Genomic DNA, 72,089 nt, shown 5'->3' with positions numbered 1-72,089 from the left:
ACTGTCTCTATTATAATATGACAGACCAGCTAGGTCTACTGTCTCTATTATATTATGACAGACCAGCTAGATCTACTGTCGCTATTATAATATGACAGACCAGCTAGGTCTACTGTCTCTATTATAATATGACAGACCAGCTAGATCTATTGTCTCTATTATAATATGACAGACCAGCTAGGTCTACTGTCTCTATTATAATATGACAGACCAGCTAGATCTACTGTCTCTATTATAATATGACAGACCAGCTAGGTCTACTGTCTCTATTATATTATGACAGACCAGCTAGATCTACTGTCGCTATTATAATATGACAGACCAGCTAGGTCTACTGTCTCTATTATAATATGACAGATGAGCTAGATCTACTGTCTCTATTATAATATGACAGACCAGCTAGGTCTACTGTCTCTATTATAATATGACAGACCAGCTAGGTTTTCTGTCTCTATTATAATATGACAGACCAGCTAGATCTACTGTCTCTCTTATAATATGACAGACCAGCTAGATCTACTGTCTCTATTATATTATGACAAACCAGCTAGATCTACTGTCTCTATTATAATATGACAGACCAGCTAGGTCTACTGTCTCTATTATATTATGACAGACCAGCTAGATCTACTGTCGCTATTATATTATGACAGACCAGCTAGATCTACTGTCTCTCTTATAATATGACAGACGAGCTAGATCTACTGTCTCTATTATATTATGACAGACCAGCTAGATCTACTGTCTCTATTATATTATGACAGACCAGCTAGATCTACTGTCTCTATTATAATATGACAGACCAGCTAGGTCTACTGTCTCTATTATATTATGACAGACCAGCTAGATCTACTGTCGCTATTATAATATGACAGACCAGCTAGGTCTACTGTCTCTATTATAATATGACAGACCAGCTAGATCTACTGTCTCTATTATAATATGACAGACCAGCTAGGTCTACTGTCTCTATTATAATATGACAGACCAGCTAGATCTACTGTCTCTATTATAATATGACAGACCAGCTAGGTCTACTGTCTCTATTATATTATGACAGACCAGCTAGATCTACTGTCGCTATTATAATATGACAGACCAGCTAGGTCTACTGTCTCTATTATAATATGACAGACCAGCTAGATCTATTGTCTCTATTATAATATGACAGACCAGCTAGGTCTACTGTCTCTATTATAATATGACAGACCAGCTAGATCTACTGTCTCTATTATAATATGACAGACCAGCTAGATCTACTGTCTCTATTATAATATGACAGACCAGCTAGGTCTACTGTCTCTATTATATTATGACAGACCAGCTAGGTCTACTGTCTCTATTATATTATGACAGACCAGCTAGATCTACTGTCGCTATTATAATATGACAGACCAGCTAGGTCTACTGTCTCTATTATAATATGACAGACCAGCTAGATCTATTGTCTCTATTATAATATGACAGACCAGCTAGGTCTACTGTCTCTATTATAATATGACAGACCAGCTAGATCTACTGTCTCTATTATAATATGACAGACCAGCTAGATCTACTGTCTCTATTATAATATGACAGACCAGCTAGGTCTACTGTCTCTATTATATTATGACAGACCAGCTAGATCTACTGTCTCTATTATATTATGACAGACCAGCTAGGTTTTCTGTCTCTATTATAATATGACAGACCAGCTAGATCTACTGTCTCTATTATATTATGACAGACCAGCTAGGTCTACTGTCTCTTTTATATTATGACAGACCAGCTAGATCTACTGTCGCTATTATATTATGACAGACCAGCTAGATCTACTGTCTCTCTTATAATATGACAGACCAGCTAGATCTACTGTCTCTATTATATTATGACAAACCAGCTAGATCTACTGTCTCTATTATATTGTGACAGACCAGCTAGATCTACTGTCTCTATTATATTATGACAGACCAGCTACATCTACTGTCTCTATTATATTTTGACAGACCAGCTACATCTACTGTCTCTATTATATTATGACAGACCAGCTAGATCTACTGTCGCTATTATAATATGACAGACCAGCTAGGTCTACTGTCTCTATTATAATATGACAGACCAGCTAGATCTACTGTCTCTATTATAATATGACAGACCAGCTAGGTCTACTGTCTCTATTATATTATGACAGACCAGCTAGATCTACTGTCTCTATTATATTATGACAGACCAGCTAGGTTTTCTGTCTCTATTATAATATGACAGACCAGCTAGATCTACTGTCTCTATTATATTATGACAGACCAGCTAGGTCTACTGTCTCTTTTATATTATGACAGACCAGCTAGATCTACTGTCGCTATTATATTATGACAGACCAGCTAGATCTACTGTCTCTCTTATAATATGACAGACCAGCTAGATCTACTGTCTCTATTATAATATGACAGACCAGCTAGGTCTACTGTCTCTATTATAATATGACAGACCAGCTAGGTCTACTGTCTCTATTATAATATGACAGACCAGCTAGATCTACTGTCTCTATTATAATATGACAGACCAGCTAGGTCTACTGTCTCTATTATAATATGACAGACCAGCTAGGTCTACTGTCTCTATTATATTATGACAGACCAGCTAGATCTACTGTCGCTATTATAATATGACAGACCAGCTAGGTCTACTGTCTCTATTATAATATGACAGACCAGCTAGATCTACTGTCTCTATTATAATATGACAGACCAGCTAGGTCTACTGTCTCTATTATAATATGACAGACCAGCTAGGTTTTCTGTCTCTATTATAATATGACAGACCAGCTAGATCTACTGTCTCTCTTATAATATGACAGACCAGCTAGATCTACTGTCTCTATTATATTATGACAAACCAGCTAGATCTACTGTCTCTATTATAATATGACAGACCAGCTAGGTCTACTGTCTCTATTATATTATGACAGACCAGCTAGATCTACTGTCGCTATTATATTATGACAGACCAGCTAGATCTACTGTCTCTATTATATTATGACAGACCAGCTAGATCTACTGTCTCTATTATAATATGACAGACCAGCTAGGTCTACTGTCTCTATTATATTATGACAGACCAGCTAGATCTACTGTCGCTATTATAATATGACAGACCAGCTAGGTCTACTGTCTCTATTATATTATGACAGACCAGCTAGATCTACTGTCTCTATTATATTATGACAGACCAGCTAGATCTACTGTCTCTATTATAATATGACAGACCAGCTAGATCTACTGTCTCTATTATATTATGACAGACCAGCTAGATCTACTGTCTCTATTATAATATGACAGACCAGCTAGGTCTACTGTCTCTATTATATTATGACAGACCAGCTAGATCTACTGTCGCTATTATAATATGACAGACCAGCTAGGTCTACTGTCTCTATTATAATATGACAGACCAGCTAGATCTACTGTCTCTATTATGATATGACAGACCAGCTAGGTCTACTGTCTCTATTATAATATGACAGACCAGCTAGATCTACTGTCTCTATTATAATATGACAGACCAGCTAGGTCTACTGTCTCTATTATATTATGACAGACCAGCTAGATCTACTGTCGCTATTATAATATGACAGACCAGCTAGGTCTACTGTCTCTATTATAATATGACAGACCAGCTAGATCTATTGTCTCTATTATAATATGACAGACCAGCTAGGTCTACTGTCTCTATTATAATATGACAGACCAGCTAGATCTACTGTCTCTATTATAATATGACAGACCAGCTAGGTCTACTGTCTCTATTATATTATGACAGACCAGCTAGATCTACTGTCGCTATTATAATATGACAGACCAGCTAGGTCTACTGTCTCTATTATAATATGACAGACCAGCTAGATCTACTGTCTCTATTATAATATGACAGACCAGCTAGGTCTACTGTCTCTATTATAATATGACAGACCAGCTAGGTTTTCTGTCTCTATTATAATATGACAGACCAGCTAGATCTACTGTCTCTCTTATAATATGACAGACCAGCTAGATCTACTGTCTCTATTATATTATGACAAACCAGCTAGATCTACTGTCTCTATTATAATATGACAGACCAGCTAGGTCTACTGTCTCTATTATATTATGACAGACCAGCTAGATCTACTGTCGCTATTATATTATGACAGACCAGCTAGATCTACTGTCTCTCTTATAATATGACAGACGAGCTAGATCTACTGTCTCTATTATATTATGACAGACCAGCTAGATCTACTGTCTCTATTATATTATGACAGACCAGCTAGATCTACTGTCTCTATTATAATATGACAGACCAGCTAGGTCTACTGTCTCTATTATATTATGACAGACCAGCTAGATCTACTGTCGCTATTATAATATGACAGACCAGCTAGGTCTACTGTCTCTATTATAATATGACAGACCAGCTAGATCTACTGTCTCTATTATAATATGACAGACCAGCTAGGTCTACTGTCTCTATTATAATATGACAGACCAGCTAGATCTACTGTCTCTATTATAATATGACAGACCAGCTAGGTCTACTGTCTCTATTATATTATGACAGACCAGCTAGATCTACTGTCGCTATTATAATATGACAGACCAGCTAGGTCTACTGTCTCTATTATAATATGACAGACCAGCTAGATCTATTGTCTCTATTATAATATGACAGACCAGCTAGGTCTACTGTCTCTATTATAATATGACAGACCAGCTAGATCTACTGTCTCTATTATAATATGACAGACCAGCTAGATCTACTGTCTCTATTATAATATGACAGACCAGCTAGGTCTACTGTCTCTATTATATTATGACAGACCAGCTAGGTCTACTGTCTCTATTATATTATGACAGACCAGCTAGATCTACTGTCGCTATTATAATATGACAGACCAGCTAGGTCTACTGTCTCTATTATAATATGACAGACCAGCTAGATCTATTGTCTCTATTATAATATGACAGACCAGCTAGGTCTACTGTCTCTATTATAATATGACAGACCAGCTAGATCTACTGTCTCTATTATAATATGACAGACCAGCTAGATCTACTGTCTCTATTATAATATGACAGACCAGCTAGGTCTACTGTCTCTATTATATTATGACAGACCAGCTAGATCTACTGTCTCTATTATATTATGACAGACCAGCTAGGTTTTCTGTCTCTATTATAATATGACAGACCAGCTAGATCTACTGTCTCTATTATATTATGACAGACCAGCTAGGTCTACTGTCTCTTTTATATTATGACAGACCAGCTAGATCTACTGTCGCTATTATATTATGACAGACCAGCTAGATCTACTGTCTCTCTTATAATATGACAGACCAGCTAGATCTACTGTCTCTATTATATTATGACAAACCAGCTAGATCTACTGTCTCTATTATATTGTGACAGACCAGCTAGATCTACTGTCTCTATTATATTATGACAGACCAGCTACATCTACTGTCTCTATTATATTTTGACAGACCAGCTACATCTACTGTCTCTATTATATTATGACAGACCAGCTAGATCTACTGTCGCTATTATAATATGACAGACCAGCTAGGTCTACTGTCTCTATTATAATATGACAGACCAGCTAGATCTACTGTCTCTATTATAATATGACAGACCAGCTAGGTCTACTGTCTCTATTATATTATGACAGACCAGCTAGATCTACTGTCTCTATTATATTATGACAGACCAGCTAGGTTTTCTGTCTCTATTATAATATGACAGACCAGCTAGATCTACTGTCTCTATTATATTATGACAGACCAGCTAGGTCTACTGTCTCTTTTATATTATGACAGACCAGCTAGATCTACTGTCGCTATTATATTATGACAGACCAGCTAGATCTACTGTCTCTCTTATAATATGACAGACCAGCTAGATCTACTGTCTCTATTATATTATGACAAACCAGCTAGATCTACTGTCTCTATTATATTGTGACAGACCAGCTAGATCTACTGTCTCTATTATATTATGACAGACCAGCTACATCTACTGTCTCTATTATATTTTGACAGACCAGCTACATCTACTGTCTCTATTATATTATGACAGACCAGCTAGATCTACTGTCGCTATTATAATATGACAGACCAGCTAGGTCTACTGTCTCTATTATAATATGACAGACCAGCTAGATCTACTGTCTCTATTATAATATGACAGACCAGCTAGGTCTACTGTCTCTATTATAATATGACAGACCAGCTAGGTCTACTGTCTCTATTATAATATGACAGACCAGCTAGATCTACTGTCTCTATTATATTATGACAGACCAGCTAGATCTACTGTCTCTATTATAATATGACAGACCAGCTAGGTCTACTGTCTCTATTATAATATGACAGACCAGCTAGATCTACTGTCTCTATTATAATATGACAGACCAGCTAGATCTACTGTCTCTATTATAATATGACAGACCAGCTAGGTCTACTGTCTCTATTATATTATGACAGACCAGCTAGATCTACTGTCGCTATTATAATATGACAGACCAGCTAGATCTACTGTCTCTATTATAATATGACAGACCAGCTAGGTCTACTGTCTCTATTATAATATGACAGACCAGCTAGATCTACTGTCTCTATTATAATATGACAGACCAGCTAGATCTACTGTCTCTATTATAATATGACAGACCAGCTAGGTCTACTGTCTCTATTATATTATGACAGACCAGCTAGATCTACTGTCGCTATTATAATATGACAGACCAGCTAGGTCTACTGTCTCTATTATAAAATGACAGACCAGCTAGATCTACTGTCTCTATTATAATATGACAGACCAGCTAGGTCTACTGTCTCTATTATAATATGACAGACCAGCTAGATCTACTGTCTCTATTATATTATGACAGACCAGCTAGATCTACTGTCTCTATTATAATATGACAGACCAGCTAGGTCTACTGTCTCTATTATATTATGACAGACAAGCTAGATCTACTGTCTCTATTATATTATGACAGACCAGCTAGATCTACTGTCGCTATTATAATATGACAGACCAGCTAGGTCTACTGTCTCTATTATAATATGACAGACCAGCTAGATCTACTGTCACTATTATATTATGACAGACCAGCTAGATCTACTGTCTCTCTTATAATATGACAGACCAGCTAGATCTACTGTCTCTATTATATTATGACAAACCAGCTAGATCTACTGTCTCTATTATATTGTGACAGACCAGCTAGATCTACTGTCTCTATTATATTATGACAGACCAGCTACATCTGCTGTCTCTATTATATTTTGACAGACCAGCTACATCTACTGTCTCTATTATATTATGACAGACCAGCTAGATCTACTGTCGCTATTATAATATGACAGACCAGCTAGGTCTACTGTCTCTTTATAATATGACAGACCAGCTAGATCTACTGTCTCTATTATAATATGACAGACCAGCTAGGTCTACTGTCTCTATTATAATATGACAGACCAGCTAGGTCTACTGTCTCTATTATAATATGACAGACCAGCTAGGTCTACTGTCTCTATTATAATATGACAGACCAGCTAGATCTACTGTCTCTATTATATTATGACAGACCAGCTAGGTCTACTGTCGCTATTATAATATGACAGACCAGCTAGGTCTACTGTCGCTATTATAATATGACAGACCAGCTAGGTCTACTGTCTCTTTATAATATGACAGACCAGCTAGATCTAATGGCTCTATTATATTATGACAGACCAGCTAGATCTACTGTCGCTATTATAATATGACAGACCAGCTACGTCTACTGTCTCTATTATAATATGACAGACAAGCTAGATCTACTGTCTCTATTATAATATGACAGACCAGCTAGGTCTACTGTCTCTATTATAATATGACAGACCAGCTAGATCTACTGTCTATATTATATTATGACAGACCAGCTAGATCTATTGTCTCTATTATAATATGACAGACCAGCTAGATCTACTGTCTCTATTATATTATGACAGACCAGCTAGATCTACTGTCACTATGATAATATGACAGACCAGCTAGGTCTACTGTCGCTATTATAATATGACAGACCAGCTAGGTCTACTGTCTCTATTATAATATGACAGACCAGCTAGATCTACTGTCTCTATTATATTACGACAGACCAGCTAGATCTACTGTCTCTATTATAATATGACAGACCAGCTAGGTCTACTGTCTCTATTATATTATGACAGACCAGCTAGATCTACTGTCTCTATTATATTATGACAGACCAGCTAGATCTACTGTCGCTATTATAATATGACAGACCAGCTAGGTCTACTGTCTCTATTATAATATGACAGACCAGCTAGATCTACTGTCTCTATTATAATATGACAGACCAGCTAGGTCTACTCTCTCTATTATAATATGACAGACCAGCTAGGTTTTCTGTCTCTATAATAATATGACAGACCAGCTAGATCTACTGTCTCTATTATATTATGACAGACCAGCTAGGTCTACTGTCTCTTTTATATTATGACAGACCAGCTAGATCTACTGTCGCTATTATATTGTGACAGACCAGCTAGATCTACTGTCTCTATTATATTATGACAGACCAGCTACATCTACTGTCTCTATTATATTTTGACAGACCAGCTACATCTACTGTCTCTGTTATATTATGACAGACCAGCTAGATCTACTGTCTCTATTATATTATGACAGACCAGCTAGATCTACTGTCTCTATTATATTATGACTGACCAGCTAGATCTACTGTCGCTATTATAATATGACAGACCAGCTAGATCTACTGTCTCTATTATATTATGACAGACCAGCTCGATCTACTGTCTCTATTATATTATGACAGACCAGCTAGATCTACTGTCTCTATTATAATATGACAGACCAGCTAGGTCTACTGTCTATTTTATATTATGACAGACCAGCTAGATCTACTGTCTCTATTATATTATGACAGACCAGCTAGGTCTACTGTCTCTATTATATTATGACAGACCAGCTAGATCTACTGTCTCTATTATATTATGACAGACCAGCTAGATCTACTGTCTCTATTATATTATGACAGACCAGCTAGATCTAGTGTCTCTATTATATTATGACAGACCAGCTAGATCTACTGTCGCTATTATAATATGACATACCTTCTAGGTCTACTGTCTCTTTTATATTATGACAGACCAGCTAGATCTACTGTCTCTATTATATTATGCCAGACCAGCTAGATCTACTGTCTCTATTATAATATGACAGACTAGCTAAATCTACTGTCACTATTATATAGTGACAGACCAGCTAGATCTACTGTCTCTATTATATTTTGACAGACCAGCTACATCTACTGTCTCTATTATATTTTGACAGACCAGCTACATCTACTGTCTCTATTATATTATGACAGACCAGCTAGATCTACTGTCTCTATTATATTATGACAGAACAGCTAGATCTACTGTCTCTATTATATTATGACAGACCAGCTAGATCTACTGTCGCTATTATAATATGACAGACCAGCTAGATCTACTGTCTCTATTATATTATGACAGACCAGGTCGATCTACTGTCTCTATTATATTATGACAGACCAGCTAGATCTACTGTCTCTATTATATTATGACAGACCAGCTAGATCTACTGTCTCTATTATAATATGACAGACCAGCTAGGTCTACTGTCTCTTTTATATTATGACAGACCAGCTAGATCTACTGTCTCTATTATATTATGACAGACCAGCTAGATCTACTGTCTCTATTATAATATGACAGACAAGCTAGGTCTACTGTCTCTATTATATTATGACAGACCAGCTAGATCTACTGTCGCTATTATAATATGACAGACCAGCTAGGTCTACTGTCTCTATTATAATATGACAGACCAGCTAGATCTACTGTCTCTATTATAATATGACAGACCAGCTAGGTCTACTGTCTCTATTATAATATGACAGACCAGCTAGATCTACTGTCTCTATTATAATATGACAGACCAGCTAGGTCTACTCTCTCTATTATAATATGACAGACCAGCTAGGTTTTCTGTCTCTATAATAATATGACAGACCAGCTAGATCTACTGTCTCTATTATATTATGACAGACCAGCTAGGTCTACTGTCTCTATTATATTTTGACAGACCAGCTACATCTACTGTCTCTGTTATATTATGACAGACCAGCTAGATCTACTGTCTCTATTATATTATGACAGACCAGCTAGATCTACTGTCTCTATTATATTATGACAGACCAGCTAGATCTACTGTCGCTATTATAATATGACAGACCAGCTAGATCTACTGTCTCTATTATATTATGACAGACCAGCTCGATCTACTGTCTCTATTATATTATGACAGACCAGCTAGATCTACTGTCTCTATTATATTATGACAGACCAGCTAGATCTACTGTCTCTATTATAATATGACAGACCAGCTAGGTCTACTGTCTCTTTTATATTATGACAGACCAGCTAGATCTACTGTCTCTATTATATTATGACAGACCAGCTAGGTCTACTGTCTCTATTATATTATGACAGACCAGCTAGATCTACTGTCTCTATTATATTATGACAGACCAGCTAGATCTACTGTCTCTATTATATTATGACAGACCAGCTAGATCTAATGTCTCTATTATATTATGACAGACCAGCTAGATCTACTGTCGCTATTATAATATGACATACCTGCTAGGTCTACTGTCTCTTTTATATTATGACAGACCAGCTAGATCTACTGTCTCTATTATATTATGCCAGACAAGCTAGATCTACTGTCTCTATTATAATATGACAGACTAGCTAAATCTACTGTCACTATTATATAGTGACAGACCAGCTAGATCTACTGTCTCTATTATATTTTGACAGACCAGCTACATCTACTGTCTCTATTATATTTTGACAGACCAGCTACATCTACTGTCTCTATTATATTATGACAGACCAGCTAGATCTACTGTCTCTATTATATTATGACAGAACAGCTAGATCTACTGTCTCTATTATATTATGACAGACCAGCTAGATCTACTGTCGCTATTATAATATGACAGACCAGCTAGATCTACTGTCTCTATTATATTATGACAGACCAGGTCGATCTACTGTCTCTATTATATTATGACAGACCAGCTAGATCTACTGTCTCTATTATATTATGACAGACCAGCTAGATCTACTGTCTCTATTATATTATGACAGACCAGCTAGATCTACTGTCTCTATTATATTATGACAGACCAGCTAGATCTAATGTCTCTATTATATTATGACAGACCAGCTAGATCTACTGTCGCTATTATAATATGACATACCTGCTAGGTCTACTGTCTCTTTTATATTATGACAGACCAGCTAGATCTACTGTCTCTATTATATTATGCCAGACCAGCTAGATCTACTGTCTCTATTATAATATGACAGACTAGCTAAATCTACTGTCACTATTATATAGTGACAGACCAGCTAGATCTACTGTCTCTATTATATTTTGACAGACCAGCTACATCTACTGTCTATATTATATTTTGACAGACCAGCTACATCTACTGTCTCTATTATATTATGACAGACCAGCTAGATCTACTGTCTCTATTATATTATGACAGAACAGCTAGATCTACTGTCTCTATTATATTATGACAGACCAGCTAGATCTACTGTCTCTATTATATTATGACAGACCAGCTAGATCTACTGTCTCTATTATAATATGACAGACCAGCTAGGTCTACTGTCTCTTTTATATTATGACAGACCAGCTAGATCTACGGTCTCTATTATATTATGACAGACCAGCTAGATCTACTGTCTCTATTATATTATGCCAGACAAGCTAGATCTACTGTCTCTATTATAATATGACAGACTAGCTAAATCTACTGTCACTATTATATAGTGACAGACCAGCTAGATCTACTGTCTCTATTATATTTTGACAGACCAGCTACATCTACTGTCTCTATTATATTTTGACAGACCAGCTACATCTACTGTCTCTATTATATTATGACAGACCAGCTAGATCTAATGTCTCTATTATATTATGACAGACCAGCTAGATCTACTGTCGCTATTATAATATGACATACCTGCTAGGTCTACTGTCTCTTTTATATTATGACAGACCAGCTAGATCTACTGTCTCTATTATATTATGCCAGACCAGCTAGATCTACTGTCTCTATTATAATATGACAGACTAGCTAAATCTACTGTCACTATTATATAGTGACAGACCAGCTAGATCTACTGTCTCTATTATATTTTGACAGACCAGCTACATCTACTGTCTATATTATATTTTGACAGACCAGCTACATCTACTGTCTCTATTATATTATGACAGACCAGCTAGATCTACTGTCTCTATTATATTATGACAGAACAGCTAGATCTACTGTCTCTATTATATTATGACAGACCAGCTAGATCTACTGTCTCTATTATATTATGACAGACCAGCTAGATCTACTGTCTCTATTATAATATGACAGACCAGCTAGGTCTACTGTCTCTTTTATATTATGACAGACCAGCTAGATCTACGGTCTCTATTATATTATGACAGACCAGCTAGATCTAATGTCTCTATTATATTATGACAGACCAGCTAGATCTACTGTCGCTATTATAATATGACATACCTGCTAGGTCTACTGTCTCTTTTATATTATGACAGACCAGCTAGATCTACTGTCTCTATTATATTATGCCAGACAAGCTAGATCTACTGTCTCTATTATAATATGACATACTAGCTAAATCTACTGTCACTATTATATAGTGACAGACCAGCTAGATCTACTGTCTCTATTATATTTTGACAGACCAGCTACATCTACTGTCTCTATTATATTTTGACAGACCAGCTACATCTACTGTCTCTATTATATTATGACAGACCAGCTAGATCTACTGTCTCTATTATATTATGACAGAACAGCTAGATCTACTGTCTCTATTATATTATGACAGACCAGCTAGATCTACTGTCGCTATTATAATATGACAGACCAGCTAGATCTACTGTCTCTATTATATTATGACAGACCAGGTCGATCTACTGTCTCTATTATATTATGACAGACCAGCTAGATCTACTGTCTCTATTATATTATGACAGACCAGCTAGATCTACTGTCTCTATTATATTATGACAGACCAGCTAGATCTACTGTCTCTATTATATTATGACAGACCAGCTAGATCTAATGTCTCTATTATATTATGACAGACCAGCTAGATCTACTGTCGCTATTATAATATGACATACCTGCTAGGTCTACTGTCTCTTTTATATTATGACAGACCAGCTAGATCTACTGTCTCTATTATATTATGCCAGACCAGCTAGATCTACTGTCTCTATTATAATATGACAGACTAGCTAAATCTACTGTCACTATTATATAGTGACAGACCAGCTAGATCTACTGTCTCTATTATATTTTGACAGACCAGCTACATCTACTGTCTATATTATATTTTGACAGACCAGCTACATCTACTGTCTCTATTATATTATGACAGACCAGCTAGATCTACTGTCTCTATTATATTATGACAGAACAGCTAGATCTACTGTCTCTATTATATTATGACAGACCAGCTAGATCTACTGTCTCTATTATATTATGACAGACCAGCTAGATCTACTGTCTCTATTATAATATGACAGACCAGCTAGGTCTACTGTCTCTTTTATATTATGACAGACCAGCTAGATCTACGGTCTCTATTATATTATGACAGACCAGCTAGATCTACTGTCTCTATTATAATATGACAGACAAGCTAGGTCTACTGTCTCTATTATATTATGACAGACCAGCTAGATCTACTGTCGCTATTATAATATGACAGACCAGCTAGGTCTACTGTCTCTATTATAATATGACAGACCAGCTAGATCTACTGTCTCTATTATATTATGACAGACCAGCTAGATCTACTGTCTCTACTGTCTCTATTATAATATGACAGACCAGCTAGGTCTACTGTCTCTATTATATTATGACAGACCAGCTAGATCTACTGTCGCTATTATAATATGACAGACCAGCTAGGTCTACTGTCTCTATTATAATATGACAGACCAGCTAGATCTATTGTCTCTATTATAATATGACAGACCAGCTAGGTCTACTGTCTCTATTATAATATGACAGACCAGCTAGATCTACTGTCTCTATTATAATATGACAGACCAGCTAGGTCTACTGTCTCTATTATAATATGACAGACCAGCTAGATCTACTGTCTCTATTATATTATGACAGACCAGCTAGATCTACTGTCTCTATTATAATATGACAGACCAGCTAGGTCTACTGTCTCTATTATATTATGACAGACCAGCTAGATCTACTGTCTCTATTATATTATGACAGACCAGCTAGGTTTTCTGTCTCTATTATAATATGACAGACCAGCTAGATCTACTGTCTCTATTATATTATGACAGACCAGCTAGGTCTACTGTCTCTTTTATATTATGACAGACCAGCTAGATCTACTGTCGCTATTATATTATGACAGACCAGCTAGATCTACTGTCTCTCTTATAATATGACAGACCAGCTACATCTACTGTCTCTATTATATTATGACAAACCAGCTAGATCTACTGTCTCTATTATATTGTGACAGACCAGCTAGATCTACTGTCTCTATTATATTATGACAGACCAGCTACATCTACTGTCTCTATTATATTTTGACAGACCAGCTACATCTACTGTCTCTATTATATTATGACAGACCAGCTAGATCTACTGTCGCTATTATAATATGACAGACCAGCTAGGTCTACTGTCTCTATTATAATATAACAGACCAGCTAGATCTACTGTCTCTATTATAATATGACAGACCAGCTAGGTCTACTGTCTCTATTATAATATGACAGACCAGCTAGGTCTACTGTCTCTATTATAATATGACAGACCAGCTAGATCTACTGTCTCTATTATATTATGACAGACCAGCTAGATCTACTGTCTCTATTATAATATGACAGACCAGCTAGGTCTACTGTCTCTATTATATTATGACAGACCAGCTAGATCTACTGTCGCTATTATAATATGACAGACCAGCTAGGTCTACTGTCTCTATTATAATATGACAGACCAGCTAGATCTACTGTCTCTATTATAATATGACAGACCAGCTAGATCTACTGTCTCTATTATAATATGACAGACCAGCTAGGTCTACTGTCTCTATTATATTATGACAGACCAGCTAGATCTACTGTCGCTATTATAATATGACAGACCAGCTAGGTCTACTGTCTCTATTATAATATGACAGACCAGCTAGATCTACTGTCTCTATCATAATATGACAGACCAGCTAGGTCTACTGTCTCTATTATAATATGACAGACCAGCTAGATCTACTGTCTCTATTATATTATGACAGACCAGCTAGATCTACTGTCTCTATTATAATATGACAGACCAGCTAGGTCTACTGTCTCTATTATATTATGACAGACCAGCTAGATCTACTGTCTCTATTATATTATGACAGACCAGCTAGATCTACTGTCGCTATTATAATATGACAGACCAGCTAGGTCTACTGTCTCTATTATAATATGACAGACCAGCTAGATCTACTGTCTCTATTATAATATGACAGACCAGCTAGGTCTACTGTCTTTATTATAATATGACAGACCAGCTAGGTTTTCTGTCTCTATTATAATATGACAGACCAGCTAGATCTACTGTCTCTATTATATTATGACAGACCAGCTAGGTCTACTGTCTCTTTTATATTATGACAGACCAGCTAGATCTACTGTCGCTATTATATTATGACAGACCAGCTAGATCTACTGTCTCTCTTATAATATGACAGACCAGCTAGATCTACTGTCTCTATTATATTATGACAGACCAGCTAGGTCTACTGTCTCTATTATATTATGACAGACCAGCTAGATCTACTGTCTCTATTATATTATGACAGACCAGCTAGATCTACTGTCTCTATTATATTATGACAGACCAGCTAGATCTAATGTCTCTATTATATTATGACAGACCAGCTAGATCTACTGTCGCTATTATAATATGACATACCTGCTAGGTCTACTGTCTCTTTTATATTATGACAGACCAGCTAGATCTACTGTCTCTATTATATTATGCCAGACAAGCTAGATCTACTGTCTCTATTATAATATGACAGACTAGCTAAATCTACTGTCACTATTATATAGTGACAGACCAGCTAGATCTACTGTCTCTATTATATTTTGACAGACCAGCTACATCTACTGTCTCTATTATATTTTGACAGACCAGCTACATCTACTGTCTCTATTATATTATGACAGACCAGCTAGATCTACTGTCTCTATTATATTATGACAGAACAGCTAGATCTACTGTCTCTATTATATTATGACAGACCAGCTAGATCTACTGTCGCTATTATAATATGACAGACCAGCTAGATCTACTGTCTCTATTATATTATGACAGACCAGGTCGATCTACTGTCTCTATTATATTATGACAGACCAGCTAGATCTACTGTCTCTATTATATTATGACAGACCAGCTAGATCTACTGTCTCTATTATATTATGACAGACCAGCTAGATCTACTGTCTCTATTATATTATGACAGACCAGCTAGATCTAATGTCTCTATTATATTACGACAGACCAGCTAGATCTACTGTCGCTATTATAATATGACATACCTGCTAGGTCTACTGTCTCTTTTATATTATGACAGACCAGCTAGATCTACTGTCTCTATTATATTATGCCAGACCAGCTAGATCTACTGTCTCTATTATAATATGACAGACTAGCTAAATCTACTGTCACTATTATATAGTGACAGACCAGCTAGATCTACTGTCTCTATTATATTTTGACAGACCAGCTACATCTACTGTCTATATTATATTTTGACAGACCAGCTACATCTACTGTCTCTATTATATTATGACAGACCAGCTAGATCTACTGTCTCTATTATATTATGACAGAACAGCTAGATCTACTGTCTCTATTATATTATGACAGACCAGCTAGATCTACTGTCTCTATTATATTATGACAGACCAGCTAGATCTACTGTCTCTATTATAATATGACAGACCAGCTAGGTCTACTGTCTCTTTTATATTATGACAGACCAGCTAGATCTACGGTCTCTATTATATTATGACAGACCAGCTAGATCTACTGTCTCTATTATAATATGACAGACAAGCTAGGTCTACTGTCTCTATTATATTATGACAGACCAGCTAGATCTACTGTCGCTATTATAATATGACAGACCAGCTAGGTCTACTGTCTCTATTATAATATGACAGACCAGCTAGATCTACTGTCTCTATTATATTATGACAGACCAGCTAGATCTACTGTCTCTACTGTCTCTATTATAATATGACAGACCAGCTAGGTCTACTGTCTCTATTATATTATGACAGACCAGCTAGATCTACTGTCGCTATTATAATATGACAGACCAGCTAGGTCTACTGTCTCTATTATAATATGACAGACCAGCTAGATCTATTGTCTCTATTATAATATGACAGACCAGCTAGGTCTACTGTCTCTATTATAATATGACAGACCAGCTAGATCTACTGTCTCTATTATAATATGACAGACCAGCTAGGTCTACTGTCTCTATTATAATATGACAGACCAGCTAGATCTACTGTCTCTATTATATTATGACAGACCAGCTAGATCTACTGTCTCTATTATAATATGACAGACCAGCTAGGTCTACTGTCTCTATTATATTATGACAGACCAGCTAGATCTACTGTCTCTATTATATTATGACAGACCAGCTAGGTTTTCTGTCTCTATTATAATATGACAGACCAGCTAGATCTACTGTCTCTATTATATTATGACAGACCAGCTAGGTCTACTGTCTCTTTTATATTATGACAGACCAGCTAGATCTACTGTCGCTATTATATTATGACAGACCAGCTAGATCTACTGTCTCTCTTATAATATGACAGACCAGCTACATCTACTGTCTCTATTATATTATGACAAACCAGCTAGATCTACTGTCTCTATTATATTGTGACAGACCAGCTAGATCTACTGTCTCTATTATATTATGACAGACCAGCTACATCTACTGTCTCTATTATATTTTGACAGACCAGCTACATCTACTGTCTCTATTATATTATGACAGACCAGCTAGATCTACTGTCGCTATTATAATATGACAGACCAGCTAGGTCTACTGTCTCTATTATAATATGACAGACCAGCTAGATCTACTGTCTCTATTATAATATGACAGACCAGCTAGGTCTACTGTCTCTATTATAATATGACAGACCAGCTAGGTCTACTGTCTCTATTATAATATGACAGACCAGCTAGATCTACTGTCTCTATTATATTATGACAGACCAGCTAGATCTACTGTCTCTATTATAATATGACAGACCAGCTAGGTCTACTGTCTCTATTATATTATGACAGACCAGCTAGATCTACTGTCGCTATTATAATATGACAGACCAGCTAGGTCTACTGTCTCTATTATAATATGACAGACCAGCTAGATCTACTGTCTCTATTATAATATGACAGACCAGCTAGATCTACTGTCTCTATTATAATATGACAGACCAGCTAGGTCTACTGTCTCTATTATATTATGACAGACCAGCTAGATCTACTGTCGCTATTATAATATGACAGACCAGCTAGGTCTACTGTCTCTATTATAATATGACAGACCAGCTAGATCTACTGTCTCTATCATAATATGACAGACCAGCTAGGTCTACTGTCTCTATTATAATATGACAGACCAGCTAGATCTACTGTCTCTATTATATTATGACAGACCAGCTAGATCTACTGTCTCTATTATAATATGACAGACCAGCTAGGTCTACTGTCTCTATTATATTATGACAGACCAGCTAGATCTACTGTCTCTATTATATTATGACAGACCAGCTAGATCTACTGTCGCTATTATAATATGACAGACCAGCTAGGTCTACTGTCTCTATTATAATATGACAGACCAGCTAGATCTACTGTCTCTATTATAATATGACAGACCAGCTAGGTCTACTGTCTTTATTATAATATGACAGACCAGCTAGGTTTTCTGTCTCTATTATAATATGACAGACCAGCTAGATCTACTGTCTCTATTATATTATGACAGACCAGCTAGGTCTACTGTCTCTTTTATATTATGACAGACCAGCTAGATCTACTGTCGCTATTATATTATGACAGACCAGCTAGATCTACTGTCTCTCTTATAATATGACAGACCAGCTAGATCTACTGTCTCTATTATATTATGACAAACCAGCTAGATCTACTGTCTCTATTATATTGTGACAGACCAGCTAGATCTACTGTCTCTATTATATTATGACAGACCAGCTACTTCTACTGTCTCTATTATATTTTGACAGACCAGCTACATCTACTGTCTCTATTATATTATGACAGACCAGCTAGATCTACTGTCGCTATTATAATATGACAGTCCAGCTAGGTCTACTGTCTCTTTATAATATGACAGACCAGCTAGATCTACTGTCTCTATTATAATATGACAGACCAGCTAGGTCTACTGTCTCTATTATAATATGACAGACCAGCTAGGTCTACTGTCTCTATTATAATATGACAGACAAGCTAGATCTTCTGTCTCTATTATATTATGACAGACCAGCTAGGTCTACTGTCTCTTTTATATTATGACAGACCAGCTAGATCTACTGTCGCTATTATAATATGACAGACCAGCTACGTCTACTGTCTCTATTATAATATGACAGACAAGCTAGATCTATTGTCTCTATTATAATATGACAGACCAGCTAGGTCTACTGTCTCTATTATAATATGACAGACCAGCTAGATCTACTGTCTCTATTATATTATGACAGACCAGCTAGATCTACTGTCTCTATTATAATATGACAGACCAGCTAGGTCTACTGTCTCTATTATATTATGACAGACCAGCTAGATCTACTGTCACTATTATAATATGACAGACCAGCTAGGTCTACTGTCGCTATTATAATATGACAGACCAGCTAGGTCTACTGTCTCTATTATAATATGACAGACCAGCTAGATCTACTGTCTCTATTATATTATGACAGACCAGCTAGATCTACTGTCTCTATTATAATATGACAGACCAGCTAGGTCTACTGTCTCTATTATATTATGACAGACCAGCTAGATCTACTGTCTCTATTATATTATGACAGACCAGCTAGATCTACTGTCGCTATTATAATATGACAGACCAGCTAGGTCTACTGTCTCTATTATAATATGACAGACCAGCTAGATCTACTGTCTCTATTATAATATGACAGACCAGCTAGGTCTACTGTCTTTATTATAATATGACAGACCAGCTAGGTTTTCTGTCTCTATTATAATATGACAGACCAGCTAGATCTACTGTCTCTATTATATTATGACAGACCAGCTAGGTCTACTGTCTCTTTTATATTATGACAGACCAGCTAGATCTACTGTCTCTATTATATTATGACAGACCACCTAGATCTACTGTCTCTCTTATAATATGACAGACCAGCTAGATCTACTGTCTCTATTATATTATGACAAACCAGCTAGATCTACTGTCTCTATTATATTGTGACAGACCAGCTAGATCTACTGTCTCTATTATATTATGACAGACCAGCTACATCTACTGTCTCTATTATATTTTGACAGACCAGCTACATCTACTGTCTCTATTATATTATGACAGACCAGCTAGATCTACTGTCGCTATTATAATATGACAGTCCAGCTAGGTCTACTGTCTCTTTATAATATGACAGACCAGCTAGATCTACTGTCTCTATTATAATATGACAGACCAGCTAGGTCTACTGTCTCTATTATAATATGACAGACCAGCTAGGTCTACTGTCTCTATTATAATATGACAGACAAGCTAGATCTACTGTCTCTATTATATTATGACAGACCAGCTAGGTCTACTGTCTCTTTTATATTATGACAGACCAGCTAGATCTACTGTCGCTATTATAATATGACAGACCAGCTACGTCTACTGTCTCTATTATAATATGACAGACAAGCTAGATCTATTGTCTCTATTATAATATGACAGACCAGCTAGGTCTACTGTCTCTATTATAATATGACAGACCAGCTAGATCTACTGTCTCTATTATATTATGACAGACCAGCTAGATCTACTGTCTCTATTATAATATGACAGACCAGCTAGGTCTACTGTCTCTATTATATTATGACAGACCAGCTAGATCTACTGTCACTATTATAATATGACAGACCAGCTAGGTCTACTGTCGCTATTATAATATGACAGACCAGCTAGGTCTACTGTCTCTATTATAATATGACAGACCAGCTAGATCTACTGTCTCTATTATATTATGACAGACCAGCTAGATCTACTGTCTCTATTATAATATGACAGACCAGCTAGGTCTACTGTCTCTATTATATTATGACAGACCAGCTAGATCTACTGTCTCTATTATATTATGACAGACCAGCTAGATCTACTGTCGCTATTATAATATGACAGACCAGCTAGGTCTACTGTCTCTATTATAATATGACAGACAAGCTAGGTCTACTGTCTCTATTATAATATGACAGACCAGCTAGATCTACTGTCTCTATTATAATATGACAGACCAGCTAGGTCTACTGTCTTTATTATAATATGACAGACCAGCTAGGTTTTCTGTCTCTATTATAATATGACAGACCAGCTAGATCTACTGTCTCTATTATATTATGACAGACCAGCTAGGTCTACTGTCTCTTTTATATTATGACAGACCAGCTAGATCTACTGTCTCTATTATATTATGACAGACCACCTAGATCTACTGTCACTCTTATAATATGACAGACCAGCTAGATCTACTGTCTCTATTATATTATGACAAACCAGCTAGATCTACTGTCTCTATTATATTGTGACAGACCAGCTAGATCTACTGTCTCTATTATATTATGACAGACCAGCTACATCTACTGTCTCTATTATATTTTGACAGACCAGCTACATCTACTGTCTCTATTATATTATGACAGACCAGCTAGATCTACTGTCGCTATTATAATATGACAGTCCAGCTAGGTCTACTGTCTCTTTATAATATGACAGACCAGCTAGATCTACTGTCTCTATTATAATATGACAGACCAGCTAGGTCTACTGTCTCTATTATAATATGACAGACCAGCTAGGTCTACTGTCTCTATTATAATATGACAGACAAGCTAGGTCTACTGTCTCTATTATAATATGACAGACCAGCTAGATCTACTGTCTCTATTATATTATGACAGACCAGCTAGATCTACTGTCTCTATTATAATATGACAGACCAGCTAGGTCTACTGTCTCTATTATATTATGACAGACCAGCTAGATCTACTGTCACTATTATAATATGACAGACCAGCTAGGTCTACTGTCGCTATTATAATATGACAGACCAGCTAGGTCTACTATCTCTATTATAATATGACAGACCAGCTAGATCTACTGTCTCTATTATATTATGACAGACTAGCTAGATCTACTGTCTCTATTATATTATGACAGACCAGCTAGGTCTACTGTCTCTATTATATTATGACAGACCAGCTAGATCTACTGTCTCTATTATATTATGACAGACCAGCTAGATCTACTGTCGCTATTATAATATGACAGACCAGCTAGGTCTACTGTCTCTATTATAATATGACAGACAAGCTAGATCTACTGTCTCTATTATAATATGACAGACCAGCTAGGTCTACTGTCTCTATTATAATATGACAGACCAGCTAGGTTTTCTGTCTCTATAATAATATGACAGACCAGCTAGATCTACTGTCTCTATTATATTATGACAGACCAGCTAGATCTACTGTCTCTATTATATTGTGACAGACCAGCTAGATCTACTGTCTCTATTATATTATGACAGACCAGCTACATCTACTGTCTCTATTATATTATGACAGACCAGCTAGATCTACTGTCGCTATTATAATATGACAGACCAGCTAGATCTACTGTCTCTATTATATTATGACACACCAGCTCGATCTACTGTCTCTATTATATTATGACAGACCAGCTAGATCTACTGTCTCTATTATATTATGACAGACCAGCTAGATCTACTGTCTCTATTATAATATGACAGACCAGCTAGGTCTACTGTCTCTTTTATATTATGACAGACCAGCTAGATCTACTGTCTCTATTATATTATGACAGACCAGCTAGGTCTACTGTCTCTATTATATTATGACAGACCAGCTAGATCTACTGTCTCTATTATATTATGACAGACCAGCTAGATCTACTGTCTCTATTATATTATGACAGACCAGCTAGATCTACTGTCTCTATTATATTATGACAGACCAGCTAGATCTACTGTCGCTATTATAATATGACAGACCAGCTAGGTCTACTGTCTCTTTTATATTATGACAGACCAGCTAGATCTACTGTCTCTATTATATTATGCCAGACCAGCTAGATCTACTGTCTCTATTATAATATGACAGACTAGCTAAATCTACTGTCACTATTATATAGTGACAGACCAGCTAGATCTACTGTCTCTATTATATTTTGACAGACCAGCTACATCTACTGTCTCTATTATATTTTGACAGACCAGCTACATCTACTGTCTCTATTATATTATGACATACCAGCTAGATCTACTGTCTCTATTATATTATGACAGACCAGCTAGATCTACTGTTTCTATTATATTATGACAGACCAGCTAGATCTACTGTCGCTATTATAACATGACAGACCAGCTAGATCTACTGTCTCTATTATATTATGACAGACCAGGTCGATCTACTGTCTCTATTATATTATGACAGACCAGCCAGATCTACTGTCTCTATTATATTATGACAGACCAGCTAGATCTACTGTCTCTATTATAATATGACAGACCAGCTAGGTCTACTGTCTCATTTATATTATGACAGACCAGCTAGATCTTCTGTCTCTATTATATTATGACAGACCAGCTAGATCTACTGTCTCTATTATATTATGACAGACCAGTTAGATCTACTGTCGCTATTATAATATGACAGACCAGCTAGATCTACTGTCTCTATTATATTATGACAGACCAGCTCGATCTACTGTCTCTATTATATTATGACAGACCAGCTAGATCTACTGTCACTATTATAATATGACAGACCAGCTAGGTCTACTGTCGCTATTATAATATGACAGACCAGCTAGGTCTACTGTCTCTATTATAATATGACAGACCAGCTAGATCTACTGTCTCTATTATATTATGACAGACCAGCTAGATCTACTGTCTCTATTATAATATGACAGACCAGCTAGGTCTACTGTCTCTATTATATTATGACAGACCAGCTAGATCTACTGTCTCTATTATATTATGACAGACCAGCTAGATCTACTGTCGCTATTATAATATGACAGACCAGCTAGGTCTACTGTCTCTATTATAATATGACAGACAAGCTAGGTCTACTGTCTCTATTATAATATGACAGACCAGCTAGATCTACTGTCTCTATTATAATATGACAGACCAGCTAGGTCTACTGTCTTTATTATAATATGACAGACCAGCTAGGTTTTCTGTCTCTATTATAATATGACAGACCAGCTAGATCTACTGTCTCTATTATATTATGACAGACCAGCTAGGTCTACTGTCTCTTTTATATTATGACAGACCAGCTAGATCTACTGTCTCTATTATATTATGACAGACCACCTAGATCTACTGTCTCTCTTATAATATGACAGACCAGCTAGATCTACTGTCTCTATTATATTATGACAAACCAGCTAGATCTACTGTCTCTATTATATTGTGACAGACCAGCTAGATCTACTGTCTCTATTATATTATGACAGACCAGCTACGTCTACTGTCTCTATTATATTTTGACAGACCAGCTACATCTACTGTCTCTATTATATTATGACAGACCAGCTAGATCTACTGTCGCTATTATAATATGACAGTCCAGCTAGGTCTACTGTCTCTTTATAATATGACAGACCAGCTAGATCTACTGTCTCTATTATAATATGACAGACTAGCTAGGTCTACTGTCTCTATTATAATATGACAGACCAGCTAGGTCTACTGTCTCTATTATAATATGACAGACAAGCTAGATCTACTGTCTCTATTATATTATGACAGACCAGCTAGGTCTACTGTCTCTTTTATATTATGACAGACCAGCTAGATCTACTGTCGCTATTATAATATGACAGACCAGCTACGTCTACTGACTCTATTATAATATGACAGACAAGCTAGATCTATTGTCTCTATTATAATATGACAGACCAGCTAGGTCTACTGTCTCTATTATAATATGACAGACCAGCTAGATCTACTGTCTCTATTATATTATGACAGACCAGCTAGATCTACTGTCTCTATTATAATATGACAGACCAGCTAGGTCTACTGTCTCTATTATATTATGACAGACCAGCTAGATCTACTGTCACTATTATAATATGACAGACCAGCTAGGTCTACTGTCGCTATTATAATATGACAGACCAGCTAGGTCTACTGTCTCTATTATAATATGACAGACCAGCTAGATCTACTGTCTCTATTATATTATGACAGACTAGCTAGATCTACTGTCTCTATTATATTATGACAGACCAGCTAGGTCTACTGTCTCTATTATATTATGACAGACCAGCTAGATCTACTGTCTCTATTATATTATGACAGACCAGCTAGATCTACTGTCGCTATTATAATATGACAGACCAGCTAGGTCTACTGTCTCTATTATAATATGACAGACCAGCTAGGTTTTCTGTCTCTATAATAATATGACAGACCAGCTAGATCTACTGTCTCTATTATATTATGACAGACCAGCTAGATCTACTGTCTCTATTATATTGTGACAGACCAGCTAGATCTACTGTCTCTATTATATTATGACAGACCAGCTACATCTACTGTCTCTATTATATTTTGACAGACCAGCTACATCTACTGTCTCTGTTATATTATGACAGACCAGCTAGATCTACTGTCTCTATTATATTATGACAGACCAGCTAGATCTACTGTCTCTATTATATTATGACAGACCAGCTAGATCTACTGTCGCTATTATAATATGACAGACCAGCTAGATCTACTGTCTCTATTATATTATGACAGACCAGCTCGATCTACTGTCTCTATTATATTATGACAGACCAGCTAGATCTACTGTCTCTATTATATTATGACAGACCAGCTAGATCTACTGTCTCTATTATAATATGACAGACCAGCTAGGTCTACTGTCTCTATTATAATATGACAGACCAGCTAGATCTACTGTCTCTATTATATTATGACAGACCAGCTAGATCTACTGTCTCTATTATAATATGACAGACCAGCTAGGTCTACTGTCTCTATTATATTATGACAGACCAGCTAGATCTACTGTCACTATTATAATATGACAGACCAGCTAGGTCTACTGTCGCTATTATAATATGACAGACCAGCTAGGTCTACTGTCTCTATTATAATATGACAGACCAGCTAGATCTACTGTCTCTATTATATTATGACAGACTAGCTAGGTCTACTGTCTCTATTATAATATGACAGACCAGCTAGGTCTACTGTCTCTATTATAATATGACAGACAAGCTAGATCTACTGTCTCTATTATATTATGACAGACCAGCTAGGTCTACTGTCTCTTTTATATTATGACAGACCAGCTAGATCTACTGTCGCTATTATAATATGACAGACCAGCTACGTCTACTGACTCTATTATAATATGACAGACAAGCTAGATCTATTGTCTCTATTATAATATGACAGACCAGCTAGGTCTACTGTCTCTATTATAATATGACAGACCAGCTAGATCTACTGTCTCTATTATATTATGACAGACCAGCTAGATCTACTGTCTCTATTATAATATGACAGACCAGCTAGGTCTACTGTCTCTATTATATTATGACAGACCAGCTAGATCTACTGTCACTATTATAATATGACAGACCAGCTAGGTCTACTGTCGCTATTATAATATGACAGACCAGCTAGGTCTACTGTCTCTATTATAATATGACAGACCAGCTAGATCTACTGTCTCTATTATATTATGACAGACTAGCTAGATCTACTGTCTCTATTATATTATGACAGACCAGCTAGGTCTACTGTCTCTATTATATTATGACAGACCAGCTAGATCTACTGTCTCTATTATATTATGACAGACCAGCTAGATCTACTGTCGCTATTATAATATGACAGACCAGCTAGGTCTACTGTCTCTATTATAATATGACAGACCAGCTAGGTTTTCTGTCTCTATAATAATATGACAGACCAGCTAGATCTACTGTCTCTATTATATTATGACAGACCAGCTAGATCTACTGTCTCTATTATATTGTGACAGACCAGCTAGATCTACTGTCTCTATTATATTATGACAGACCAGCTACATCTACTGTCTCTATTATATTTTGACAGACCAGCTACATCTACTGTCTCTGTTATATTATGACAGACCAGCTAGATCTACTGTCTCTATTATATTATGACAGACCAGCTAGATCTACTGTCTCTATTATATTATGACAGACCAGCTAGATCTACTGTCGCTATTATAATATGACAGACCAGCTAGATCTACTGTCTCTATTATATTATGACAGACCAGCTCGATCTACTGTCTCTATTATATTATGACAGACCAGCTAGATCTACTGTCTCTATTATATTATGACAGACCAGCTAGATCTACTGTCTCTATTATAATATGACAGACCAGCTAGGTCTACTGTCTCTATTATAATATGACAGACCAGCTAGATCTACTGTCTCTATTATATTATGACAGACCAGCTAGATCTACTGTCTCTATTATAATATGACAGACCAGCTAGGTCTACTGTCTCTATTATATTATGACAGACCAGCTAGATCTACTGTCACTATTATAATATGACAGACCAGCTAGGTCTACTGTCGCTATTATAATATGACAGACCAGCTAGGTCTACTGTCTCTATTATAATATGACAGACCAGCTAGATCTACTGTCTCTATTATATTATGACAGACTAGCTAGATCTACTGTCTCTATTATATTATGACAGACCAGCTAGGTCTACTGTCTCTATTATATTATGACAGACCAGCTAGATCTACTGTCTCTATTATATTATGACAGACCAGCTAGATCTACTGTCGCTATTATAATATGACAGACCAGCTAGGTCTACTGTCTCTATTATAATATGACAGACCAGCTAGGTTTTCTGTCTCTATAATAATATGACAGACCAGCTAGATCTACTGTCTCTATTATATTATGACAGACCAGCTAGATCTACTGTCTCTATTATATTGTGACAGACCAGCTAGATCTACTGTCTCTATTATATTATGACAGACCAGCTACATCTACTGTCTCTATTATATTTTGACAGACCAGCTACATCTACTGTCTCTGTTATATTATGACAGACCAGCTAGATCTACTGTCTCTATTATATTATGACAGACCAGCTAGATCTACTGTCTCTATTATATTATGACAGACCAGCTAGATCTACTGTCGCTATTATAATATGACAGACCAGCTAGATCTACTGTCTCTATTATATTATGACAGACCAGCTCGATCTACTGTCTCTATTATATTATGACAGACCAGCTAGATCTACTGTCTCTATTATATTATGACAGACCAGCTAGATCTACTGTCTCTATTATAATATGACAGACCAGCTAGGTCTACTGTCTCTTTTATATTATGACAGACCAGCTAGATCTACTGTCTCTATTATATTATGACAGACCAGCTAGGTCTACTGTCTCTATTATATTATGACAGACCAGCTAGATCTACTGTCTCTATTATATTATGACAGACCAGCTAGATCTACTGTCTCTATTATATTATGACAGACCAGCTAGATCTACTGTCTCTATTATATTATGACAGACCAGCTAGATCTACTGTCGCTATTATAATATGACAGACCAGCTAGGTCTACTGTCTCTTTTATATTATGACAGACCAGCTAGATCTACTGTCTCTATTATATTATGCCAGACCAGCTAGATCTACTGTCTCTATTATAATATGACAGACTAGCTAAATCTACTGTCACTATTATATAGTGACAGACCAGCTAGATCTACTGTCTCTATTATATTTTGACAGACCAGCTACATCTACTGTCTCTATTATATTTTGACAGACCAGCTACATCTACTGTCTCTATTATATTATGACAGACCAGCTAGATCTACTGTCTCTATTATATTATGACAGACCAGCTAGATCTACTGTTTCTATTATATTATGACAGACCAGCTAGATCTACTGTCGCTATTATAACATGACAGACCAGCTAGATCTACTGTCTCTATTATATTATGACAGACCAGGTCGATCTACTGTCTCTATTATATTATGACAGACCAGCCAGATCTACTGTCTCTATTATATTATGACAGACCAGCTAGATCTACTGTCTCTATTATAATATGACAGACCAGCTAGGTCTACTGTCTCTCTTATATTATGACAGACCAGCTAGATCTACTGTCTCTATTATATTATGACAGACCAGCTAGATCTACTGTCTCTATTATATTATGACAGACCAGTTAGATCTACTGTCGCTATTATAATATGACAGACCAGCTAGATCTACTGTCTCTATTATATTATGACAGACCAGCTCGATCTACTGTCTCTATTATATTATGACAGACCAGCTAGATCTACTGTCTCTATTATATTATGACAGACCATCTAGCTCTACTGTCTCTATTATAATATGACAGACCAGCTAGGTCTACTGTCTCTTTTATATTATGACAGACCAGCTAGATCTACTGTCTCTATTATATTATGCCAGACCAGCTAGATCTACTGTCTCTATTATAATATGACAAACTAGCTAAATCTACTGTCACTATTATATAGTGACAGACCAGCTAGATCTACTGTCTCTATTATATTTTGACAGACCAGCTACATCTACTGTCTCTATTATATTTTGACAGACCAGCTACATCTACTGTCTCTATTATATTATGACAGACCAGCTAGATCTACTGTCTCTATTATATTTAGACAGACCAGCTAGATCTACTGTCTCTATTATATTATGATAGACCAGCTAGATCTACTGTCGCTATTATAATATGACAGACCAGCTAGATCTACTGTCTCTATTATATTATGACAGACCAGCTAGATCTACTGTCTCTATTATATTATGACAGACCAGCTAGATCTACTGTCTCTATTATAATATGACAGACCAGCTAGGTCTACTGTCTCTTTTATATTATGACAGACCAGCTAGATCTACTGTCTCTATTATATTATGACAGACCAGCTAGATCTACTGTCTCTATTATATTATGACAGACCAGCTAGATCTACTGTCGCTATTATAATATGACAGACCAGCTAGATCTACTGTCGCTATTATAATATGACAGACCAGCTACATCTACTGTCTCTATTATATTTTGAAAAACCAGCTACATCTACTGTCTCTATTATATTATGACAGACCAGCTAGATCTACTGTCTCTATTATATTATGACAGACCAGCTACATCTACTGTCTCTATTATATTATGACAGACCAGCTAGATCTACTGTCTCTATTATATTATGACAGACCAGCTAGATCTACTGTCTCTATTATATTATGACAGACCAGCTAGATCTACTGTCGCTATTATAATATGACAGACCAGCTAGATCTACTGTCTCTATTATATTATGACAGACCAGCTAGGTCTACTGTCTCTTTTATATTATGACAGACCAGCTAGATCTACTGTCTCTATTATATTATGACAGACCAGCTAGATTTACTGTCGCTATTATAATATGACAGACCAGCTAGGTCTACTGTCTCTTTTATATTATGACAGACAAGCTAGATCTACTGTCTCTATTATATTATGACAGACCAGCTAGATCTACTGTCTCTATTATAATATGACAGACAGCTAGATCTACTGTCGCTATTATAATATGACAGACCAGCTAGGTCTACTGTCTCTATTATAATATGACAGACCAGCTAGATCTACTGTCTCTATTATATTATGACAGACCAGCTAGATCTACTGTCTCTATTATAATATGACAGACCAGCTAGGTCTACTGTCTCTATTATATTATGACAGACCAGCTAGATCTACTGTCGCTATTATAATATGACAGACCAGCTAGGTCTACTGTCTCTATTATAATATGACAGACCAGCTAGATCTACTGTCTCTATTATATTATGACAGACCAGCTAGATCTACTGTCTCTATTATAATATGACAGACCAGCTAGGTCTACTGTCTCTATTATATTATGACAGACCAGCTAGATCTACTGTCTCGATTATATTATGACAGACCAGCTAGATCTACTGTCGCTATTATAATATGACAGACCAGCTAGGTCTACTGTCTCTATTATAATATGACAGACGAGCTAGATCTACTGTCTCTATTATAATATGACAGACCAGCTAGGTCTACTGTCTCTGTTATAATATGACAGACCAGCTAGGTTTTCTGTCTCTATTATAATATGACAGACCAGGTAGATCTACTGTCTCTATTATATTATGACAGACCAGCTAGGTCTACTGTCTCTTTTATATTATGACAGACCAGCTAGATCTACTGTCGCTATTATATTATGACAGACAAGCTAGATCTACTGTCTCTCTTATAATATGACAAACAAGCTAGATCTACTGTCTCTATTATATTGTGACAGACCAGCTAGATCTACTGTCTCTATTATATTATGACAGACCAGCTAGATCTACTGTCTCTATTATATTATGACAGACCAGCTAGATCTACTGTCGCTATTATAATATGACAGACCAGCTAGGTCTACTGTCTCTATTATAATATGACAGACGAGCTAGATCTACTGTCTCTATTATAATATGACAGACCAGCAAGGTCTACTGTCTCTGTTATAATATGACAGACCAGCTAGGTTTTCTGTCTCTATTATATTATGACAGACCAGCTACATCTACTGTCTCTATTATATTTTGACAGACCAGCTACATCTACTGTCTCTATTATATTATGACAGACCAGCTAGATCTACTGTCGCTATTATAATATGACAGACCAGCTAGGTCTACTGTCTCTATTATAATATGACAGACGAGCTAGATCTACTGTCTCTATTATAATATGACAGACCAGCTAGGTCTACTGTCTCTGTTATAATATGACAGACCAGCTAGGTTTTCTGTCTCTATTATAATATGACAGACCAGCTAGATCTACTGTCTCTATTATATTATGACAGACCAGCTAGGTCTACTGTCTCTTTTATATTATGACAGACCAGCTAGATCTACTGTCGCTATTATATTATGACAGACAAGCTAGATCTACTGTCTCTCTTATAATATGACAAACAAGCTAGATCTACTGTCTCTATTATATTGTGACAGACCAGCTAGATCTACTGTCTCTATTATATTATGACAGACCAGCTACATCTACTGTCTCTATTATATTTTGACAGACCAGCTACATCTACTGTCTCTATTATATTATGACAGACCAGCTAGATCTACTGTCTCTATTATATTATGACAGACCAGCTAGATCTACTGGCTCCATTATATTATGACAGACCAGCTAGATCTACTATCGCTATTATAATATGACAGACCAGCTAGATCTACTGTCTCTATTATATTATGACAGACCAGCTCGATCTACTGTCTCTATTATATTATGACAGACCAGCTAGATCTACTGTCTCTATTATATTATGACAGACCAGCTAGATCTACTGTCTCTATTATAATATGACAGACCAGCTAGGTCTACTGTCTCTTTTATATTATGACAGACCAGCTAGATCTACTGTCTCTATTATATTATGACAGACCAGCTAGGTCTACTGTCTTTATTATATTATGACAGACCAGCTAGATCTACTGTCTCTATTATATTATGACAGACCAGCTAGATCTACTGTCGCTATTATAATATGACAGACCAGCTAGGTCTACTGTCTCTTTTATATTATGACAGACCAGCTAGATCTACTGTCTCTATTATATTATGACAGACCAGCTAAGTTTTCTGTCTCTATTATAATATGACAGACCAGCTAGATCTACTGTCTCTATTATAATATGACAGACCAGCTAGATCTACTGTCTCTATTATAATATGACAGACCAGCTAGGTCTACTGTCTCTGTTATAATATGACAGACCAGCTAGGTTTTCTGTCTCTATTATAATATGACAGACCAGCTAGATCTACTGTCTCTATTATATTATGACAGACCAGCTAGGTCTACTGTCTCTTTTATATTATGACAGACCAGCTAGATCTACTGTCGCTATTATATTATGACAGACAAGCTAGATCTACTGTCTCTCTTATAATATGACAAACCAGCTAGATCTACTGTCTCTATTATATTGTGACAGACCAGCTACATCTACTGTCTCTATTATATTTTGACAGACCAGCTACATCTACTGTCTCTATTATAATATGACAGACCAGCTAGATCTACTGTCTCTATTATATTATGACAGACCAGCTAGATCTACTGTCTCTATTATATTATGACAGACCAGCTAGGTCTACTGTCTCTATTATATTATGACAGACCAGCTAGATCTACTGTCTCTATTATATTATGACAGACCAGCTAGATCTACTGTCGCTATTATAATATGACAGACCAGCTAGATCTACTGTCTCTATTATATTATGACAGACCAGCTCGATCTACTGTCTCTATTATATTATGACAGACCAGCTAGATCTACTGTCTCTATTATATTATGACAGACCAGCTAGATCTACTGTCTCTATTATAATATGACAGACCAGCTAGGTCTACTGTCTCTTTTATATTATGACAGACCAGCTAGATCTACTGTCGCTATTATAATATGACAGACCAGCTAGGTCTACTGTCTCTATTATATTATGACAGACCAGCTAGATCTACTGTCTCTATTATATTATGACAGACCAGCTAGATCTACTGTCGCTATTATAATATGACAGACCAGCTAGGTCTACTGTCTCTTTTATATTATGACAGACCAGCTAGATCTACTGTCTCTATTATATTATGACAGACCAGCTAAGTTTTCTGTCTCTATTATAATATGACAGACCAGCTAGATCTACTGTCTCTATTATAATATGACAGACCAGCTAGATCTACTGTCTCTATTATAATATGACAGACCAGCTAAGTCTACTGTCTCTGTTATAATATGACAGACCAGCTAGGTTTTCTGTCTCTATTATAATATGACAGACCAGCTAGATCTACTGTCTCTATTATATTATGACAGACCAGCTAGGTCTACTGTCTCTTTTATATTATGACAGACCAGCTAGATCTACTGTCGCTATTATATTATGACAGACAAGCTAGATCTACTGTCTCTCTTATAATATGACAAACCAGCTAGATCTACTGTCTCTATTATATTGTGACAGATCAGCTAGATCTACTGTCTCTATTATATTATGACAGACCAGCTACATCTACTGTCTCTATTATATTTTGACAGACCAGCTACATCTACTGTCTCTATTATATTATGACAGACCAGCTAGATCTACTGTCTCTATTATATTATGACAGACCAGCTAGATCTACTGTCTCTATTATATTATGACAGACCAGCTAGGTCTATTGTCTCTATTATATTATGACAGACCAGCTAGATCTACTGTCTCTATTATATTATGACAGACCAGCTAGATCTACTGTCGCTATTATAATATGACAGACCAGCTAGATCTACTGTCTCTATTATATTATGACAGACCAGCTCGATCTACTGTCTCTATTATATTATGACAGACCAGCTAGATCTACTGTCTCTTTTATATTATGACAGACCAGCTAGATCTACTGTCGCTATTATAATATGACAGACCAGCTAGATCTACTGTCTCTATTATAATATGACAGACCAGCTAGATCTACTGTCTCTATTATAATATGACAGACCAGCTAGGTCTACTGTCTCTGTTATAATATGACAGACCAGCTAGGTTTTCTGTCTCTATTATAATATGACAGACCAGCTAGATCTACTGTCTCTATTATATTATGACAGACCAGCTAGGTCTACTGTCTCTTTTATATTATGACAGACCAGCTAGATCTACTGTCGCTATTATATTATGACAGACAAGCTAGATCTACTGTCTCTCTTATAATATGACAAACCAGCTAGATCTACTGTCTCTATTATATTGTGACAGACCAGCTACATCTACTGTCTCTATTATATTTTGACAGACCAGCTACATCTACTGTCTCTATTATATTATGACAGACCAGCTAGATCTACTGTCTCTATTATATTATGACAGACCAGCTAGATCTACTGTCTCTATTATATTATGACAGACCAGCTAGGTCTACTGTCTCTATTATATTATGACAGACCAGCTAGATCTACTGTCTCTATTATATTATGACAGACCAGCTAGATCTACTGTCGCTATTATAATATGACAGACCAGCTAGATCTACTGTCTCTATTATATTATGACAGACCAGCTCGATCTACTGTCTCTATTATATTATGACAGACCAGCTAGATCTACTGTCTCTATTATATTATGACAGACCAGCTAGATCTACTGTCTCTATTATAATATGACAGACCAGCTAGGTCTACTGTCTCTTTTATATTATGACAGACCAGCTAGATCTACTGTCGCTATTATAATATGACAGACCAGCTAGGTCTACTGTCTCTATTATATTATGACAGACCAGCTAGATCTACTGTCTCTATTATATTATGACAGACCAGCTAGATCTACTGTCGCTATTATAATATGACAGACCAGCTAGGTCTACTGTCTCTTTTATATTATGACAGACCAGCTAGATCTACTGTCTCTATTATATTATGACAGACCAGCTAAGTTTTCTGTCTCTATTATAATATGACAGACCAGCTAGATCTACTGTCTCTATTATAATATGACAGACCAGCTAGATCTACTGTCTCTATTATAATATGACAGACCAGCTAAGTCTACTGTCTCTGTTATAATATGACAGACCAGCTAGGTTTTCTGTCTCTATTATAATATGACAGACCAGCTAGATCTACTGTCTCTATTATATTATGACAGACCAGCTAGGTCTACTGTCTCTTTTATATTATGACAGACCAGCTAGATCTACTGTCGCTATTATATTATGACAGACAAGCTAGATCTACTGTCTCTCTTATAATATGACAAACCAGCTAGATCTACTGTCTCTATTATATTGTGACAGATCAGCTAGATCTACTGTCTCTATTATATTATGACAGACCAGCTACATCTACTGTCTCTATTATATTTTGACAGACCAGCTACATCTACTGTCTCTATTATATTATGACAGACCAGCTAGATCTACTGTCTCTATTATATTATGACAGACCAGCTAGATCTACTGTCTCTATTATATTATGACAGACCAGCTAGGTCTACTGTCTCTATTATATTATGACAGACCAGCTAGATCTACTGTCTCTATTATATTATGACAGACCAGCTAGATCTACTGTCGCTATTATAATATGACAGACCAGCTAGATCTACTGTCTCTATTATATTATGACAGACCAGCTCGATCTACTGTCTCTATTATATTATGACAGACCAGCTAGATCTACTGTCTCTATTATATTATGACAGACCAGCTAGATCTACTGTCTCTATTATAATATGACAGACCAGCTAGGTCTACTGTCTCTTTTATATTATGACAGACCAGCTAGATCTACTGTCGCTATTATAATATGACAGACCAGCTAGGTCTACTGTCTCTATTATATTATGACAGACCAGCTAGATCTACTGTCTCTATTATATTATGACAGACCAGCTAGATCTACTGTCGCTATTATAATATGACAGACCAGCTAGGTCTACTGTCTCTTTTATATTATGACAGACCAGCTAGATCTACTGTCTCTATTATATTATGACAGACCAGCTAGATCTACTGTCGCTATTATAATATGACAGACCAGCTAGGTCTACTGTCTCTTTTATATTATGACAGACCAGCTAGATCTACTGTCTCTATTATATTATGACAGACCAGCTAGATCTACTGTCACTATTATAATATGACAGACCAGCTAGATCTACTGTCTCTATTATATTATGACAGACCAGGTCGATCTACTGTCTCTATTATATTATGACAGACCAGCTAGATCTACTGTCTCTATTATATTATGACAGACAGCTAGATCTCTTGTCGCTATTATAATATGACAGACCAGCTAGGTCTACTGTCTCTATTATAATATGACAGACCAGCTAGATCTACTTTCTCTCTTATAATATGACAGACCAGCTAGATTTACTGTCTCTATTATATTATGACAGACATGCTAGATCTACTGTCTCTATTATAATATGACAGACCAGCTAGATCTACGGTCTTTAATATATTATGACAGACCAGCTAGGTCTACTGTCTCTATTATATTATGACAGACCAGCTACATCTAGTCTATCCCTCTAGTGGTGTGGGGGCTGTGCTTTGGCAAAGTGGGTGGGGTTATATCCTTCCTGTTTGGCCCTGTCCGGGGGTGTCCTCGGAGTGGGCCACAGTGTCTCCTGACCCCTCCTGTCTCAGCCTCCAGTATTTATGCTGCAGTAGTTTATGTGTCGGGGGGCTAGGGTGAGTTTGTTATATCTGGAGTACTTCTCCTGTCCTATTCGGTGTCCTGTGTGAATCTAAGTGTGCGTTCTCTAATTCTCTCCTTCTCTCTTTCTCTCTCTCGGAGGACCTGAGCCCTAGGACCATGCCCCAGGACTACCTGACATGATGACTCCTTGCTGTCCCCAGTCCACCTGGCTGTGCTGCTGCTCCAGTTTCAACTGTTCTGCCTTATTATTATTCGACCATGCTGATCATTTATGAACATTTGAACATCTTGGCCATGTTCTGTTATAATCTCCACCCGGCACAGCCAGAAGAGGACTGGCCATCCCACATATGCTCTCTCTAATTCTCTCTTTCTTTCTCTCTCTCGGAGGACCTGAGCCCTAGGACCATGCCCTAGGAATACCTGACATGATGACTCCTTGCTGTCCCCAGTCCACCTGACTGTGCTGCTGCTCCAGTTTCAACTATTCTGCCTTATTATTATTTGACCATGCTGGTCATTTATGAACATTTGAACATCTTGACAATGTTTTGTTATAATCTCCACCCGGCACAGCCAGAAGAGGACTGGCCACCCCACATAGCCTGGTTCCTCTCTAGGTTTCTTCCTAGGTTTTGGCCTTTCTAGGGAGTTTTTCCTAGCCACCGTGCTTCTTCACCTGCATTGCTTGCTGTTTGGGGTTTTAGGCTGGGTTTCTGTACAGCACTTTGAGATATCAGCTGATGTACGAAGGGCTATATAAAATAAATTTGATTGATTGATCTACTGTCTCTATTATATTATGACAGACCAGCTAGATCTACTGTCTCTATTATATTGTGACAGACCAGCTTGATCTACTGTCTCTATGGCTCTATTATATTATGACAGACCAGCTAGATCTACTGTCTCTATTATAATATGTCAGACCAGCTAGATCTACGGTCTTTAATATATTATGACAGACCAGCTAGGTCTACTGTCTCTATTATATTATGACAGACCAGCTACATCTACTGTCTCTATTATATTATGACAGACCAGCTAGATCTACTGTCTCTATTATATTATGACAGACCAGCTAGATCTACTGTCTCTATTATATTATGACAGACCAGCTAGATCTACTGTCGCTATTATAATATGACAGACCAGCTAGATCTACTGTCTCTATTATATTATGACAGACCAGCTCGATCTACTGTCTCTATTATATTATGACAGACCAGCTAGATCTACTGTCTCTATTATATTATGACAGACCAGCTAGATCTACTGTCTCTATTATAATATGACAGACCAGCTAGGTCTACTGTCTCTTTTATATTATGACAGACCAGCTAGATCTACTGTCTCTATTATATTATGACAGACCAGCTAGATCTACTGTCTCTATTATATTATGACAGACCAGCTAGATCTACTGTCGCTATTATAATATGACAGACCAGCTAGACCTACTGTCTCTATTATATTATGACAGACCAGCTCGATCTACTGTCTCTATTATATTATGACAGACCAGCTAGATCTACTGTCTCTATTATATTATGACAGACCAGCTAGCTCTACTGTCTCTATTATAATATGACAGACCAGCTAGGTCTACTGTCTCTATTATATTATGACAGACCAGCTAGATCTACTGTCTCTATTATATTATGACAGACCAGCTAGGTCTACTGTCTCTATTATATTATGACAGACCAGCTAGATCTACTGTCTCTATTATATTATGACAGACCAGCTAGATCTACTGTCTCTATTATATTATGACAGACCAGCTAGATCTACTGTCTCTATTATATTATGACAGACCAGCTAGATCTACTGTCTCTATTATAATATGACAGACCAGCTAGGTCTACTGTCTCTTTTATATTATGACAGACCAGCTAGATCTACTGTCTCTATTATATTATGCCAGACCAGCTAGATCTACTGTCTCTATTATAATATGACAAACTAGCTAAATCTACTGTCACTATTATATAGTGACAGACCAGCTAGATCTACTGTCTCTATTATATTTTGACAGACCAGCTACATCTACTGTCTCTATTATATTTTGACAGACCAGCTACATCTACTGTCTCTATTATATTATGACAGACCAGCTAGATCTACTGTCTCTATTATATTTAGACAGACCAGCTAGATCTACTGTCTCTATTATATTATGACAGACCAGCTAGATCTACTGTCGCTATTATAATATGACAGACCAGCTAGGTCTACTGTCTCTATTATAATATGACAGACCAGCTAGATCTACTGTCTCTATTATATTATGACAGACCAGCTAGATCTACTGTCTCTATTATATTTAGACAGACCAGCTAGATCTACTGTCTCTATTATATTATGACAGACCAGCTAGATCTACTGTCGCTATTATAATATGACAGACCAGCTAGATCTACTGTCTCTATTATATTATGACAGACCAGGTCGATCTACTGTCTCTATTATATTATGACAGACCAGCTAGATCTACTGTCTCTATTATATTATGACAGACCAGCTAGATCTACTGTCTCTATTATAATATGACAGACCAGCTAGGTCTACTGTCTCTTTTATATTATGACAGACCAGCTAGATCTACTGTCTCTATTATATTATGACAGACCAGCTAGATCTACTGTCTCTATTATATTATGACAGACCAGCTAGATCTACTGTCGCTATTATAATATGACAGACCAGCTAGGTCTACTGTCTCTTTTATATTATGACAGACCAGCTAGATCTACTGTCTCTATTATATTATGACAGACCAGCTAGATCTACTGTCACTATTATAATATGACAGACCAGCTAGATCTACTGTCTCTATTATATTATGACAGACCAGGTCGATCTACTGTCTCTATTATATTATGACAGACCAGCTAGATCTACTGTCTCTATTATATTATGACAGACAGCTAGATCTCTTGTCGCTATTATAATATGACAGACCAGCTAGGTCTACTGTCTCTATTATAATATGACAGACCAGCTAGATCTACTTTCTCTCTTATAATATGACAGACCAGCTAGATTTACTGTCTCTATTATATTATGACAGACATGCTAGATCTACTGTCTCTATTATAATATGACAGACCAGCTAGATCTACGGTCTTTAATATATTATGACAGACCAGCTAGGTCTACTGTCTCTATTATATTATGACAGACCAGCTACATCTACTGTCTCTATTATATTATGACAGACCAGCTAGATCTACTTTCTCTCTTATAATATGACAGACCAGCTAGGTCTACTGTCTCTATTATATTATGACAGACCAGCTAGGTCTACTGTCTCTATTATATTATGACAGACCAGCTAGATCTACTGTCTCTATTATAATATGACAGACCAGCTAGATCTACGGTCTTTAATATATTACGACAGACCAGCTAGGTCTACTGTCTCTATTATATTATGACAGACCAGCTACATCTACTGTCTCTATTATATTATGACAGACCAGCTAGATCTACTGTCTCTATTATAATATGTCAGACCAGCTAGATCTACGGTCTTTAATATATTATGACAGACCAGCTAGGTCTACTGTCTCTATTATATTATGACAGACCAGCTACATCTACTGTCTCTATTATATTATGACAGACCAGCTAGATCTACTGTCTCTATTATATTATGACAGACCAGCTAGATCTACTGTCTCTATTATATTATGACAGACCAGCTAGATCTACTGTCGCTATTATAATATGACAGACCAGCTAGATCTACTGTCTCTATTATATTATGACAGACCAGCTCGATCTACTGTCTCTATTATATTATGACAGACCAGCTAGATCTACTGTCTCTATTATATTATGACAGACCAGCTACATCTACTGTCTCTATTATATTTTGACAGACCAGCTACATCTACTGTCTCTATTATATTATGACAGACCAGCTAGATCTACTGTCTCTATTATATTTAGACAGACCAGCTAGATCTACTGTCTCTATTATATTATGACAGACCAGCTAGATCTACTGTCGCTATTATAATATGACAGACCAGCTAGATCTACTGTCTCTATTATATTATGACAGACCAGGTCGATCTACTGTCTCTATTATATTATGACAGACCAGCTAGATCTACTGTCTCTATTATATTATGACAGACCAGCTAGGTCTACTGTCTCTTTTATATTATGACAGACCAGCTAGATCTACTGTCTCTATTATATGATGACAGACCAGCTAGATCTACTGTCTCTATTATATTATGACAGACCAGCTAGATCTACTGTCGCTATTATAATATGACAGACCAGCTAGGTCTACTGTCTCTTTTATATTATGACAGACCAGCTAGATCTACTGTCTCTATTATATTATGACAGACCAGCTAGATCTACTGTCGCTATTATAATATGACAGACCAGCTAGATCTACTGTCTCTATTATATTATGACAGACCAGGTCGATCTACTGTCTCTATTATATTATGACAGACCAGCTAGATCTACTGTCTCTATTATATTATGACAGACAGCTAGATCTCTTGTCGCTATTATAATATGACAGACCAGCTAGGTCTACTGTCTCTATTATAATATGACAGACCAGCTAGATCTACTTTCTCTCTTATAATATGACAGACCAGCTAGATTTACTGTCTCTATTATATTATGACAGACATGCTAGATCTACTGTCTCTATTATAATATGACAGACCAGCTAGATCTACGGTCTTTAATATATTATGACAGACCAGCTAGGTCTACTGTCTCTATTATATTATGACAGACCAGCTACATCTACTGTCTCTATTATATTATGACAGACCAGCTAGATCTACTGTCTCTATTATATTGTGACAGACCAGCTAGATCTACTGTCTCTATGGCTCTATTATATTATGACAGACCAGCTAGATCTACTGTCTCTATTATAATATGTCAGACCAGCTAGATCTACGGTCTTTAATATATTATGACAGACCAGCTAGGTCTACTGTCTCTATTATATTATGACAGACCAGCTACATCTACTGTCTCTATTATATTATGACAGACCAGCTAGATCTACTGTCTCTATTATATTATGACAGACCAGCTAGATCTACTGTCTCTATTATATTATGACCGACCAGCTAGATCTACTGTCGCTATTATAATATGACAGACCAGCTAGATCTACTGTCTCTATTATATTATGACAGACCAGCTCGATCTACTGTCTCTATTATATTATGACAGACCAGCTAGATCTACTGTCTCTATTATATTATGACAGACCAGCTAGATCTACTGTCTCTATTATAATATGACAGACCAGCTAGGTCTACTGTCTCTTTTATATTATGACAAACCAGCTAGATCTACTGTCTCTATTATATTATGACAGACCAGCTAGATCTACTGTCTCTATTATATTATGACAGACCAGCTAGATCTACTGTCGCTATTATATTATGAGAGACCAGCTAGATCTACTGTCGCTATTATAATATGACAGACCTGCTAGGTCTACTGTCTCTTTTATACTATGACAGACCAGCTAGATCTACTGTCTCTATTATATTATGACAGACCAGCTAGATCTACTGTCACTATTATAATATGACAGACCAGCTAGGTCTACTGTCTCTATTATGATATGACAGACCAGCTAGGTCTACTGTCTCTATTATAATATGACAGGCCAGCTAGATCTACTGTCTCTATTATAATATGACAGACCAGCTAGGTCTACTGTCTCTATTATAATATGACAGACCAGCTAGGTCTACTGTCTCTATTATAATATGACAGACCAGCTAGGTCTACTGTCTCTATTATAATATGACAGACCAGCTAGATCTACTGTCTCTATTATATTATGACAGACCAGCTAGGTCTACTGTCTCTTTTATATTATGACAGACCAGCTAGATCTACTGTCGCTATTATATTATGACAGACCAGCTAGATCTACTGTCTCTCTTATAATATGACAGACCAGCTAGATCTACTGTCTCTATTATATTATGACAAACCAGCTAGATCTACTGTCTCTATTATATTGTGACAGACCAGCTAGATCTACTGTCTCTATTATATTATGACAGACCAGCTACATCTACTGTCTCTATCATATTTTGACAGACCAGCTACATCTACTGTCTCTATTATATTATGACAGACCAGCTAGATCTACTGTCTCTATTATATTATGACAGACCAGCTAGATCTACTGTCTCTATTATATTATGACAGACCAGCTAGATCTACTGTCACTATTATAATATGACAGACCAGCTAGATCTACTGTCTCTATTATATTATGACAGACCAGCTCGATCTACTGTCTCTATTATATTATGACAGACCAGCTAGATCTACTGTCTCTATTATATTATGACAGACCAGCTAGATCTACTGTCTCTATTATAATATGACAGACCAGCTAGGTCTACTGTCTCTTTTATATTATGACAGACCAGCTAGATCTACTGTCTCTATTATATTATGACAGACCAGCTAGATCTACTGTCTCTATTATATTATGACAGACCAGCTAGATCTACTGTCGCTATTATAATATGACAGACCAGCTAGGTCTACTGTCTCTTTTATATTATGACAGACCAGCTAGATCTACTGTCTCTATTATATTATGACAGACCAGCTAGATCTACTGTCGCTATTATAATATGACAGACCTGCTAGGTCTACTGTCTCTTTTATACTATGACAGACCAGCTAGATCTACTGTCTCTATTATATTATGACAGACCAGCTAGATCTACTGTCGCTATTATAATATGACAGACCAGCTAGGTCTACTGTCTCTATTATAATATGACAGACCAGCTAGATCTACTGTCTCTATTATAATATGACAGACCAGCTAGGTCTACTGTCTCTATTATAATATGACAGACCAGCTAGGTCTACTGTCTCTATTATAATATGACAGACCAGCTAGATCTACTGTCTCTATTATATTATGACAGACCAGCTAGGTCTACTGTCTCTTTTATATTATGACAGACCAGCTAGATCTACTGTCGCTATTATAATATGACAGACCAGCTAGGTCTACTGTCTCTATTATAATATGACAGACCAGCTAGATCTACTGTCTCTATTATAATATGACAGACCAGCTAGGTCTACTGTCTCTATTATAATATGACAGACCAGCTAGGTCTACTGTCTCTATTATAATATGACAGACCAGCTAGATCTACTGTCTCTATTATATTATGACAGACCAGCTAGGTCTACTGTCTCTATTATAATATGACAGACCAGCTAGGTCTACTGTCTCTCTTATATTATGACAGACCAGCTAGATCTACTGTCTCTATTATATTATGACAGACCAGCTAGGTCTACTGTCTCTATTATAATATGACAGACCAGCTAGGTCTACTGTCTCTCTTATATTATGACAGACCAGCTAGATCTACTGTCTCTATTATATTATGACAGACCAGCTAGGTCTACTGTCTCTATTATAATATGACAGACCAGCTAGATCTGCTGTCTCTATTATATTATGACAGACCAGCTAGGTCTACTGTCTCTATTATAATATGACAGACCAGCTAGATCTACTGTCTCTATTATAGTATGACAGACCAGCTAGGTCTACTGTCTCTATTATATTATGACAGACCAGCTCGATCTACTGTCTCTATTATATTATGACAGACCAGCTAGATCTACTGTCTCTATTATAATATGACAGACCAGCTAGGTCTACTGTCTCTATTATAATATGACAGACCAGCTAGGTCTACTGTCTCTATTATAATATGACAGACCAGCTAGATCTACTGTCTCTATTATATTATGACAGACCAGCTAGATCTACTGTCGCTATTATAATATGACAGACCAGCTAGGTCTACTGTCTCTATTATAATATGACAGACCAGCTAGATCTACTGTCTCTATTATAATATGACAGACCAGCTAGGTCTACTGTCTCTATTATAATATGACAGACCAGCTAGATCTACTGTCTCTATTATATTATGACAGACCAGCTAGATCTACTGTCGCTATTATAATATGACAGACCAGCTAGGTCTACTGTCTCTATTATAATATGACAGACCAGCTAGATCTACTGTCTCTATTATAATATGACAGACCAGCTAGGTCTACTGTCTCTATTATAATATGACAGACCAGCTAGGTCTACTGTCTCTATTATAATATGACAGACCAGCTAGATCTACTGTCTCTATTATATTATGACAGACCAGCTAGGTCTACTGTCTCTATTATAATATGACAGACCAGCTAGGTCTACTATCTCTCTTATATTATGACAGACCAGCTAGATCTACTGTCTCTATTATAATATGACAGACCAGCTAGATCTACTGTCTCTATTATATTATGACAGACCAGCTAGATCTACTGTCGCTATTATAATATGACAGACCAGCTAGATCTACTGTCTCTATTATATTATGACAGACCAGCTCGATCTACTGTCTCTATTATATTATGACAGACCAGCTAGATCTACTGTCTCTATTATATTATGACAGACCAGCTAGATCTACTGTCTCTATTATAATATGACAGACCAGCTAGGTCTACTGTCTCTTTTATATTATGACAAACCAGCTAGATCTACTGTCTCTATTATATTATGACAGACCAGCTAGATCTACTGTCTCTATTATATTATGACAGACCAGCTAGATCTACTGTCGCTATTATATTATGAGAGACCAGCTAGATCTACTGTCGCTATTATAATATGACAGACCTGCTAGGTCTACTGTCTCTTTTATACTATGACAGACCAGCTAGATCTACTGTCTCTATTATATTATGACAGACCAGCTAGATCTACTGTCACTATTATAATATGACAGACCAGCTAGGTCTACTGTCTCTATTATGATATGACAGACCAGCTAGGTCTACCGTCTCTATTATAATATGACAGACCAGCTAGATCTACTGTCTCTATTATAATATGACAGACCAGCTAGGTCTACTGTCTCTATTATAATATGACAGACCAGCTAGGTCTACTGTCTCTATTATAATATGACAGACCAGCTAGGTCTACTGTCTCTATTATAATATGACAGACCAGCTAGATCTACTGTCTCTATTATATTATGACAGACCAGCTAGGTCTACTGTCTCTTTTATATTATGACAGACCAGCTAGATCTACTGTCGCTATTATATTATGACAGACCAGCTAGATCTACTGTCTCTCTTATAATATGACAGACCAGCTAGATCTACTGTCTCTATTATATTATGACAAACCAGCTAGATCTACTGTCTCTATTATATTGTGACAGACCAGCTAGATCTACTGTCTCTATTATATTATGACAGACCAGCTACATCTACTGTCTCTATTATATTTTGACAGACCAGCTACATCTACTGTCTCTATTATATTATGACAGACCAGCTAGATCTACTGTCTCTATTATATTATGACAGACCAGCTAGATCTACTGTCTCTATTATATTATGACAGACCAGCTAGGTCTACTGTCTCTATTATAATATGACAGACCAGCTAGGTCTACTGTCTCTCTTATATTATGACAGACCAGCTAGATCTACTGTCTCTATTATATTATGACAGACCAGCTAGGTCTACTGTCTCTATTATAATATGACAGACCAGCTAGATCTGCTGTCTCTATTATATTATGACAGACCAGCTAGGTCTACTGTCTCTATTATAATATGACAGACCAGCTAGGTCTACTGTCTCTATTATAATATGACAGACCAGCTAGGTCTACTGTCTCTATTATAATATGACAGACCAGCTAGATCTACTGTCTCTATTATATTATGACAGACCAGCTAGGTCTACTGTCTCTATTATAATATGACAGACCAGCTAGGTCTACTATCTCTCTTATATTATGACAGACCAGCTAGATCTACTGTCTCTATTATAATATGACAGACCAGCTAGATCTACTGTCTCTATTATATTATGACAGACCAGCTAGATCTACTGTCGCTATTATAATATGACAGACCAGCTAGATCTACTGTCTCTATTATAATATGACAGACCAGCTAGGTCTACTATCTCTCTTATATTATGACAGACCAGCTAGATCTACTGTCTCTATTATAATATGACAGACCAGCTAGATCTACTGTCTCTATTATATTATGACAGACCAGCTAGATCTACTGTCGCTATTATAATATGACAGACCAGCTAGATCTACTGTCTCTATTATATTATGACAGACCAGCTCGATCTACTGTCTCTATTATATTATGACAGACCAGCTAGATCTACTGTCTCTATTATATTATGACAGACCAGCTAGATCTACTGTCTCTATTATAATATGACAGACCAGCTAGGTCTACTGTCTCTTTTATATTATGACAAACCAGCTAGATCTACTGTCTCTATTATATTATGACAGACCAGCTAGATCTACTGTCTCTATTATATTATGACAGACCAGCTAGATCTACTGTCGCTATTATATTATGAGAGACCAGCTAGATCTACTGTCGCTATTATAATATGACAGACCTGCTAGGTCTACTGTCTCTTTTATACTATGACAGACCAGCTAGATCTACTGTCTCTATTATATTATGACAGACCAGCTAGATCTACTGTCACTATTATAATATGACAGACTAGCTAGGTCTACTGTCTCTATTATGATATGACAGACCAGCTAGGTCTACCGTCTCTATTATAATATGACAGACCAGCTAGATCTACTGTCTCTATTATAATATGACAGACCAGCTAGGTCTACTGTCTCTATTATAATATGACAGACCAGCTAGGTCTACTGTCTCTATTATAATATGACAGACCAGCTAGGTCTACTGTCTCTATTATAATATGACAGACCAGCTAGATCTACTGTCTCTATTATATTATGACAGACCAGCTAGGTCTACTGTCTCTTTTATATTATGACAGACCAGCTAGATCTACTGTCGCTATTATATTATGACAGACCAGCTAGATCTACTGTCTCTCTTATAATATGACAGACCAGCTAGATCTACTGTCTCTATTATATTATGACAAACCAGCTAGATCTACTGTCTCTATTATATTGTGACAGACCAGCTAGATCTACTGTCTCTATTATATTATGACAGACCAGCTACATCTACTGTCTCTATTATATTTTGACAGACCAGCTACATCTACTGTCTCTATTATATTATGACAGACCAGCTAGATCTACTGTCTCTATTATATTATGACAGACCAGCTAGATCTACTGTCTCTATTATATTATGACAGACCAGCTAGGTCTACTGTCTCTATTATAATATGACAGACCAGCTAGGTCTACTGTCTCTCTTATATTATGACAGACCAGCTAGATCTACTGTCTCTATTATATTATGACAGACCAGCTAGGTCTACTGTCTCTATTATAATATGACAGACCAGCTAGATCTGCTGTCTCTATTATATTATGACAGACCAGCTAGGTCTACTGTCTCTATTATAATATGACAGACCAGCTAGATCTACTGTCTCTATTATAGTATGACAGACCAGCTAGATCTACTGTCGCTATTATAATATGACAGACCAGCTAGGTCTACTGTCTCTATTATAATATGACAGACCAGCTAGATCTACTGTCTCTATTATAATATGACAGACCAGCTAGGTCTACTGTCTCTATTATAATATGACAGACCAGCTAGGTCTACTGTCTCTATTATAATATGACAGACCAGCTAGATCTACTGTCTCTATTATATTATGACAGACCAGCTAGGTCTACTGTCTCTATTATAATATGACAGACCAGCTAGGTCTACTATCTCTCTTATATTATGACAGACCAGCTAGATCTACTGTCTCTATTATAATATGACAGACCAGCTAGATCTACTGTCTCTATTATATTATGACAGACCAGCTAGATCTACTGTCGCTATTATAATATGACAGACCAGCTAGATCTACTGTCTCTATTATATTATGACAGACCAGCTCGATCTACTGTCTCTATTATATTATGACAGACCAGCTAGATCTACTGTCTCTATTATATTATGACAGACCAGCTAGATCTACTGTCTCTATTATAATATGACAGACCAGCTAGGTCTACTGTCTCTTTTATATTATGACAGACCTGCTAGGTCTACTGTCTCTTTTATACTATGACAGACCATCTAGATCTACTGTCTCTATTATATTATGACAGACCAGCTAGATCTACTGTCACTATTATAATATGACAGACCAGCTAGGTCTACTGTCTCTATTATGATATGACAGACCAGCTAGGTCTACTGTCTCTATTATAATATGACAGACCAGCTAGATCTACTGTCTCTATTATAATATGACAGACCAGCTAGGTCTACTGTCTCTATTATAATATGACAGACCAGCTAGGTCTACTGTCTCTATTATAATATGACAGACCAGCTAGGTCTACTGTCTCTATTATAATATGACAGACCAGCTAGATCTACTGTCTCTATTATATTATGACAGACCAGCTAGGTCTACTGTCTCTTTTATATTATGACAGACCAGCTAGATCTACTGTCGCTATTATATTATGACAGACCAGCTAGATCTACTGTCTCTCTTATAATATGACAGACCAGCTAGATCTACTGTCTCTATTATATTATGACAAACCAGCTAGATCTACTGTCTCTATTATATTGTGACAGACCAGCTAGATCTACTGTCTCTATTATATTATGACAGACCAGCTACATCTACTGTCTCTATTATATTTTGACAGACCAGCTACATCTACTGTCTCTATTATATTATGACAGACCAGCTAGATCTACTGTCTCTATTATATTATGACAGACCAGCTAGATCTACTGTCTCTATTATATTATGACAGACCAGCTAGATCTACTGTCGCTATTATAATATGACAGACCAGCTAGATCTACTGTCTCTATTATATTATGACAGACCAGCTCGATCTACTGTCTCTATTATATTATGACAGACCAGCTAGATCTACTGTCTCTATTATATTATGACAGACCAGCTAGATCTACTGTCTCTATTATAATATGACAGACCAGCTAGGTCTACTGTCTCTTTTATATTATGACAGACCAGCTAGATCTACTGTCTCTATTATATTATGACAGACCAGCTAGATCTACTGTCTCTATTATATTATGACAGACCAGCTAGATCTACTGTCGCTATTATAATATGACAGACCAGCTAGGTCTACTGTCTCTTTTATATTATGACAGACCAGCTAGATCTACTGTCTCTATTATATTATGACAGACCAGCTAGATCTACTGTCGCTATTATAATATGACAGACCTGCTAGGTCTACTGTCTCTTTTATACTATGACAGACCAGCTAGATCTACTGTCTCTATTATATTATGACAGACCAGCTAGATCTACTGTCGCTATTATAATATGACAGACCAGCTAGGTCTACTGTCTCTATTATAATATGACAGACCAGCTAGGTCTACTGTCTCTATTATAATATGACAGACCAGCTAGGTCTACTGTCTCTATTATAATATGACAGACCAGCTAGATCTACTGTCTCTATTATATTATGACAGACCAGCTAGGTCTACTGTCTCTTTTATATTATGACAGACCAGCTAGATCTACTGTCGCTATTATAATATGACAGACCAGCTAGGTCTACTGTCTCTATTATAATATGACAGACCAGCTAGATCTATTGTCTCTATTATAATATGACAGACCAGCTAGGTCTACTGTCTCTATTATAATATGACAGACCAGCTAGGTCTACTGTCTCTATTATAATATGACAGACCAGCTAGATCTACTGTCTCTATTATATTATGACAGACCAGCTAGGTCTACTGTCTCTATTATAATATGACAGACCAGCTAGGTCTACTGTCTCTCTTATATTATGACAGACCAGCTAGATCTACTGTCTCTATTATATTATGACAGACCAGCTAGGTCTACTGTCTCTATTATAATATGACAGACCAGCTAGATCTGCTGTCTCTATTATATTATGACAGACCAGCTAGGTCTACTGTCTCTATTATAATATGACAGACCAGCTAGATCTACTGTCTCTATTATAGTATGACAGACCAGCTAGGTCTACTGTCTCTATTATATTATGACAGACCAGCTCGATCTACTGTCTCTATTATATTATGACAGACCAGCTAGATCTACTGTCTCTATTATAATATGACAGACCAGCTAGGTCTACTGTCTCTATTATAATATGACAGACCAGCTAGGTCTACTGTCTCTATTATAATATGACAGACAAGCTAGATCTACTGTCTCTATTATATTATGACAGACCAGCTAGATCTACTGTCGCTATTATAATATGACAGACCAGCTAGGTCTACTGTCTCTATTATAATATGACAGACCAGCTAGATCTACTGTCTCTATTATAATATGACAGACCAGCTAGGTCTACTGTCTCTATTATAATATGACAGACCAGCTAGATCTACTGTCTCTATTATAATATGACAGACCAGCTAGATCTACTGTCGCTATTATAATATGACAGACCAGCTAGGTCTACTGTCTCTATTATAATATGACAGACCAGCTAGATCTACTGTCTCTATTATAATATGACAGACCAGCTAGGTCTACTGTCTCTATTATAATATGACAGACCAGCTAGGTCTACTGTCTCTATTATAATATGACAGACCAGCTAGATCTACTGTCTCTATTATATTATGACAGACCAGCTAGGTCTACTGTCTCTATTATAATATGACAGACCAGCTAGGTCTACTATCTCTCTTATATTATGACAGACCAGCTAGATCTACTGTCTCTATTATAATATGACAGACCAGCTAGGTCTACTGTCTCTATTATATTATGACAGACCAGCTAGGTCTACTGTCTCTATTATAATATGACTGACCAGCTAGGTCTACTGTCTCTCTTATATTATGACAGACCAGCTAGATCTACTGTCTCTATTATAATATGACAGACCAGCTAGGTCTACTGTCTCTATTATATTATGACAGACCAGCTAGGTCTACTGTCTCTATTATAATATGACAGACCAGCTAGATCTGCTGTCTCTATTATATTATGACAGACCAGCTAGATCTACTGTCTCTATTATAATATGACAGACCAGCTAGGTCTACTGTCTCTATTATATTATGACAGACCAGCTAGGTCTACTGTCTCTATTATAATATGACAGACCAGCTAGATCTGCTGTCTCTATTATATTATGACAGACCAGCTAGGTCTACTGTCTCTATTATAATATGACAGACCAGATACATCTACTGTCTCTATTATATTATGACAGACCAGCTAGATCTACTGTCTCTATTATATTATGACAGACCAGCTAGATCTACTGTCTCTATTATATTATGACAGACCAGCTAGATCTACTGTCGCTATTATAATATGACAGACCAGCTAGATCTACTGTCTCTATTGTATTATGACAGACCAGCTCGATCTACTGTCTCTATTATATTATGACAGACCAGCTAGATCTACTGTCTCTATAATATTATGACAGACCAGCTAGATCTACTGTCTCTATTATAATATGACAGACCAGCTAGGTCTACTGTCTCTTTTATATTATGACAGACCAGCTAGATCTACTGTCGCTATTATAATATGACAGACCAGCTAGGTCTACTGTCTCTATTATAATATGACAGACCAGCTAGATCTACTGTCTCTATTATAATATGACAGACCAGCTAGGTCTACTGTCTCTATTATAATATGACAGACCAGCTAGGTCTACTGTCTCTATTATAATATGACAGACCAGCTAGGTCTACTGTCTCTATTATAATATGACAGACCAGCTAGATCTACTGTCTCTATTATATTATGACAGACCAGCTAGGTCTACTGTCTCTTTTATATTATGACAGACCAGCTAGATCTACTGTCGCTATTATATTATGACAGACCAGCTAGATCTACTGTCTCTCTTATAATATGACAGACCAGCTAGATCTACTGTCTCTATTATATTATGACAAACCAGCTAGATCTACTGTCTCTATTATATTGTGACAGACCAGCTAGATCTACTGTCTCTATTATATTATGACAGACCAGCTACATCTACTGTCTCTATTATATTTTGACAGACCAGCTACATCTACTGTCTCTATTATATTATGACAGACCAGCTAGATCTACTGTCTCTATTATATTATGACAGACCAGCTAGATCTACTGTCTCTATTATATTATGACAGACCAGCTAGATCTACTGTCGCTATTATAATATGACAGACCAGCTAGATCTACTGTCTCTATTATATTATGACAGACCAGCTCGATCTACTGTCTCTATTATATTATGACAGACCAGCTAGATCTACTGTCTCTATTATATTATGACAGACCAGCTAGATCTACTGTCTCTATTATAATATGACAGACCAGCTAGGTCTACTGTCTCTTTTATATTATGACAGACCAGCTAGATCTACTGTCTCTATTATATTATGACAGACCAGCTAGATCTACTGTCTCTATTATATTATGACAGACCAGCTAGATCTACTGTCTCTATTATATTATGACAGACCAGCTAGATCTACTGTCGCTATTATAATATGACAGACCAGCTAGGTCTACTGTCTCTTTTATATTATGACAGACCAGCTAGATCTACTGTCTCTATTATATTATGACAGACCAGCTAGATCTACTGTCGCTATTATAATATGACAGACCTGCTAGGTCTACTGTCTCTTTTATACTATGACAGACCAGCTAGATCTACTGTCTCTATTATAATATGACAGACCAGCTAGGTCTACTGTCTCTATTATAATATGACAGACCAGCTAGGTCTACTGTCTCTATTATAATATGACAGACCAGCTAGATCTACTGTCTCTATTATATTATGACAGACCAGCTAGGTCTACTGTCTCTTTTATATTATGACAGACCAGCTAGATCTACTGTCGCTATTATAATATGACAGACCAGCTAGGTCTACTGTCTCTATTATAATATGACAGACCAGCTAGATCTACTGTCTCTATTATAATATGACAGACCAGCTAGGTCTACTGTCTCTATTATAATATGACAGACCAGCTAGGTCTACTGTCTCTATTATAATATGACAGACCAGCTAGATCTACTGTCTCTATTATATTATGACAGACCAGCTAGGTCTACTGTCTCTATTATAATATGACAGACCAGCTAGGTCTACTGTCTCTCTTATATTATGACAGACCAGCTAGATCTACTGTCTCTATTATATTATGACAGACCAGCTAGGTCTACTGTCTCTATTATAATATGACAGACCAGCTAGATCTGCTGTCTCTATTATATTATGACAGACCAGCTAGGTCTACTGTCTCTATTATAATATGACAGACCAGCTAGATCTACTGTCTCTATTATAGTATGACAGACCAGCTAGGTCTACTGTCTCTATTATATTATGACAGACCAGCTCGATCTACTGTCTCTATTATATTATGACAGACCAGCTCGATCTACTGTCTCTATTATAATATGACAGACCAGCTAGGTCTACTGTCTCTATTATAATATGACAGACCAGCTAGGTCTACTGTCTCTATTATAATATGACAGACAAGCTAGATCTACTGTCTCTATTATATTATGACAGACCAGCTAGATCTACTGTCGCTATTATAATATGACAGACCAGCTAGGTCTACTGTCTCTATTATAATATGACAGACCAGCTAGATCTACTGTCTCTATTATAATATGACAGACCAGCTAGGTCTACTGTCTCTATTATAATATGACAGACCAGCTAGATCTACTGTCTCTATTATAATATGACAGACCAGCTAGATCTACTGTCGCTATTATAATATGACAGACCAGCTAGGTCTACTGTCTCTATTATAATATGACAGACCAGCTAGATCTACTGTCTCTATTATAATATGACAGACCAGCTAGGTCTACTGTCTCTATTATAATATGACAGACCAGCTAGGTCTACTGTCTCTATTATAATATGACAGACCAGCTAGATCTACTGTCTCTATTATATTATGACAGACCAGCTAGGTCTACTGTCTCTATTATAATATGACAGACCAGCTAGGTCTACTATCTCTCTTATATTATGACAGACCAGCTAGATCTACTGTCTCTATTATAATATGACAGACCAGCTAGGTCTACTGTCTCTATTATATTATGACAGACCAGCTAGGTCTACTGTCTCTATTATAATATGACTGACCAGCTAGGTCTACTGTCTCTCTTATATTATGACAGACCAGCTAGATCTACTGTCTCTATTATAATATGACAGACCAGCTAGGTCTACTGTCTCTATTATATTATGACAGACCAGCTAGGTCTACTGTCTCTATTATAATATGACAGACCAGCTAGATCTGCTGTCTCTATTATATTATGACAGACCAGCTAGATCTACTGTCTCTATTATAATATGACAGACCAGCTAGGTCTACTGTCTCTATTATATTATGACAGACCAGCTAGGTCTACTGTCTCTATTATAATATGACAGACCAGCTAGATCTGCTGTCTCTATTATATTATGACAGACCAGCTAGGTCTACTGTCTCTATTATAATATGACAGACCAGATACATCTACTGTCTCTATTATATTATGACAGACCAGCTAGATCTACTGTCTCTATTATATTATGACAGACCAGCTAGATCTACTGTCTCTATTATATTATGACAGACCAGCTAGATCTACTGTCGCTATTATAATATGACAGACCAGCTAGATCTACTGTCTCTATTGTATTATGACAGACCAGCTCGATCTACTGTCTCTATTATATTATGACAGACCAGCTAGATCTACTGTCTCTATAATATTATGACAGACCAGCTAGATCTACTGTCTCTATTATAATATGACAGACCAGCTAGGTCTACTGTCTCTTTTATATTATGACAGACCAGCTAGATCTACTGTCGCTATTATAATATGACAGACCAGCTAGGTCTACTGTCTCTATTATAATATGACAGACCAGCTAGATCTACTGTCTCTATTATAATATGACAGACCAGCTAGGTCTACTGTCTCTATTATAATATGACAGACCAGGTAGGTCTACTGTCTCTATTATAATATGACAGACCAGCTAGGTCTACTGTCTCTATTATAATATGACAGACCAGCTAGATCTACTGTCTCTATTATATTATGACAGACCAGCTAGGTCTACTGTCTCTTTTATATTATGACAGACCAGCTAGATCTACTGTCGCTATTATATTATGACAGACCAGCTAGATCTACTGTCTCTCTTATAATATGACAGACCAGCTAGATCTACTGTCTCTATTATATTATGACAAACCAGCTAGATCTACTGTCTCTATTATATTGTGACAGACCAGCTAGATCTACTGTCTCTATTATATTATGACAGACCAGCTACATCTACTGTCTCTATTATATTTTGACAGACCAGCTACATCTACTGTCTCTATTATATTATGACAGACCAGCTAGATCTACTGTCTCTATTATATTATGACAGACCAGCTAGATCTACTGTCTCTATTATATTATGACAGACCAGCTAGATCTACTGTCGCTATTATAATATGACAGACCAGCTAGATCTACTGTCTCTATTATATTATGACAGACCAGCTCGATCTACTGTCTCTATTATATTATGACAGACCAGCTAGATCTACTGTCTCTATTATATTATGACAGACCAGCTAGATCTACTGTCTCTATTATAATATGACAGACCAGCTAGGTCTACTGTCTCTTTTATATTATGACAGACCAGCTAGATCTACTGTCTCTATTATATTATGACAGACCAGCTAGATCTACTGTCTCTATTATATTATGACAGACCAGCTAGATCTACTGTCGCTATTATAATATGACAGACCAGCTAGGTCTACTGTCTCTTTTATATTATGACAGACCAGCTAGATCTACTGTCTCTATTATATTATGACAGACCAGCTAGATCTACTGTCGCTATTATAATATGACAGACCTGCTAGGTCTACTGTCTCTTTTATACTATGACAGACCAGCTAGATCTACTGTCTCTATTATATTATGACAGACCAGCTAGATCTACTGTCGCTATTATAATATGACAGACCAGCTAGGTCTACTGTCTCTATTATAATATGACAGACCAGCTAGGTCTACTGTCTCTATTATAATATGACAGACCAGCTAGGTCTACTGTCTCTATTATAATATGACAGACCAGCTAGATCTACTGTCTCTATTATATTATGACAGACCAGCTAGGTCTACTGTCTCTTTTATATTATGACAGACCAGCTAGATCTACTGTCGCTATTATAATATGACAGACCAGCTAGGTCTACTGTCTCTATTATAATATGACAGACCAGCTAGATCTACTGTCTCTATTATAATATGACAGACCAGCTAGGTCTACTGTCTCTATTATAATATGACAGACCAGCTAGGTCTACTGTCTCTATTATAATATGACAGACCAGCTAGATCTACTGTCTCTATTATATTATGACAGACCAGCTAGGTCTACTGTCTCTATTATAATATGACAGACCAGCTAGGTCTACTGTCTCTCTTATATTATGACAGACCAGCTAGATCTACTGTCTCTATTATATTATGACAGACCAGCTAGGTCTACTGTCTCTATTATAATATGACAGACCAGCTAGATCTGCTGTCTCTATTATATTATGACAGACCAGCTAGGTCTACTGTCTCTATTATAATATGACAGACCAGCTAGATCTACTGTCTCTATTATAGTATGACAGACCAGCTAGGTCTACTGTCTCTATTATATTATGACAGACCAGCTCGATCTACTGTCTCTATTATATTATGACAGACCAGCTAGATCTACTGTCTCTATTATAATATGACAGACCAGCTAGGTCTACTGTCTCTATTATAATATGACAGACCAGCTAGGTCTACTGTCTCTATTATAATATGACAGACCAGCTAGGTCTACTGTCTCTATTATAATATGACAGACCAGCTAGATCTACTGTCTCTATTATATTATGACAGACCAGCTAGATCTACTGTCGCTATTATAATATGACAGACCAGCTAGGTCTACTGTCTCTATTATAATATGACAGACCAGCTAGATCTACTGTCTCTATTATAATATGACAGACCAGCTAGGTCTACTGTCTCTATTATAATATGACAGACCAGCTAGATCTACTGTCTCTATTATAATATGACAGACCAGCTAGATCTACTGTCGCTATTATAATATGACAGACCAGCTAGGTCTACTGTCTCTATTATAATATGACAGACCAGCTAGATCTACTGTCTCTATTATAATATGACAGACCAGCTAGGTCTACTGTCTCTATTATAATATGACAGACCAGCTAGGTCTACTGTCTCTATTATAATATGACAGACCAGCTAGATCTACTGTCTCTATTATATTATGACAGACCAGCTAGGTCTACTGTCTCTATTATAATATGACAGACCAGCTAGGTCTACTATCTCTCTTATAATATGACAGACCAGCTAGATCTACTGTCTCTATTATAATATGACAGACCAGCTAGGTCTACTGTCTCTATTATATTATGACAGACCAGCTAGGTCTACTGTCTCTATTATAATATGACAGACCAGCTAGGTCTACTGTCTCTCTTATATTATGACAGACCAGCTAGATCTACTGTCTCTATTATAATATGACAGACCAGCTAGGTCTACTGTCTCTATTATATTATGACAGACCAGCTAGGTCTACTGTCTCTATTATAATATGACAGACCAGCTAGATCTGCTGTCTCTATTATATTATGACAGACCAGCTAGATCTACTGTCTCTATTATAATATGACAGACCAGCTAGGTCTACTGTCTCTATTATATTATGACAGACCAGCTAGGTCTACTGTCTCTATTATAATATGACAGACCAGCTAGATCTGCTGTCTCTATTATATTATGACAGACCAGCTAGGTCTACTGTCTCTATTATAATATGACAGACCAGCTACATCTACTGTCTCTATTATATTATGACAGACCAGCTAGATCTACTGTCTCTATTATATTATGACAGACCAGCTAGATCTACTGTCTCTATTATATTATGACAGACCAGCTAGATCTACTGTCTCTATTATAATATGACAGACCAGCTAGGTCTACTGTCTCTTTTATATTATGACAGACCAGCTAGATCTACTGTCGCTATTATAATATGACAGACCAGCTAGGTCTACTGTCTCTATTATAATATGACAGACCAGCTAGATCTACTGTCTCTATTATAATATGACAGACCAGCTAGGTCTACTGTCTCTATTATAATATGACAGACCAGCTAGATCTACTGTCTCTATTATATTATGACAGACCAGCTAGATCTACTGTCTCTATTATAATATGACAGACCAGCTAGGTCTACTGTCTCTATTATATTATGACAGACCAGCTAGATCTACTGTCTCTATTATATTATGACAGACCAGCTAGGTTTTCTGTCTCTATTATAATATGACAGACCAGCTAGATCTACTGTCTCTATTATATTATGACAGACCAGCTAGGTCTACTGTCTCTTTTATATTATGACAGACCAGCTAGATCTACTGTCGCTATTATAATATGACAGACCAGCTAGATCTACTGTCTCTATTATATTACGACAAACCAGCTAGATCTACTGTCTCTATTATATTGTGACAGACCAGCTAGATCTACTGTCTCTATAATATTATGACAGACCAGCTACATCTACTGTCTCTATTATATTTTGAGAGACCAGCTACATCTACTGTCTCTATTATATTATGACAGACCAGCTAGATCTACTGTCGCTATTATAATATGACAGACCAGTTAGGTCTACTGTCTCTATTATTATATGACAGACCAGCTAGATCTACTGTCTCTATTATAATATGACAGACCAGCTAGGTCTACTGTCTCTTTTATATTATGACAGACCAGCTAGATCTACTGTCTCTATTATATTATGACAGAACAGCTAGATCTACTGTCGCTATTATAATATGACAGACCAGCTAGGTCTACTGTCTCTATTATAATATGACAGACCAGCTAGATCTACTGTCTCTATTATAATATGACAGACCAGCTAGGTCTACTGTCTCTATTATAATATGACAGACCAGCTAGGTCTACTGTCTCTATTATAATATGACAGACCAGCTAGATCTACTGTCTCTATTATATTATGACAGACCAGCTAGGTCTACTGTCTCTTTTATATTATGACAGACCAGCTAGATCTACTGTCGCTATTATAATATGACAGACCAGCTAGGTCTACTGTCTCTATTATAATATGACAGACCAGCTAGATCTACTGTCTCTATTATAATATGACAGACCAGCTAGGTCTACTGTCTCTATTATAATATGACAGACAAGCTAGATCTACTGTCTCTATTATATTATGACAGACCAGCTAGATCTACTGTCTCTATTATAATATGACAGACCAGCTAGGTCTACTGTCTCTATTATATTATGACAGACCAGCTAGATCTACTGTCTCTATTATATTATGACAGACCAGCTAGATCTACTGTCTCTATTATATTATGACAGACCAGCTAGATCTACTGTCGCTATTATAATATGACAGACCAGCTAGTTCTACTGTCTCTATTATATTATGACAGACCAGCTAGATCTACTGTCTCTATTATATTATGACAGACCAGCTAGATCTACTGTCGCTATTATAATATGACAGACCTGCTAGGTCTACTGTCTCATTTATACTATGACAGACCAGCTAGATCTACTGTCTCTATTATATTATGACAGACCAGCTAGATCTACTGTCGCTATTATAATATGACAGACCAGCTAGGTCTACTGTCTCTATTATGATATGACAGACCAGCTAGGTCTACTGTCTCTATTATAATATGACAGACCAGCTAGATCTACTGTCTCTATTATAATATGACAGACCAGCTAGGTCTACTGTCTCTATTATAATATGACAGACCAGCTAGGTCTACTGTCTCTATTATAATATGATTGACCAGCTAGGTCTACTGTCTCTATTATAATATGACAGACAAGCTAGATCTACTGTCTCTATTATATTATGACAGACCAGCTAGGTCTACTGTCTCTTTTATATTATGACAGACCAGCTAGATCTACTGTCGCTATTATATTATGACAGACCAGCTAGATCTACTGTCTCTATTATATTATGACAGACCAGCTAGATCTACTGTCGCTATTATAATATGACAGACCAGCTAGGTCTACTGTCTCTTTTATATTATGACAGACCAGCTAGATCTACTGTCTCTATTATATTATGACAGACCAGCTAGATCTACTGTCGCTATTATAATATGACAGACCAGCTAGATCTACTGTCTCTATTATAATATGACAGACCAGCTAGGTCTACTGTCTCTTTTATATTATGACAGACCAGCTAGGTCTACTGTCTCTTTTATATTATGACAGACCAGCTAGATCTACTGTCTCTATTATATTATGACAGAACAGCTAGATCTACTGTCGCTATTATAATATGACAGACCAGCTAGGTCTACTGTCTCTATTATAATATGACAGACCAGCTAGATCTACTGTCTCTATTATAATATGACAGACCAGCTAGGTCTACTGTCTCTATTATAATATGACAGACCAGCTAGGTCTACTGTCTCTATTATAATATGACAGACCAGCTAGATCTACTGTCTCTATTATATTATGACAGACCAGCTAGGTCTACTGTCTCTTTTATATTATGACAGACCAGCTAGATCTACTGTCGCTATTATAATATGACAGACCAGCTAGGTCTACTGTCTCTATTATAATATGACAGACCAGCTAGATCTACTGTCTCTATTATAATATGACAGACCAGCTAGGTCTACTGTCTCTATTATAATATGACAGACCAGCTAGATCTACTGTCTCTATTATATTATGACAGACCAGCTAGATCTACTGTCTCTATTATAATATGACAGACCAGCTAGGTCTACTGTCTCTATTATATTATGACAGACCAGCTAGATCTACTGTCTCTATTATATTATGACAGACCAGCTAGGTTTTCTGTCTCTATTATAATATGACAGACCAGCTAGATCTACTGTCTCTATTATATTATGACAGACCAGCTAGGTCTACTGTCTCTTTTATATTATGACAGACCAGCTAGATCTACTGTCTCTATTATATTACGACAAACCAGCTAGATCTACTGTCTCTATTATATTGTGACAGACCAGCTAGATCTACTGTCTCTATAATATTATGACAGACCAGCTACATCTACTGTCTCTATTATATTTTGAGAGACCAGCTACATCTACTGTCTCTATTATATTATGACAGACCAGCTAGATCTACTGTCGCTATTATAATATGACAGACCAGTTAGGTCTACTGTCTCTATTATTATATGACAGACCAGCTAGATCTACTGTCTCTATTATAATATGACAGGCCAGCTAGGTCTACTGTCTCTTTTATATTATGACAGACCAGCTAGATCTACTGTCTCTATTATATTATGACAGAACAGCTAGATCTACTGTCGCTATTATAATATGACAGACCAGCTAGGTCTACTGTCTCTATTATAATATGACAGACCAGCTAGATCTACTGTCTCTATTATAATATGACAGACCAGCTAGGTCTACTGTCTCTATTATAATATGACAGACCAGCTAGGTCTACTGTCTCTATTATAATATGACAGACCAGCTAGATCTACTGTCTCTATTATATTATGACAGACCAGCTAGGTCTACTGTCTCTTTTATATTATGACAGACCAGCTAGATCTACTGTCGCTATTATAATATGACAGACCAGCTAGGTCTACTGTCTCTATTATAATATGACAGACCAGCTAGATCTACTGTCTCTATTATAATATGACAGACCAGCTAGGTCTACTGTCTCTATTATAATATGACAGACAAGCTAGATCTACTGTCTCTATTATATTATGACAGACCAGCTAGATCTACTGTCTCTATTATAATATGACAGACCAGCTAGGTCTACTGTCTCTATTATATTATGACAGACCAGCTAGATCTACTGTCTCTATTATATTATGACAGACCAGCTAGATCTACTGTCTCTATTATATTATGACAGACCAGCTAGATCTACTGTCGCTATTATAATATGACAGACCAGCTAGTTCTACTGTCTCTATTATATTATGACAGACCAGCTAGATCTACTGTCTCTATTATATTATGACAGACCAGCTAGATCTACTGTCGCTATTATAATATGACAGACCTGCTAGGTCTACTGTCTCATTTATACTATGACAGACCAGCTAGATCTACTGTCTCTATTATATTATGACAGACCAGCTAGATCTACTGTCGCTATTATAATATGACAGACCAGCTAGGTCTACTGTCTCTATTATGATATGACAGACCAGCTAGGTCTACTGTCTCTATTATAATATGACAGACCAGCTAGATCTACTGTCTCTATTATAATATGACAGACCAGCTAGGTCTACTGTCTCTTTTATATTATGACAGACCAGCTAGATCTACTGTCTCTATTATATTATGACAGACCAGCTAGATCTACTGTCGCTATTATAATATGACAGACCAGCTAGATCTACTGTCTCTATTATAATATGACAGACCAGCTAGGTCTACTGTCTCTTTTATATTATGACAGACCAGCTAGGTCTACTGTCTCTTTTATATTATGACAGACCAGCTAGATCTACTGTCTCTATTATATTATGACAGAACAGCTAGATCTACTGTCGCTATTATAATATGACAGACCAGCTAGGTCTACTGTCTCTATTATAATATGACAGACCAGCTAGATCTACTGTCTCTATTATAATATGACAGACCAGCTAGGTCTACTGTCTCTATTATAATATGACAGACCAGCTAGGTCTACTGTCTCTATTATAATATGACAGACCAGCTAGATCTACTGTCTCTATTATATTATGACAGACCAGCTAGGTCTACTGTCTCTTTTATATTATGACAGACCAGCTAGATCTACTGTCGCTATTATAATATGACAGACCAGCTAGGTCTACTGTCTCTATTATAATATGACAGACCAGCTAGATCTACTGTCTCTATTATAATATGACAGACCAGCTAGGTCTACTGTCTCTATTATAATATGACAGACCAGCTAGATCTACTGTCTCTATTATATTATGACAGACCAGCTAGATCTACTGTCTCTATTATAATATGACAGACCAGCTAGGTCTACTGTCTCTATTATATTATGACAGACCAGCTAGATCTACTGTCTCTATTATATTATGACAGACCAGCTAGGTTTTCTGTCTCTATTATAATATGACAGACCAGCTAGATCTACTGTCTCTATTATATTATGACAGACCAGCTAGGTCTACTGTCTCTTTTATATTATGACAGACCAGCTAGATCTACTGTCGCTATTATAATATGACAGACCAGCTAGATCTACTGTCTCTATTATATTACGACAAACCAGCTAGATCTACTGTCTCTATTATATTGTGACAGACCAGCTAGATCTACTGTCTCTATAATATTATGACAGACCAGCTACATCTACTGTCTCTATTATATTTTGAGAGACCAGCTACATCTACTGTCTCTATTATATTATGACAGACCAGCTAGATCTACTGTCGCTATTATAATATGACAGACCAGTTAGGTCTACTGTCTCTATTATTATATGACAGACCAGCTAGATCTACTGTCTCTAATATAATATGACAGACCAGCTAGGTCTACTGTCTCTTTTATATTATGACAGACCAGCTAGATCTACTGTCTCTATTATATTATGACAGAACAGCTAGATCTACTGTCGCTATTATAATATGACAGACCAGCTAGGTCTACTGTCTCTATTATAATATGACAGACCAGCTAGATCTACTGTCTCTATTATAATATGACAGACCAGCTAGGTCTACTGTCTCTATTATAATATGACAGACCAGCTAGGTCTACTGTCTCTATTATAATATGACAGACCAGCTAGATCTACTGTCTCTATTATATTATGACAGACCAGCTAGGTCTACTGTCTCTTTTATATTATGACAGACCAGCTAGATCTACTGTCGCTATTATAATATGACAGACCAGCTAGGTCTACTGTCTCTATTATAATATGACAGACCAGCTAGATCTACTGTCTCTATTATAATATGACAGACCAGCTAGGTCTACTGTCTCTATTATAATATGACAGACAAGCTAGATCTACTGTCTCTATTATAATATGACAGACCAGCTAGGTCTACTGTCTCTTTTATATTATGACAGACCAGCTAGGTCTACTGTCTCTTTTATATTATGACAGACCAGCTAGATCTACTGTCTCTATTATATTATGACAGAACAGCTAGATCTACTGTCGCTATTATAATATGACAGACCAGCTAGGTCTACTGTCTCTATTATAATATGACAGACCAGCTAGATCTACTGTCTCTATTATAATATGACAGACCAGCTAGGTCTACTGTCTCTATTATAATATGACAGACCAGCTAGGTCTACTGTCTCTATTATAATATGACAGACCAGCTAGATCTACTGTCTCTATTATATTATGACAGACCAGCTAGGTCTACTGTCTCTTTTATATTATGACAGACCAGCTAGATCTACTGTCGCTATTATAATATGACAGACCAGCTAGGTCTACTGTCTCTATTATAATATGACAGACCAGCTAGATCTACTGTCTCTATTATAATATGACAGACCAGCTAGGTCTACTGTCTCTATTATAATATGACAGACCAGCTAGATCTACTGTCTCTATTATATTATGACAGACCAGCTAGATCTACTGTCTCTATTATAATATGACAGACCAGCTAGGTCTACTGTCTCTATTATATTATGACAGACCAGCTAGATCTACTGTCTCTATTATATTATGACAGACCAGCTAGGTTTTCTGTCTCTATTATAATATGACAGACCAGCTAGATCTACTGTCTCTATTATATTATGACAGACCAGCTAGGTCTACTGTCTCTTTTATATTATGACAGACCAGCTAGATCTACTGTCGCTATTATAATATGACAGACCAGCTAGATCTACTGTCTCTATTATATTACGACAAACCAGCTAGATCTACTGTCTCTATTATATTGTGACAGACCAGCTAGATCTACTGTCTCTATAATATTATGACAGACCAGCTACATCTACTGTCTCTATTATATTTTGAGAGACCAGCTACATCTACTGTCTCTATTATATTATGACAGACCAGCTAGATCTACTGTCGCTATTATAATATGACAGACCAGTTAGGTCTACTGTCTCTATTATTATATGACAGACCAGCTAGATCTACTGTCTCTAATATAATATGACAGACCAGCTAGGTCTACTGTCTCTTTTATATTATGACAGACCAGCTAGATCTACTGTCTCTATTATATTATGACAGAACAGCTAGATCTACTGTCGCTATTATAATATGACAGACCAGCTAGGTCTACTGTCTCTATTATAATATGACAGACCAGCTAGATCTACTGTCTCTATTATAATATGACAGACCAGCTAGGTCTACTGTCTCTATTATAATATGACAGACCAGCTAGGTCTACTGTCTCTATTATAATATGACAGACCAGCTAGATCTACTGTCTCTATTATATTATGACAGACCAGCTAGGTCTACTGTCTCTTTTATATTATGACAGACCAGCTAGATCTACTGTCGCTATTATAATATGACAGACCAGCTAGGTCTACTGTCTCTATTATAATATGACAGACCAGCTAGATCTACTGTCTCTATTATAATATGACAGACCAGCTAGGTCTACTGTCTCTATTATAATATGACAGACAAGCTAGATCTACTGTCTCTATTATATTATGACAGACCAGCTAGATCTACTGTCTCTATTATAATATGACAGACCAGCTAGGTCTACTGTCTCTATTATATTATGACAGACCAGCTAGATCTACTGTCTCTATTATATTATGACAGACCAGCTAGGTTTTCTGTCTCTATTATAATATGACAGACCAGCTAGATCTACTGTCTCTATTATATTATGACAGACCAGCTAGGTCTACTGTCTCTTTTATATTATGACAGACCAGCTAGATCTACTGTCGCTATTATATTATGACAGACCAGCTAGATCTACTGTCTCTATTATAATATGACAGACCAGCTAGATCTACTGTCTCTATTATAATATGACAGACCAGCTAGGTCTACTGTCTCTATTATATTATGACAGACCAGCTAGGTCTACTGTCTCTTTTATATTATGACAGACTAGCTAGATCTACTGTCGCTATTATAATATGACAGACCAGCTACGTCTACTGTCTCTATTATAATATGACAGACCAGCTAGGTCTACTGTCTCTATTATAATATGACAGACCAGCTAGATCTACTGTCTCTATTATATTATGACAGACCAGCTAGATCTACTGTCTCTATTATAATATGACAGACCAGCTAGGTCTACTGTCTCTATTATATTATGACAGACCAGCTAGATCTACTGTCGCTATTATAATATGACAGACCAGCTAGGTCTACTGTCTCTATTATAATATGACAGACCAGCTAGATCTACTGTCTCTATTATAATATGACAGACCAGCTAGGTCTACTGTCTCTATTATAATATGACAGACCAGCTAGATCTACTGTCTCTATAATATTATGACAGACCAGCTAGACCTACTGTCTCTATTATAATATGACAGACCAGCTAGGTCTACTGTCTCTATTATATTATGACAGACCAGCTAGATCTACTGTCTCTATTATATTATGACAGACCAGCTAGATCTACTGTCGCTATTATAATATGACAGACCAGCTAGGTCTACTGTCTCTATTATAATATGACAGACCAGCTAGATCTACTGTCTCTATTATAATATGACAGACCAGCTAGGTCTACTGTCTCCATTATAATATGACAGACCAGCTAGGTTTTCTGTCTCTATTATAATATGACAGACCAGCTAGATCTACTGTATCTATTATATTATGACAGACCAGCTAGGTCTACTGTCTCTTTTATATTATGACAGACCAGCTAGATCTACTGTCGCTATTATATTATGACAGACCAGCTAGATCTACTGTCTCTCTTATAATATGACAGACCATCTAGATCTACTGTCTCTATTATATTATGACAAACCAGCTAGATCTACTGTCTCTATTATATTGTGACAGACCAGCTAGATCTACTGTCTCTATTATATTATGACAGACCAGCTACATCTACTGTCTCTATTATATTTTGACAGACCAGCTACATCTACTGTCTCTATTATATTATGACAGACCAGCTAGATCTACTGTCACTATTATATTATGACAGACCAGCTAGATCTACTGTCTCTATTATATTATTACAGACCAGCTAGATCTACTGTCTCTATTATAATATGACAGACCAGCTAGATCTACTGTCTCTATTATAATATGACAGACCAGCTAGGTCTACTGTCTCTATTATATTATGACAGACCAGCTAGATCTACTGTCGCTATTATAATATGACAGACCAGCTAGGTCTACTGTCTCTATTATAATATGACAGACCAGCTAGATCTACTGTCTCTATTATAATATGACAGACCAGCTAGGTCTACTGTCTCTATTATAATATGACAGACCAGCTAGATCTACTGTCTCTATTATATTATGACAGATCAGCTAGATCTACTGTCTCTATTATAATATGACAGACCAGCTAGGTCTACTGTCTCTATTATATTATGACAGACCAGCTAGATCTACTGTCTCTATTATATTATGACAGACCAGCTAGATCTACTGTCGCTATTATAATATGACAGACCAGCTAGGTCTACTGTCTCTATTATAATATGACAGACCAGCTAGATCTACTGTCTCTCTTATAATATGACAGACCAGCTAGATCTACTGTCTCTATTATATTATGACAAACCAGCTAGATCTACTGTCTCTATTATATTGTGACAGACCAGCTAGATCTACTGTCTCTATTATATTATGACAGACCAGCTAGATATACTGTCGCTATTATAATATGACAGACCAGCTAGGTCTACTGTGTCTTTTATGTTATGACAGACCAGCTAGATCTACTGTCTCTATTATATTATGACAGAACAGCTAGATCTACTGTCGCTATTATAATATGACAGACCAGCTAGGTCTACTGTCTCTATTATAATATGACAGACCAGCTAGATCTACTGTCTCTATTATAATATGACAGACCAGCTAGGTCTACTGTCTCTATTATAATATGACAGACCAGCTAGGTCTACTGTCTCTATTATAATATGACAGACCAGCTAGATCTACTGTCTCTATTATATTATGACAGACCAGCTAGGTCTACTGTCTCTTTTATATTATGACAGACCAGCTAGATCTACTGTCGCTATTATAATATGACAGACCAGCTAGGTCTACTGTCTCTATTATAATATGACAGACCAGCTAGGTCTACTGTCTCTTTTATATTATGACAGACCAGCTAGATCTACTGTCTCTATTATATTATGACAGAACAGCTAGATCTACTGTCGCTATTATAATATGACAGACCAGCTAGGTCTACTGTCTCTATTATAATATGACAGACCAGCTAGATCTACTGTCTCCATTATAATATGACAGACCAGCTAGGTCTACTGTCTCTATTATGATATGACAGACCAGCTAGGTCTACTGTCTCTATTATAATATGACAGACCAGCTAGATCTACTGTTTCTATTATATTATGACAGACCAGCTAGGTCTACTGTCTCTTTTATATTATGACAGACCAGCTAGATCTACTGTCGCTATTATAATATGACAGACCAGCTAGGTCTACTGTCTCTATTATAATATGACAGACCAGCTAGATCTACTGTCTCTATTATAATATGACAGACCAGCTAGGTCTACTGTCTCTATTATAATATGACAGACCAGCTAGATCTACTGTCTCTATTATATTATGACAGACCAGCTAGATCTACTGTCTCTATTATAATATGACAGACCAGCTAGGTCTACTGTCTCTATTATATTATGACAGACCAGCTAGATCTACTGTCTCTATTATATTATGACAGACCAGCTAGGTTTTCTGTCTCTATTATAATATGACAGACCAGCTAGATCTACTGTCTCTATTATATTATGACAGACCAGCTAGATCTACTGTCTCTATTATATTATGACAGACCAGCTAGGTTTTCTTTCTCTATTATATTATGACAGACCAGCTAGATCTACTGTCTCTATTATAATATGACAGACCAGCTAGGTCTACTGTCTCTATTATATTATGACAGACCAGCTAGAACTACTGTCTCTATTATATTATGACAGACCAGCTAGGTTTTCTGTCTCTATTATAATATGACAGACCAGCTAGATCTACTGTCTCTATTATATTATGACAGACCAGCTAGGTCTACTGTCTCTTTTATATTATGACAGACCAGCTAGATCTACTGTCGCTATTATATTATGACAGACCAGCTAGATCTACTGTCTCTATTATAATATGACAGACCAGCTAGATCTACTGTCTCTATTATAATATGACAGACCAGCTAGGTCTACTGTCTCTATTATATTATGACAGACCAGCTAGGTCTACTGTCTCTTTTATATTATGACAGACTAGCTAGATCTACTGTCGCTATTATAATATGACAGACCAGCTACGTCTACTGTCTCTATTATAATATGACAGACCAGCTAGGTCTACTGTCTCTATTATAATATGACAGACCAGCTAGATCTACTGGCTCTATTATATTATGACAGACCAGCTATATCTACTGTCTCTATTATAATATGACAGACCAGCTAGGTCTACTGTCTCTATTATATTATGACAGACCAGCTAGATCTACTGTCGCTATTATAATATGACAGACCAGCTAGGTCTACTGTCTCTATTATAATATGACAGACCAGCTAGATCTACTGTCTCTATTATAATATGACAGACCAGCTAGGTCTACTGTCTCTATTATAATATGACAGACCAGCTAGATCTACTGTCTCTATAATATTATGACAGACCAGCTAGACCTACTGTCTCTATTATAATATGACAGACCAGCTAGGTCTACTGTCTCTATTATATTATGACAGACCAGCTAGATCTACTGTCTCTATTATATTATGACAGACCAGCTAGATCTACTGTCGCTATTATAATATGACAG

Source organism: Oncorhynchus mykiss, chromosome 20, assembly GCF_057628025.1.
Source record: "Oncorhynchus mykiss isolate SJ-2025 chromosome 20, ASM5762802v1, whole genome shotgun sequence".
Lineage (NCBI taxonomy): Eukaryota > Metazoa > Chordata > Actinopteri > Salmoniformes > Salmonidae > Oncorhynchus > Oncorhynchus mykiss.
This window is presented reverse-complemented; position numbering follows the sequence as displayed.